The 72,089-nt window shown below is 38.9% G+C and overlaps 1 protein-coding gene across 1 annotated transcript; it reads left to right on the top strand.

Annotated features, from left to right (window-relative positions):
* Positions 1 to 47,716: 47,716 nt before the first annotated feature.
* On the top strand, positions 47,717 to 66,446 carry gjd2b (gap junction protein delta 2b). Its single transcript, XM_057823312.1, has 2 exons — positions 47,717 to 48,099; positions 64,118 to 66,446. The coding sequence occupies exons 1-2, from the start codon at positions 48,029 to 48,031 to the stop codon at positions 64,959 to 64,961; spliced, it is 915 nt and encodes a 304-aa protein (XP_057679295.1). The 5' UTR covers positions 47,717 to 48,028; the 3' UTR covers positions 64,962 to 66,446.
* The last annotated feature ends 5,643 nt before the right edge of the window (positions 66,447 to 72,089 follow it).

The following is a 72,089-nucleotide window of genomic DNA, read 5'->3' as shown; positions in this document are numbered from 1 at the left end:
AATAAAACTAAGTACACTTTCAAACCAAACCTTTACAACACCTCTAAAATTAAACGAATGGATTAAATTTTTTTCTCATCGAATTACTCAATTTAATCAATTAATCACTGCAGCACTAAAATTCATTATAAATGAACTTAAAGTGCCTGTGGGAAAAAAATCGTAAATAGCTTTATTACGTAAATTAAAATCATATTTTGAGACGATTCAACTATATACAACAATTTGGCAAAGCGCAGATGACGAGAAATGAATCTTTTAATCTGCCGTTTAGCCACGGCTGTCATTAGAGCAATCTAGCGCCTCCATCTGGGTGATGACGTCAGCACAGTAACAATTTCAGCTGATTTAGAATTCACCACATTGATTTAGAATGAGGAAGATGTGATAGACAGCAGCAAAATGTCATCACTGTTTTAATCTCTATACTCCAATATTTTTACAGGATATCCTTTTTATCTAAGTATTTCGTCCCAATTGCTAAATAAATTGTATGGTCATGATAAATAACAGTCTTATGCTAAATGGAATATGAAATATTAAAAATGCATTTATTCCGTACGACAGGGCTAAATTACTGCATAATGGTCAAGACTGACGACTTCTTAAACCTCCCGAACGATAATTTAATGCCACCAGTCAGTCCCGCTTTTCTCATTTCCCTGCCCCAGCTTCGGAGACAGAGGAAAGAGCATAACAAAACAGGAGGCATAAGAGCTAGGCAACATGCTAACCCGAACCGAGCGGCTCTTCCAAGTCTTTTCCTCGCCTTTTGAGAACCAAAAATCACACAAAACTACCCCAACTCATGTCACACATGACGCCGGGGTTGATTGTCCTCACCAGTCCCCGGTGGCGAGCAAGTTTCGGCTTGTCGTTCTGCTGCGGCCCGGCAGGCAGGCAAGCAGGCAGTGCTCGTCACCGAGGACGCAGAGGGGAATTAATGCCAAAAATGGCGAATTCTCGGTGGACAGACCGGCCAACGTTGGAGCGTGTGGCTGCCTGAGCTCAAGCCAAGGATTGCGCTCTATACTTCATCATCCGTCCAATGGTCTCTTAATTGTTTACTTGTTTTGCCCATTCTTTGCGGTGAACCGGATGTTTTGGAAATCCAAAAGGCCTCTCACAACTCTCCCTGGTGTAACAACAAAAGCCTGCAGCACATTGGGCTGGCGTGACGCAAAAAATAAACAAATTAATCTGCAAAATCAGCTGAATCTGCAGTCCTTTTGCATACTATAGTAATGGCTGTATTGTAAAGATGATTAGTCCGCTGACGTCACATTCGCCTTCTTCCTCAACCGAGATTCTGGCTGGAAGTCATTTATTTTCATGGCACAGGATTAAAAAATTGAATAAATATATAGATCCCTTCCACACACATCCAAGGGGTCCATTTCATTCAGGAGCACAAAATAATGCATGTAATATGAAATAAACATGCTTTTTTGTGTCACAGGCACATTAATCCTACATCTTGGTGTCACCCCAGAATTAAAACAAAAACACCAATATTTACATATCAATTTGAGTTTTATACTTTTCTGATGAGACGTTCATGTGAAACTGATTGTACATGGAGACTGAGCTGTACTCAAGGAAGCCACACAGGGAGACAAAGACAAGGCCACCGTCATCATTAATCTTAGTCATTGAGCAAGGCTGGCCCAATCTGCATGACCAGGCCAGTGACAAATGCCACTATTGGACTGGGGCGTCGCATCTCCCCAGCTTCATTTCCCGTTAATGTCAAATCCATCACGGCTGGCCCTGTCCTGCCATGTCGGGGGAGATGAGACTGGTCGTGGGTAAGAATTAATTGGACGGACAAGACCAAGTTGATAGCATGGAGGCATCGTCTGTCCAGTGGAAGACTCACAACTGTAGATCGCTACACAACATTGAACTGAAATTCCGACCTTTAACATTGTCAAATATAGTTTGCATTGGAAATGACATTTATTTCTTTAATTGTGCTAAACATTATCTAAGTGCACTATTATAATTCATTAAGAGGACATAAAATTATATTATCCCCTTTTCACGACCATTTATGAAGACGTGCCATTATTATGACTCAATGTGGACGGAGAAGATTACCTTTTCCCAAATGACAAGCGACTGCCCTCTGGTGACAAAGTAGAAGAAGTGGTTGTTATTACAGTAGTTTTGACCCAATGTACGTTATAAAATCTATTTTCCATTACTGCATGGAAACACGCTCATAAGAATAAAAGTATGGTATACGTTAAGCAGTGTCAGTTATGCAATTAAATTATTTTTGGGGTGGATGTCTTAATAAATAGACAAGAAAATAGAGCAACTTTACAGAAAATAAATGTTTTTTTTAATTATTTCTTGTGAGCATTCTAGTCTTTTGGGTGTTTTTTTGTTCGTTTGATTAGAACAATACCAAGTGATTGACGTAAAGAGGCATCAATGTTACAATGTGATATTCAGCCCAGTGACTAAATTTCATTCCTTATCCTAAAGTTAGTGTTACCAAATACAGTTGTACCTCGACTTACGATCCTTTCGACATCCGACGTAAAATTTGACTCGTCATTTGACTCGACATATGATGACATGCTCGAAATACGAATTATGACAGCCCCACAATTTCATTGTTTTCCTGCAAGATTAACGCACGGCGGATTTTCTTGTGAGAGAAATCAACATGGGTCCCAAGAAAGTTAGAGCAGGTGGTGAAAAAAAGAAAAAAGGTGACGCTTAGCACTTAAATTAAGATGGAGGATGGCGCGTGGTGTGCGCGTCAGTGAACTGGCTCGACAATACGGCTGGTGTTCTATCAGATTTTGCCTAGAAATTGCAACTTTGCAGTTCTTTGCATGCACTTAACATTACAGACGGCCACAAATGTAGCGTGTCCAACAAACACCACAAATTTTTAATTAAAAAAAAGGAATATGCATTTACGTTTGGTCATGGACGCGCACAAAGAATAGCTCTCCTCACACACATCCTACATGTGGCTGCAATAAACTTGACTGTAACTACTATTCTCTCAAAGTTAATGTTAGTATTAAGCATTTATTTACGCTCTATTCATGTTGAACATGTATGTTTATAACTTGTTTATTTAGCATCTTTGGATAATATTGAGAGTCCAAATCAATGTAAAAAAGTGATTATTCCCTGCCAAAAAAGCTTCCAGAGAAAAATCCGATAAGAGAGAAAAATCTGACCGAACACCAGAATATCTCTACGATCTCGACAGTCCTCATTATGGTTGTAACATCGGCAAAGAAGTCACCAGCATCATCAGGTTTTTAATCATTTATTTCAGAACTTGTGCCAAACAACATGGCTACTGTCCACCGTAGCCGACGCAAACAAAAACAGAACATGAAAAGTGAAAGTAAAAACTGCATGCAACACACAACCGCCACATTAGAACCTGATTAGTTATATAATAATATTTCTTATTATTATATTATTACTCCGAACTATATTTATAATTTATTTGTTTTGCTATGTTTGATTTCTATTTGCAATTGTACCAGCAGTATTTATGAAGGATTTAGCATAGGTTTTTTGGCTGTGGAACAAATTCATCGAATTATAATGTATTATGGGAAAATCCCACTCGTCATAAGATCATTTCAATTTACAAAGCAAGTCTTGGAATGAATTAAATTCGTATGTAGCGGTACCACTGTCCACACAATATGCCATGATAAGTACACAGAACATGTAGAAGTATAACACAAAAAAAAAACAATTTTATGGTTCAAACAAAATTTTAAAATTCAAGCCGAAAAAGACAAAAAAAAGTATGAGTGAGAGAAGACATGCTTTGTTGTAAACCACTTATCATCACACATGATGACGGCTTCAGTGTAAAAAAAAAAAAAAAAGTACATTTTTTTAGTTTATCAAAATACAGTGGTATGAAAAAGTATCTTAAACTTTTGGAATTTCTCACATTTCCGCATAAAATTACCATCAAATGTGAACTGATGTTTGTCAAAATAACACAGATGAAAAAACAGTGTCTGCTTTAACTAAAACCACCCAAACATTTATAGGTTTTTATATTTTAATGAGGATACTATGCAAACAATGACAGAAGGGGGAAAAATAAGTTAGTGAACCTTTACATTTAATGTTTTGTGGCCCCGCTTTGGCAGCAATAACTTCAGCCAGACGCTTCCTGTAGCTGCAGATCAGTCTGGCACATCGCTCAGGACTAATCTTGGCCCATTCTTCTCTAAAAAACTGTTGTGGATCAGTCAGATTCCTGGGATGTCTGTCACGAATCGCTGTCTTTAGGTCATGCCACAGCCTCTCAAGGGGGTTCAGGTCTGGACTTTGACTTGGCCACTCCAGAACGAGTATTTTGTTCGTCTGAAACCATTCTGAAGTTGATTTACTTCTGTGTTTTGGATCATTGTCTTGTTGCAGCATCCATCCTCTTTTTAGCTTCAACTGTCTGACAAATGGCCTCAGGTTTTCCTGAAAAACATCCTGATAAACTTTTGAATTCATTCTTCCATTCATGACTGCAACTTGTCCAGGCCCTTAGGCGGCAAAACAGCCCCAAATCATGATGCTCCCTCCAGCATGCTTCACGGCGGGGATGAGGTGTTGATCTTGGTGAGCTGTTCCATTTTTCCACCACACATGACGTTGTGTGTTACTCCCCAAAAATTCAACTTTGGTTTTATCAGTCCACAAAATATTTTATCAAAACTTCCGTGGAGTGTCCAAGTGCCTTTTTGCGAACATTAAACGAGCAAAAATGCTTTTCTTTTAGACAGCAGTGGCTTCCTCCGTGGAGTCCTCCCATGAACACTATTCTTGTGTGTGTGTTCAAAGGACGGGTGGCAAGCCTATTCAAAAGTGCTGTAGAAGTAAGCAAAGTAAGCCAAGCTCAGTGGCTAAGTGTGTGTTGCTGCTGGTGCGCAGAGAGGGAGGCTAATAGAGAGACAGGATGCTGTGGTCAATTATTATCACTTATAATTTCATGAAAGTTGCACTGTTTGGCCTTTGAGAGCCAAATCTCAGGTTGGCTGAAAACAGTCAGGTGACTTGAAGTTCCGCTCTGAGATCCCCAATTTGGCCAATTTCAAAACTGTCCGATATGTATGTGTGTTACATCATTGGAAAGCTTAAAATCTAAATTTTCTGGGGGAAGAAAAATTTCAGTTTTTTTTTTTTTTTTTTTTTTCTTTAAACAGCAAAACCCTATATGGAGATGAGAGCACGCGAGAGCAGAATTACAGACGCAATGACTTTAACGAGATATTATCGTGTACTTACCTTGTTTGGATCCAAAAACTCCATGTAGCATGTATCACACACAGCTGTGAATGGCCACTGCTTGATTTTGGGGGGGATTTTATGGGTGAAACATGGTGATATAACAAGGTCGAGATGCAGAAATCGCAGTCATCAAGGAGTGGTCGAGATTTTCTTCTTCATATATTTACCCTTTTTTCAATTTTCTTTGTTTGGATGGATTATTTATCATCTAACATTTCTGGAAAAATGTGACAGTAACAAAAAAAATACAATGAGCGATAGTTATGAGGTAGATATCCAAGACTTATTTATCGGTTTCAGGGCCCAAAAAAATGGTATCGGTGCAACACTTATCTCAATATCTATAAAACGTTAGTAGCACAAACGAAAAATTTTACAGCACAAACGTAGCATAAATGAATCGCACCATTATTTTCAATTTGCGATAAATGGGGGGGTGCGTGATGTCATCACTCAAAATTAATGTCGCAGTATCTGAAAAACAATAGCAGCACAAACCAGCACAAATGATTGACACCATTTTTAGCCATTTTTAATCAAAATAGCGGGCTGAGCGACCTCAAATTCACCTATAAATTATTTGTTAATATCTAAAAAATGATAGCAGTACAAACGAACAAAAAATTTCAGCACAAACAAATGACATAATTTTTCTTTACATTTGCATCTGATGGGGGGCCAACATCACGGAAGTCTTAAACCGTGGGCTCTCCAAGCATCTTTGCTTTAGTACCAATACTTTTAGTAGTCCTTGTCTAAATGAGTTGTTCTCTTTCATTTACTCAACTCAAAATAAGATAAATACAGCAATTTAATTATAAACATTTATTTTAAGATGAGAGATGGGGGAAAAAAGCACATCATTTGGCCAGACATGGACATGCGTAGATCCTGAGTGGAATTGACAGCCTCATCTCGTGACAAATGGGATATAATATTTGGCATCATTCCCCCTACACACTGCAGACAGAGAGGTGAACACCGCTTCTCCGTAGAAGTGGAGGAGGGCTTCGGCCAGAGGAGACTGCTGAGCGCCCTGACAGCAGTCTGATAACATGCCCCCTCTGAATGATTTAATTAGGCAGCTCAGCCCCTCAGCGAAGTACAGAGACGTGCCGCTCCCAGTGTGTTACAATGATTTTGATGGACAGACATGAAGAAGGAATTTCTCATTTGCATTACTGATGGGTCCACAGCCTGTCATATCCTGTGGGAACTTGGCAGTGGATGTGTGGAAGGAAGGAACATTTTGGGTTTTTTTATTTTCCTTATTCATTGTATTTTTATATGGAAGAAGCAGGGCTGGGTGACTAGGTGCCCAAGGTGAAAGGGCACCTAAACCCCCAGACAAGACAAATAAAAATAAAAAATGACAATGGTACCTGAAGATACAAAATTAATTCCATTAAACATAGCATTAAATTTCCTGCCATGCCCTCTGATTGTTTATTTGTAATACTATGTGCCACAAGGGGGCGACAAAGCTAGTTTGTTAGGCTCTCTCTACAGATGTTATCACATGACTTCTCGAGCACAGAGCAAACATGGAGCGCTAAAAGATGAGCAGCCATTGCTTGCTATTTCATCTCGCTGTTTGTGCCTTTATAAAGCACCGCTTGTAAGGGCCCAAGCACCAAGTGGTATGTCCTATTGTAATGCAAATGTTTATGTATTTAATTCTTTTATCTCAGCAAATGAAAATGGACAATTTGGAGGTCTTAAAGGGTATTAAAACACTAAGGGGCAGTGAGATATCAATAGAACCGTTATGTGGCAAGATAACAAATATTAATGAAGTTAACAAAAAAATAAATCGCATTCATGAGCAATTATCGAAAATAGATCGAAAATTACGAACATTTCCGAAAGTATTCCGGAAACAGCCTAATGGGGCGGAGATGTCATAACAAGGAAACGAAAGGTCGAGGCAGGTGCAATCGTTGTTTATAGACGAGAGAGTTGCGTTCGTGTTTTATCAAAAAATCGCTAAAATGGTTCAAACCTGTCATGCTATGTGGTCTACAAATAGCCATTTGTCGCAATGTAGTACCAATGAGTTCCCGAATGCGAGAAAAAGAGCTGGACTACGCAGACAATGAGTAAAGTTCGTCCGTGCTAAGAGGGCTAATTTTGCAGACTCATCCTCCGGCACGGTTTTGTGTGGTTGCGCATTTCACACCTGAAAGCTATTCGAACTATGGACAAATGAAATCAGGTTTTGCTAAGAAATTGCTGATGAAAGCAGCCACCAAACACGCGCAGCCACCTAAATGTCCCGAGATATCAAGAAAGAGGACGACTGGCTCTGATGAGACCACCCCAGGCTAACCAAAGGAGCGGCGCAGCCAAGCTCGAAATGGCCAGAGTGAGTACTCTTTTATAATAAAAACATATCACGCATTGGATATAGGACTGGGCACATGTATAAATTATTGCTCGTAAAATATATAGAACAAATCCTCGAATCCCATTCATATTTGTGTCTGTTGCAGAGCGAAAACCTATGATAGCACAATAAATGATAATTATTCTATACATTACATTATTTTGCGGTCACGGTGTATCAGCTTCACAAAAAGAAATGCAAAACAAACCATCTGGTGTTTCCCACAAGATGTTGCCGGTGTTCACCAGTGTAATTGCTCCTCTCAATGATCCTTTCATTAGGCTGCACTGGCTTTCGTTTGGGCTCAAATTGATAACCCAAAACACCAAAGAAAGGTTCATAACTCTCCTCGTCACCATTAGAAGAATGTTCGTTACGTCGGATTCGTCGCTGCAGCTAGAAACAAAATTGTCCGCTATCATCGCCGCCATTCAGTACTATGAACTGTTTCCTAGTTGTGACGTCACGCACACAATATGCTATATTTCCGGGATCTCATGGGCGGGTCCTTTTAGCTTGACAATCGATCCAAATTTCTATCACTTTCTTGGTGTTGCAATGTGTGTAATTACACGAAGTGGCATGATATGAATCCAAAAGGCATGCGTTTATGGATAAATGATGGAATATTAGCATTTCCCCAGGTGTTGTCATACCCTTTAAAATGCTTGAAAACTCACTAAAATTTTGCACACAGGAGCTTGGCGTAAATTTTGATAATTTTGTGACTTCGCGAAAATCTGTAACAAAATGGCTCAACATCACCCCCTTGAATTTTTCAAAAAGGCCTCTCCTATTAGGTTTTTTTCTACGTAGAATGATGAAAAAAAGTCTCTTGGATCCATAACCTAAACCCACCAGGAAATCAGGTATTTGGGATTTTTATGTCAATTTACAGGGTGTACATCCGAGACACTGTTGCCCAGGGAATTAGTTGGCTCCGCCTCAAAATTGGTAAGACTGTTCATGAAAGATATGAGATCTAAAGTTATCAAAATGGTGAGTTTTCATTCACGGGTCTGACCTGGGCGAGGTGCCATTTTTTTTTTTTTTTTTTGTCAAAACGTCAAATTCAGTAAATGACTAATAACTCCCTGATCCAAAGTTCAATTTTGTTCATATCTGTCATGTATGAGAGGTATCCCAGCCTGAACACGACTGCATTGAAATATTTCCCTGTCTTCCTCGTCTCGCAAAAATTTACCCCACTACCATTGACAGATGAAATAGATGCAAACAATCACCTGCTAACCATACTCATATGTTCTGGACATGTCCTAATCTCACTGGTTTTTGGCGCCAGATTTTTGATGCTCTGGAAAACAGGTCTGGCACAAACCTGGCGAACGATCCATGCATACCACTTTTTAGCTGCCCACCCCTATCACCTCTATCCGCGCCAACACGCCATTTAATCGATTTCACGACCCTACTAGTGAGACGTCTTATTTTGCTTAAGTGGAAACATGCACTTCCTCCATCATACAATAGTTGGCTCAAAGAGGTTCTTACTCACTTAAAGTTAGAAAAGATAAATATTTTCGCTTTCTGGTAGGGAAAATATCTTTCACAAAACCTGGCAGCCCTTCAGAGACTACCTGGATGGATTAACAATCTCCACAGAATAGCAACCAGATGCCCTGCCCCACACCCTCCCCTTTTAATTTCATTTTGAGTTTTGCTTATCATAGCATTCATGCCTATATATTGTGCTACAGTATGCATGAATTATGCTTTTTGTTTTCTTTGAATTTTATTTATTTATTTTTAAACTTTCATTACTATTATTATCTTGTTTTTGTTTGTGTGGCTGTGTGTGCGTGTGTGTGGATCGTGTAAAATAGATGAGGACTTGCTCATAATACAGCCAAACATAACTACGTTCTTTCCTTGGAATTATGGCAAAGACTGACAGAAGAAATGGGCAAATGAGAGTTTCCACAAATTACCTTTGAAGAACACGGAACAATACAAACTGTGGATACCTGCTGGCTTCGACATAAACACACCGGTGGAAAAAACATCACTCCGCCCTGCAGCCTGTTCATTTTGGTTTTGAGTAAGGGCATGGCTGCACAGCTCAGTAGCACCTCCTTTTTTGCAGGACACTCTTCATTAAGGTTTTTTTCACCTAGGTGTGTGAATGTATTTCTCATCTCAGGATATACAAAAACATCTGTGTCAGCCATGCCCACAACATAAAAGAGATTCCACGCAAAACAAGAGGCGAGTTTCCAGGACATTAGTTTCTCATGAGTTAATGAGAGGGGGACGATCTTGCCACCACCCTGAGTGCGTGCCATCTGAGTTATGTGACATCCAAATTGCGCCAAACTGCGAGGGCCCATTCAGTCCTGCTTGCAGACCTAGTCTTTTTGCTTCATATACATGAACATTGTGTCACACATAGTGGTGTGCATTTGGTTTGTTTCCATTTGTAGTCAAACATATTTGTGGTGTTAGGAGTTAAAACTTTACCCAGCGTGCAATGGGATTACCCATGGGGCCACGGGACGTTATATACAAGGAAGATTACTCCACACTGCGCAACTGGTAGAGTGAAAATGAAGCGGTTCATTCAATATTTGAGCTTAATTTGAGCCTTTTCTGCTTATTAGAATAATAAGAGACAACACAGTAGTTCAATTATTGAATTGCTATGAGCGGGAATTATCTATTACAGTATGTATTATCTTTTGTATGAGGAATCGTTTTTTGGAATATAAAGTGAAATAAGCTTTGAAAACTTTTCATAAAATCATTTTTGTATACCGGAGCTTTCTTATCTTGAGGTACCACTGTATCTGTTTTTAAATTCACAATTAAAAGGGTGGACCTCCTTTACTGTTTATGGTTCACCCGAAAACAAATGGTACCATGGTATGAAAAAGTTTCTGAACCTTTTGGAATTTCTCACATTCCTGCATAAAATTGCCATAAAATGTGATCTGAGCTTTGTCAAAATCACGCAGATGAAAATACAGTGTCCGCTTTAACTAAAACCACCCAAACATTTATAGGTTTTCATATTTTAATGAGGATTGCATGCAAACAATGACAGAATAGGAAAATATACGTAAGTGAACCCTTTGCCTAAGGAGAGCAATTGAAACCAGTTTTCACCAAACATTTTTAGTCAGGTGTGTGCCCAATCAAAAATAAAAAATGTAGTTGCTTTTAAAAAGTCCACCTCCACTCCACTTATTCTCCCAAATAAGTGGAGTGGAGGTGGACTTTTTGAGTCTGACTTTTTGACCTGTTTGAAGCGGTTAGCTGCATATAAACACCTGTCCACCCGATATACCTCAAAAAGCTGTCCAAAGACACCAGAGACAGAATTACCTGTACGAGGCTGGAAGAGTTACTGGGCAATTGCCAAGCAGCTTGGTGATATAAGATCCACCGTTGGAGCGTTTATTAGAAAATACAAGAAGTTAAACATGACTGTCAATCTAAACCAGCACATGTCCAGGCCTGTTTTAAGTTTCCCAATGACCGTTTGGATGGGCCTGAGGAGACATGGGAGAAAGTCATGTGGTCATATGAGATTAAAATGGAACCTTTGGTTAATTCCACTCATAGTGTTGGGAGGAAGAAGAATGATGAGTACCACCCCAAGAACACCATCCCTACAATGAAGCAGGGAGGTGGTAGCATCATGCTTTGGGGGTATTTTTCTGCACATGGGGCTGGACGACTGTACTGTATTAAGGAAAGGATGACCAGGGTCATGTATTGTGAGATTTTGGGGAATAACCTCCTTCCCACAGTTATAGCATTGGAAAATGGGCCGTGACTGGTTTCCCAACATGAAAATGGGCCGAAGCAGACAGCCAGAATAACCAAGGAGTGGCTTCGTAAAAAGCATATCAAGTCAAAAGAAATCCAATACAAAATCTTTTGAGGAAGCTCAAACTCCGTGTTTCTCAGTGCCAGTCCAGAAAGCTGATTGATCTAGAGAAGATCTGTGGTGCAAAATCCCTGCTGCAGTCTGTGCAAATCTGGTGACGTGACAGGAAATGTTTGACCTCTGTAATTGTAAACAAAGGCTACTGTACCAAATATTGACATCGATTTTCTCAGCTGTTCAAATACTTTTTTTATATTATACAAATAAACTGTTAAAAAAAATCATACACTATTATTGCTGGATTTTTTTTCTTTTAGATTGTCTCTCACAGTGGACAAGCACCTACAATGAAAATTTAAACGGGCCCATCATTTGTAAGTGGGAGAGGAGACCTTGCAAAATCGCAGGGTGTTCAAATACTTATTTTCCTCACTGTCCAGTGAAATTTATACTGTGGCACTGCAGATCAATACTGGGACACATGCCCCGGTGAAAATGTCTGGCGACGCAGTAACGCCCATGTGTCTTTCTGTTTGTTTTTTTCCAAACAGTTACAAATAACAATGCACTCCAATCAACAAAATATAATATAAACTTGATCATCTATCCATCTTCAGCTAAACAGCTACTAAAACTGGTTTATTGTTTCATATGATGTGCTAAAAATGATCAAATAAAAACGGTAGGCAATATAAAGTCATATTATTCTGAAAAAGAAAATCAAGAAATGACACCGATCCCAATTTGGGACGTTTTTTTTTTTTTTTTTTTTTTTTTTGTCACACTGTCATAATAAAAAATAATAATTGTGTTAGTGATTTTGTATGTTCAATTTACATTTTTACATTTGCTCAACATGAAAGCAATTGTCGTTTTAAAATTTCCCCATCATCCACCCAAATACTTGACTCATTTACAATACACGATTATTTTGCGCTTCACTTAAAAATAAAAACCAATGGCTATAACAGATAGTTTTAATTTTTCATCCCCCGCATCTCCATAATAATCTGGGGTGATGTAATACTTACTTTTTGTCAAAGGGGGGCACAACACCATTACATTAGGTTATCCACAATCTTCTTCAAATCAAAGCGTGAATGAATTGTAATGTTTTCTGTCTATCAAGCGGACGGACTTAACACGTTCTAATGTAAAAAGCAGGTAATATAATAATAATTAAAAATAATAATAATAATTAAATAAATAAATAAATACAAATAAAATACATCTAAAAGTTGGTAATTTTTCACCTAAATCAAGAAAAAAAATATTTTAAATAATGTTTTGAACAATATCTATTCTTTAATTGAGAACATTTCTTGAAAAATGAGCTTTTTTTTAAGATTAGATGTACAAATTTGTTGCTTAAAATAAGTCTGTTAAGATTATTGTCAGCGAGCTATTTTTCTGATTTCAATAAATCTGAGTAAAATTTACTTGAAGCACTGGCAGATAATTTCACTTATTTCTAGTAGATTCACACTGAAAACGGGAATTTAAGGAGTTTTAAGGAGGTATGTTTGCAATGTGGACATGTTCTTGTAGGGTAGGATTATGTTTGTAGGCCTTTTCAATTTTAAGCAAAATAACCAATCAAATAAAAAACAAACAAAAATGAATTCCCATGCATCACCAAACATATGCACACAAAAAAAAAAAAAAATTAGGAAAATATTAAAACATTGATAAATTATTGAAATAAAGTATTTCAAAATATGGAATTGCCTTTCAATCACCCTGCATATAAAACATTTTAGTAGAAAACCATTTGATAATATAAATGAATAAAGTTAAAAATCATAAACATACACTTTAATTCCACCTTTCTCAAAATACACTGGGTCCTATGACAGCATCAAGTGCAGGTTACTACAGGAAATGGCTTGTTTGTTACTGTGGTGTCACTTCAAGCCCTCGGGGGCCCCTTTATTGGTCAGGGCCCCAAGCAACTGCCTGGATTGCTTGTCCGCTAGCCCCACCTCTGGAAATTGTCAACCGTTACTTGAGTAGAAAAAAAAAGACTCTTTACGAGCGTGTTGGATTAGCTCATTGGACCAGGTGACTCTTACAAACAAAAAACTTAAGCAGAGAAGCAAAATGAAACGGACAAATGGGAAGAAAAAAAACGGCATTGCCAAAAGTGGACACACATTTATCAAGCCATCGAAATTTTAAACAGCGATTCAGGCCCGCCAACAGATTAATAGGAATTCTAACACTACATGATCCAATGCTCGTGTATTCTTGTGACACTCTAGAGAAAATGGCGCAAGACTCATGAACAGCTGACCCTCGTGGCGAAGGTTAGTTCCTATAACTACTGGAGAAGCCTATACTAGTAGTTATAGGAACTAAGTACTCAGGTTCCTACAGTCCTACAGGAAGAGCCTATTCACCTATAGAGAGACACCCAAACCCTCTGTTGGGAATTAATGCATGAGGTAGCAAACCTGTTTGCATCTCTTGTTTGGTAAAAAAATATTGCGCACACTCTGAAAATGAGACCACTGAGTGGTTGACTCATACCTGTCAAGTTGTACGGTTTCAGCATAAATTGTACAAGTGAGCACTGATTTTTAAATGTGTACGGCGTATGTTCAAAATCTGTACGTTTTTCGAGCATTACGAGACAATGTGCGCCACTATGCGTTACTACGTTGGTTGAATGATGCGAGAACAGTCAGAGACACGGACAGAGAAGAGCAGGAGTGGGAAAGAGGGATTTGCGACGCCGGCTAGGCTAGGTGGCTCCAATAATATCTGACTGTAGCCAACAGCCTACAAACTACGCCCAAATGATGCTAGCTAGATATCACATGTATATGAACTAGATGCGAAATGATACACTTGCGGCGTTGGTAAACAGCCGCCATCTTAAAGCAGTAGACTTCTCAGAAAGGTTATGTTGACGAGAACCTTCCAAGCGAACCTAAGTAAATTTTTATCTAAATCAGCAAAATTTGGACTTGAATCTATCTTTAAATGATGAAACAGTTTTTAAACTTTCACATGTCGAAAGTAGACAGAAGGGAACTAATGCAAAAACGGGAGCAATTTTAACGGTTGATTCACAACATTAAGTGACTTCCAAACATTGCAAAAGTTACTATGTTTTTTTTTGTTTTGTTTTTTTGACAAAATTACAAAAACAACATGATAGGTAACACCAGTCACTTTGCCAAGTAACTAATTACTCTTACATTCCGGGTGACTGAGTTATGAACTCAATTACTTTTTGGGAGAAGTGATTTGTAACTGTAATAGATTACTTTTTTATAGTAAGATTAACAACACTGGCCATAAAGATGCAGTCTGCAGACTGAAAAGTGACGAAAACTGAGATTTTATTCTCCCAATTTGTTGCCGAACACAATTTACCCGCAACTATTGCTGATCACTTCTCAGAATTAGCAAAAGAAATGTTCCCTGACTCAAAGATTGCATCTGTAAGTTAATTTTATCAATTGACCTTTTTAATTATCATTGGACACACTAACGAACTACCTTCAAGTCAAACTGAATTGCGAGCTGAAGTGCCATGAAGTGCAGCCATCAAAAGACATGATAGAAATGGCAAAAAGTGCTATATACAATTATAACAAAAGTCACTGTTAAATTTTTGTGATCATGATGTAGCTGAAGATATTGATTGTTCTTTGATTGCACCAGGTTATATGTGACAATATTACTAATAAATTCATATTATTTTAAAAATTGAGTTTTATTTTCGGTATGTTCGGTCCCTGTACGACCAGTGTCACAGTCTGGTCCGCATTGCCGGCAGTAAGTCGAATTCGTTCCCAGTGAGGATTGGACTCCGCCAAGGCTGCCCTTTGTCACCGATTCTGTTCATAATTTTTATGGACAGAATTTCTAGGCGTAGCCGAAGCGTTGAGGGGTTCCGGTTTGGTGGCCTCAGTATCTCATCTCTGCTTTTTGCAGATGATGTGGTGCTGTTGGCTTCATCAAGCCGTGACCTCCAACTCTCACTGGGGCGGTTTGCAGCCGAGTGTGAAGCGGTTGGGATGAAGATCAGCACCTCCAAATCCGAGACCATGGTCCTCAGCCGGAAAAGGGTGGATGAGATCCTGCCCCAAATGGAGGAGTTTAAGTATCTTGGGGTCTTGTTCACGAGTGAGGGTAGGAGGGAGCGGGAGATTGACAGGCGGATCGGTGCAGCGTCTGCAGTGATGCGGACTCTGCACCGGTCCGTTGTGGTGAAGAAGGAGCTGAGCCAAAAGGCGAAGCTCTCGATTTACCGGTCGATCTACGTTCCTACCCTCACCTATGGTCACGAGCTGTGGGTCGTGACCGAAAGAACAAGATCCCGGATACAAGCGGCCGAAATGAGTTTCCTCCGCAGGGTGTCCGGGCTCTCCCTTAGAGATCGGGTGAGAACCTCGGTCATCCGGGAGGGGCTTGGTGTCGAGCCGCTACTCCTCCGCGTTGAGAGGAGCCAGTTGAGGTGGCTCGGGCATCTGGTTCGGATGCCTCCTGGACGCCTCCCTGGAGAGGTGTTCCGGGCATGTCCCACCGGCCGGAGGGCCCGGGGTCGACCCAGGACACGCTGGAGAGACTATGTCGCTCGGCTGGCCTGGGAACGTCTTGGAATCCCGCCGGAGGAGCTGGCTGAAGTGGCTGGGGAGAGGGAAGTTTGGGCTTCCCTGCTGAAGCTGCTGCCCCCGCGACCCGACCCCGGAATAAGCGGAAGATAATGGATGGATGGATGGAGTTTTATTTTTGTTTCATATTGCACGCGAAATAAAACGTTGTAAGATTAGTCACCAATTTGTAAGGGCATACGTCACTGTTTGGAAGATTGCCAACGGCCTCGGGTTGGCAGGTATGGGTTGTGCAATTGCAATTTATTCTATTATGGCAAAAAAGTATGCTCCCTGAAGTCACGTGCCCCAGTCCCCCCACTCCTGGGGCATTGCTTTGTGCCACCCCACTATTTGAGAAGGAGTGCCTTAGAGGAAACAATTAATATACATTTTGATTATTATAATTACTGCTAGTCTATTTTGGGTGCTGTAATAAAATATATTCCTTTTTTCTCCTTGAAATTCTTATTTTTTAGTACTCGAAGGCTTTAGTTATTAAAGTGTAGGTCAGCCTGCTCCCCTACTCACCACAAATGCAGATTTTATAGGTCAGTTGGTGATTACAGGGTAATTTAATCTGTAACATTGCTCCAGTTGCATGTAGACACAAAACATATAATCCCATGAGCACCTCCCTGACCTGTGAAGCAATTTCTTTGATTGGGTTAAACATCTGTAGCCGGATATACTCCTCCCTTACTGACATGGAGTAGGGAAATGCCACAGTACCAGGAATTCCCTTCCCCGTGTATTGTCCTCGTCATGTAAAATGTTTTTTTCTACTAAATAATACAATAGAAACAAAATCCAAATAACACTACCGAGTGACAAACTGTATTGAGGTAATGCCTATTTTCCTCTTATGCTTTCACCTTCCCTTAGCGCTCTGTTTGGAGGGCCAAGATAAAGATAATGCTCCTGAGAATTGGGGCACCACTCTCTCCTGCTGTGGAATTGTCGCTCACCATTTATTTGCTGTCTGTGGGCACACAGTTTACACTCTTCCCCACTGTCATGTGTCAAATAATTATGATTATGAGTTATTGCTGTTCGATTTTTAATTGGTCTGATATTTTTGGATAAATTCTTAAAGGCGGGGTCACATGTAAATTTCACTTTCATGAGCTTTTAATCATGCTATGATGGTAATTCTCTGGTTAAAAACACAGTCTGAGTGGTTTTCTGAACCATTCACCTCTGTTAGTTAGGATTAGAAGTGACACGCAAGGTTAGATGTTTTGGAGTCAGTTCGAGAGATCTGTTTTGGGGGAAAGATACTGTATAGTAGTTGTCTGGGTGACTAGGTACCCCAGGCAAAAATGAAGGAAGAAGCCCCATGAAAAAGTGACAATACATTCATTTAAAATATATATATATTAGGGCTGTCAAAATTACCGCTTTAACGGGCGGTAATTATTTTTTTTAATTAATCACATTAAAATATTTAACGCATTTAATGCATGTGCGGAACGACCCACTCACGCATTGTTGTGAACAGACTACAATGGCACCGTATTATGTACAGTATATTGAGAGCTAAGAGACAGAGGCAAGCGAGTGGAGTGGACACAGGCATTGATTGGAGCCACGCTATTTATTGATATAAACTTTGGCATCTCTTCCACAACAATTTTAACTATTGTGGCAGGCGACTGACGTGGGGCGGAATGACAGGAGATGAGCGTTTTCTCATCACCCTGTATTGTACACAACGAAGACAAGATATACCATTTGCAGCCACCACTGACAGTCATGGTTGTAAACTTCCCATCATGCATTTCGGCGGAACAGTTAAGTCGATACAGTATCATTTAGTGAAAGCACAACAAAAATAATATTCCTATCTCTCAAAAATAATGTTCACAAAAAGAAAAGCGCTCAATGCAAAGAGAGCTGGCATTCCCAATCAAAATAGCTATTCAAAATAATACTCAGTTTGGTAAAACTATTCAAACATTTCGTTTAGCTCAACAAATGCACTAGATGGCAATATTTAGTCACAATATACAAACTATCAAAATTACAATAACTTATACTCACATTTATCTTTTAAGAATTACAAGTCTTTCTATCCGTGGATCCCTTTCACAGAAAGAATGTTTATAATGTTAATGCCATCTTGTGAATTTATTGTTATAATAAACAAATACAGTACTTATGTACAGTATGTTGAATGTATACATTCGCCTCATCTTATCTTTCCATTCCAACAATAATTTACAGAAAAATATGGCATATTTTAGAGATGGTTTGAACTGCGATTAATTACTATTAATTAATTTTTAATTAATTAAAAATTAATTGCAGTTAATCACAATTTAAACCATCTATAAAATATGCCATATTTTTCTGTAAATTATCGTTGGAATGGAAAGATAAGGCACAAGATGGATATATACATTGAACATACGGTACATAAGTACTATATTTGTTTATTATAACAATAAATCAACAAGATGGCATTACCATTATTAACATTCTGTTAAAGCGATCCATGGATAGAAAGACTTGTAGTTCTTAAAAGATAAATGTTAGTACAAGTTATAGAAATTTTATATTAAAACCCCTCTTTATGTTTTCGTTTTAATAAAATTTGTAAAATTTTCAATCAAACAATAAACTAGTAGCCCGCCATTGTTGATGTCAATAATTACTTACACAATGCTCATGGGTGCTGAAGCCTATAAAATCAGTCGTACCCAAGCGCCAGTAGAGGGCGGCAAAACTCCAAAAAACACAACAAGACACCTTTCACTGTGCTGTCATTTTAATCTGTTTGAGCGGGGGCATTTGTGCGTCAATTGCGTCAAATATTTTATCGGAATTAGTTAAAAAAATTTATTACCACTCGTTAACGCGATAATTTTAACAGCCCTAATATATATATATGAAAAAAAGACTTTTTGAACACCAAATTAATTTTTATACAGAAAATAATTACAGTACATATGAAACAAATGATTATAACAATATATTTGAGAGAAAAAGCATGTTATTTTGCCTCATTCAAATCTTAATATCTGAACATTTAAATATGTAAACTAAAGTGCAATCACATTCGTAAATGAATGGCTTCTGGTTTTTGAAATGTAAATAAACCTGTCTATTGTGATAAAACAACAAAATTGCAATAACTACATTAACTATTAAAGTGATTTGAAAGTGATCAAACTGTTTAAACTTGAGAGTAGCTGAGATCTGTCATGACAGAACATTACTCCTCAAGTTCAGCATTCGCTTCAATGATATCTGGTGCCATCTAGCGTCATGAATGGGTATAATGTCTAGACCCCGAATATAAGACAACTCCCACTTTTTCAGTCTTATTTCAATGCAAAAAAACACTGTCTTATATTCTGGCCAATACGGTATGTTCGCAACTTAAGCCTGAGCTTCTGCATTGCGGTAACGGCGTTGCAACGATGTAAACCCTACGGTGTCAATGAGCATTCGATAGTTCTGCAGGAAGCCGTTGTTCTGTAATTCACTGCCAAGCCACTAGAGGGGCGTTGCGTTGTGTTTGTGCGGTTTTGGGGACTCTTGTCGAATTCCTTGAGTTTTCTTCCGGTTAGACAACAGTGTCAACAGAGATGGAACGCTTGAATATGGATCTTCAGCTCATCAACAGCAAACAACAAATGTTGATCATACAAATGTTGAGGCGCAGGCGACGCAGAAGACGGTTGCGGAGGTGGTCTGTATGATTGTTGATGCCGCACAGAGACTGGCAGTCACACTACGAATTCTGGCATTGGGTGGAAGCTAGCAAGCTACGATGTCCAGCGTTTCATCCAATTTCTTCACCATGTCCCACAACCAGCCCGTATTTTCAGCAATACCCTTCCATGAATCGCTTGCTATTAGGCAATCTTTATAATGCCTTAACGAGACATTGTTGAGGTTGTCGTACTTGCGGACCTCTTTGATGACACTCTCGGCGGCTTGGTCCATTTTGCGTTTAGCACACCAATGTTTGAAAATGGCTGCGATCTCACGCTGAACCGGAAACAACAGTCTGAGTCAGTTGTCAGTCACAGTCCATTTGCATTACGTCACCACACGTTGATGTGGCGCCTAGTCAGGATTTTGTGGAGGTGCACATCAGGCTACGCCGGAGGTCTGCCTTGACGGCGTGGGTCTGCCGCAGAAGCATAACTCAGTCTTAAAAGGGTGTACGTTGGTCACGTTTTATGGTTGACCTTGAAGTACCTGGATTGTGTAGTTGTTTAATTGCCAGAACTAAAAGCTTTGCCCCACTCCGTGGTGCTGCTTGCGCAGAGTTATACTAAGCTAACACTATTTTCATCTTTAGCTTTTATTTAAGGCAATGATGGACACAACGCTACCTTAGGACAGTTTTTTATCATAAAGCAGCACCTGAGGGATGGACCATTTCATATTTAAAGTCTTAAATGTCGTACTGACGGCAACAAAAGTAAGAAATTCATTTATCAATAGCGCTAGCTTCTAACATAGTGAAATGATGAGCAACCCTACCTCGCACCTTTTACTGTCATCAAGAGCAACAAGAGATTAAGGGCACCAGGTCATAATCTGACTGATTGTCACAGAGTCAGACCAGAGGTCATTTTGAAAAGTCATTCATTCATTCATCTTCTGAAGCGCTTATCCTCATGAGGGTCGTGGGGCACATAGAGACAAACAACCATTCACGCACAATAGGGACAATTTACGGACAGACAGGCTGCCCGATTCCACTCTCCACTGTCATCAAGAGGGGGAGGCGCCGTCTCCTACGCCATTTGGCAAGATTGGACGAAAGTGTTCCAGCCAAGCATCTTTATGGTTAGCAGCGCTTGTCCATCACTCACAGGATAAGACAACCCCCTCAATGGCCCCAGACTGTCATGGACGACACAGGTCTCATCCGTCTAACACCGGGGTCAGCAACCCGTGTTTTGAGAGCTGCATGCAGCTCTTTAGCGCTGCCCTGGTGCCTCCCTGGAGTATTTTCAAAAATGTTTGAAAATGGAAAAAGATGGGGGATGGAACTGTATTTTTGTTTTTGATGTGGTTTCTGTAGTGGGACATAAATGACACAAACATTCTTAATGTTTTTCATTGCTATATAAATGTATAGAATAAATATTAAATTTCAATATTTCTGTCAACGAATATTTGCGTCACAGCGACACACGTTTCTATCTGCAGGGCGGGATGCCAGCATAGGCGGAGTTTGACTTTTGGGGCAGGGGGGGTACAGCATGTTGATGACCCCGAAACGCTGCGTCAGCAATAAAATTAATTTAGAATATTTATAATAATAAGATGACAATGAGCATTTTTTTTTAGGGAAATTCTTAATCAGAGTGCTTAGGCAACACTTTTCGCCAAGATCGTCAACCATTCAAAATGGTACACCCGCTTGTGTCGTGCCAATGTAGTTACCCAGTCAAAAATTGTATCCCCTGGGCGGAGCCATGTGGAGGTAGATTTGTGTCTTTATTATTCAATCAAAAAAAAAAAAAAGTCGCTTCAATCAAAAAAAAAACAAAAAAAAATGTGTTTGGATGCAATATAAATTTGAAACTCAAAAAATGCATGTGAAAGATATTTATCTTTGATTTTTTTTTTTTTTTTTTGGATTGGATTCAAGTTTTTTATTTTTTTTTTAATTGAAGCAACTTTTTTGATTAAAGTAATTTTGATTTGTGTTTGAGCCACATTTTGGCTAGGACGTTTTTGTCTTTATCATTAAATCAAAACATAAGTCGCTTCAAAAAATATATATTTTCAAAAGAAAATCACTTCAATCAAAATAAGAAAAATTTCAATCATAGAAAACGTTTTTAAATGCGAAAAAATATTTGAGATTGAAAATTTTGCATTTGAACACTTAATTTTTCATTGATTGAAGCAATCCTTTTTTGTGTTTGGGCCATATTACGGTAGGACATTTATTTCTAAATCATTCAATCCCAAATAATGTTGCTTCAATCAAAAAAAAAAAAAAAACCTACTTTCCAACAAAGAAAAAAATCATTTGAAAAATCAAATTTCCCTCCCGTAATATTTTGTATTTTATTTATTTATTTATTTATTTATTTGAGGACTGACTAATGACTGTCTCAGGTGTTGGTCACATGATCCATTGGAAAAATAATTTTGACCCATTATAAAAATATTATTTTTTGTTCATTTCATTCGTGTTGTAGTTTTATTGCTTTATAACTTTTATATTTATAGGAAAGTCAATTTCATGCAATGACACTTTTTGGACACCAGGAGGGGCCTGGCCCCCCCTTAAAATCCGCTAATGGGTGCCAGGCAGGTGGCTATTGTAAACAAACCGGCAGATGTGTGATGGGCCATGGAACCGAAAGGGAAAAAGAAAAAAAATAACTGAGGAATCAACGTTTCTTGGACCGAATCATTTGCATTCATTGCCAACGGGGCCAGATTGCCTGAATGTTTACTCTGTGGCGAGAAGTTGTCAAATAACAAAAAGAGTCATGTGGAAAGACATTTCCAGGGAAGGCATACTACATTTGCAGCCGAGTACCCAGTTATGAGAGAGAAACAGTGCGATTGCATTACTTCTGAAGAACTTAGAGAAGCACAAAAATAGATTTAAGAAGTGGGTTGCATCGCCAAACTCCTACTGCTGCAAGTTTTTTTGCAACCCGGGAGATAATAAAGCGTGGAAAACCATTCACAGATGGTGACGATATGAACGAGACATTCATCAACATATCAGAACACCTATTTGCGGACTTCAAAAACAAAACCGAGATGATAATAAAAATCAAAGACATGCCCAGATAAGGGGCATGTTACGCATGTTCCATTTTGCTGTTTTTAGAAACATCAAAGAAAAAAATGACATCAAAAATCAGATTTCTTTTTTGCATTTCTTTAATTTCAATAAAGCAATGAAACAATTCATTGATATTGTAATGGAGTTAAACTTGGCGGTGGCATCCTACAACAGAGTAGTCACGTGATGCGTTGGATGCACTGCAGGGAAAATAAACATTAAATCATGAAAGCTGATAATGTATTTTTAGCCAATTTAGTCATTTTGATAGTAGGCTAATATAGCCAATACACATATATACAGCATGTGTTGCCTTCTTAGTACTACTAGGCTTAGTTAAGGCTTTTCATTTTTTGCTGTTCGGGACATATATTTTTTATGTTTTTGGTCCAATATGGCTCTTTCAACATTTTGGGTTGCCAACCACTGGTCTAACATTTGACAAATGTCCTCTCACTGGCTCAGGACTACAAATCCCAGTCATGTTTCTCAGTCTGAAACCAGAAACACTTTAAAAAAAAAAAAAAAAAAAAAAAAAAAGGCACTACATTTCCAATTTACACAGAGGTTGCGCTAGACTTTTTCGTTGTCTGTCACTTTGACTGACAGTGTCATAAAAATCCGGTCATAATCTATTTTTACCCGTCACTTACATTTTTAAAATGATAATAATGACATATTCAATAGTATTTAGTTTTCATTCATTTTTCATTAATATTCTGTCCGAACAGGCTTAACAAGAGGCAAACAGACAGCGGAGTGCACCAATCAGCGACGGACAGACGTGCCGTTAGCAAAGCGATGAGGGCAGGACGAGGGACTTGCGCACGGAAGTAAACATACGAGGAGAGCGGAGTTTATTCAACATGGCTAGCGCAGACAGACTGTTGTCAATGACTCGTGTCGATGTGTTTTAGCTCATTTAAAACTGAATTTACCGCGGATTGGAACATATTCTCGGCTCTCCCGTTCGCCATCCGTGTTGTTGTAGAGACGACTTTCGGCGCGCAAGAGTGACGTTGCTCGTGAAGAACATGTCACGCAAATAAACAAATCTGATTTGTCGATTGATTTTGTACCTACTCGAGAGGCCGTTAATGGGCTGGGTCCCAGACTTTTCTCTCAGTGTTTGAAAAATACAGGGAGAACAGTCTGGCCGTGCCAGGCAAACACTCAGTTGCCTTGACATTTTTCCGAGTAAGGCCAACGACGTCATGCATCAAGAGAGACAATAGCTAATTAATATGCTCACTCGCCACCCTGTGGTCTGGGGTGTGAATTGCAACCTGTCAAAATGACAGATGGACTTCAATTTTTTCCGTCACCGTTTTAAAAAAACGGTCAACGAAGGAAAATATTCGGTTAACGCGACCCCTGAATTTACATGAACTTGGTGAAAGTCCTCTTAAAAATCTCAAAGATGTTGGGTTATTTTAATCATTTTACAATCTATGTGATGAACTTAAAGTGCGTACAACAGGATAAAAAAAAGTCTTAAATAGCATTATTATGTGAATTGCAATCAGATTTTGAGACGATTCGACTGGTATATACAATAATTTGGCAAAGCGCAGATGACGAGAAATTAGTGTTTTATTCCGCCGTTTTGACACGCCTACCATTATAGGGCTCTAGCGTCCCCAACAGGAGGATGACGTCGGCAGGGTCATGGTTTCATCTCATTTAGAATTCAGCCCATTGAGGGGGAATTATTCAGAACAAAGAAAATGTGACGAAGAGAGCCGCAAAATGTCATTGTTTCAGTCTCTCTACTCCAATATATTTACAGGACATTCTTTTTATCAAAGTATTTTCCCCCAATCGCTAAATAAATGATATGGTCATGACAAATAACAGTCTTGTGCTAGATGGAATATGAAATAATAAAAATGCATTTATTTAGTACGACACGGCAAAATTACTCCATAATGGTCAAAACTGTCGATTTCACCTTTACTGTCGCACCTCCCGGCGATATTTTTGTCAGTTTGTCAGGCTTTTGTCATTTCCCTGCCCCCTGGCTTCGGAGAATGTAAACAAACCAAGAGGCGTAACAGCTAGCCGACATGCTAACCCGAACTGAGTGACGTCTCAAAGTCTTATTTTCGCTTTTTGAAGCGAAAAATCACACAAAACTAGCGCAGATCATGTCACACGGCGGTGGGGTTGTCGATTGTCTTCGCCGATCTGCAACCTACCCAGCGGCGAGCAAGTTACTGCTCATTGACCTGCTACGGACATGAGAGCTCGCTGAGGAAGGAGCTGGAGAGTACCGCCGGACAAACCGGCCGACGTCGGAGGAACGCGTAGCTGCCACATGGTCAACACGAATATGGCACGAATAAGGCTTTACTACACGGCGACGGCGTAAACAGAGAGCGGCGTGCAGTTGTTGTGCAGCTAACATGGCAGGATGTGTCTGAGGAGAACTTTTCTACATGTCTGTCCATAATCAAACGTAAGTAAATATCCCTTTATTTAAAGAAAGTTTGTAGTGTTTACTTTGTAACCACTGTATTCGTCGTCAACTTTAACACATAGCTGCAATTTCTGATGAGGTGGAAAATTTGACAGAACACCTGGCACATGAAGAGGGCAGTAAGCCAAGTATAGCGCTCTCCCGGCGAAGGGGTGTACGACGAGCTGCCGGTCGTCGGCCAAGTGCCATTTTTGGTGGACAATCAGGCACAAAATGCAAGCCACCCCCGTATTAAAACGTGTGCCATGATCCCAGTATTTGACATAATACAAAATAAGACGTTTACTCACTTCCTGGTAAGTCCAATGGTCCCACAGTAGTAGGACTTGTTTTGGCCAATACTCGCGGTGAACGGGAACGTTTTGAAACTCAAAAAGGCTCACACGCTCAACCTGGTGCAGGAACAATTTTCTGCAGCCGTTTGGCTGGCTTGATGCGAAAAATAAACAAATTCATCTGCAAAATCATCTGAATCCGCAGTCCATCTGCATGCTGTAAAGCAATGCTATATTGTGAGATGCTGACCCGGGTGACGTCACATTCGCATTCGTCCTAAACCCGAGACTGAAGCCGTAAGTCACTCATTTTAATGGCACGAGATTCAAAAATTGAATATATAAAACGATCGCTTTCACACACATACGAGCGGTCCATTTCATTCAGGGGCCTAAAACACTGCGTGAAATATTAAAACAAAATGCTTTTTGCTGTCATACACACTTGAAGGCTAATCAGCACTAGCAAAGCAACTTTGTTGTTACACATTATGGCTATATGTCCTTTTGAAATCTGTTAAAACACCCACAGCGAGCCTCAAACTGTTCTTCTGTAATGGAATCAAGCATCAGAAATAGCCTTGCTTGGCAATGAAGTCCTCTGAATGTTAGCATAGCATCCTCTCATCATAGCAAACAGTGGATATCAATCCACAGCCCTTTTAAAATCATTCTTTTGAAGCAGTACATAGCATTGGAAGGAGCCCTATTCAATAAAATCAGTTTTTCAATAAGCCTGATGAAATTGCTGGTAAGTTTTGTCGGCAGCCAAGATGTCTGACCTTTCCTTGTTTGATTTAAGTGGTTCTTCTGTAGTGGCATCAATGCCATGCCTTTTCCTGACAAGTTGGAAGTTACATCAAAAAGCTAACTTTTTCACAGAAGTTTTTGTAACACTTAAAAAAACCTAGGGACACATATGTGCAGAGGTGGGTAGCGTAGCCAAAAGGTTTACTCAAGTAAGAGTAGCGTTACTTAAAAATAATATGACTTAAGTAAAAGTAGTCGTCCAAAAAAAATCTACTCAAGTACAAGTACAAAAATATTTGGTGAGAACAATACTCAAGTAATGAATAACATTGTGATCAACTGATTACGATGTTTGATTTTTTTGGTATTGGTATTTTTTTTCTTAGCATAAAGTTATCTTTTTGAACTGGTATTATACTGTACTATAACCTATTAACCGCATCAAGCCAAAGAAATTAAAAAAAAAAAAAAAGAAATTAATTATTTAATTCTGGCAAGAGAAGAAATCTACAGAACCGAAGCATCATTAGTGCAAAGAGCATGAGTGCCCTCTAGTGGAGAAAATAGTTCCTAGTTTGAATAGTTGAATAGTGAAAAGTTCTTTCGTAGTTCCTATTGTGAAATTAAAAGGATCATATCCGGTGCCCAAAAAAACCAGAGACAGGTTAAAATCAACGCTTTTGAGTTGAGGGCAGCGTTCTATGTCAAATACGCAATTTTTCACATTGCTTTAAGGAGGCCACGTGATTGAACAGGCTGACGTGATCATAGAACGGCAAGCTTGAGTCTGATTGGTACAATGGAGTCATGTGATTATTGTTGAGACGTCTCATTGGTGAAACTGGTAGAGCTACTGTTGGCATAGGTGGGAATATAAATGTTTAAAAAAAAAAAAAAAAAAATGTAATACGGTGGTATGAAAAAGTATTTGAACCTTTTGGAATGTCTCACATTTCCGCATAAAATTACCATCAAATGTGATCTGATCTTTGTCAAAATCACACAGATGTAAAAACAGTGTCTGCTTTAACTAAAACCACCCAAACATTTATAGGTTTTCAAATTTTAATGAGGATAGCATTCAAACAATGACAGAAGGGGGGAAAAATAAGTAAGAGTACCGTCTGTCTAAGGAGACTTAAAGAGCAATTGAAACCAATTTTCACCAAACAAGTTGGGTCTGTGCCCAATCACTGATGAGTGGTTTAAAGCTGCCCTGCCCACTATAAAACACACATCTGGTAAGAATTGTCGTGATGAGAATCAATGTCTGATGTGCATCATGGCTCAGTCAAAAGAGCTGTCTAAAGACCTGCGATCAAGGATTGTTGATTTGTATAAAACTGGGAAAGGATACAAAACCATCTCTATAAGTCTGGATGTTCATCAACCGACAGTCTGAGACATTGTCTACAAAGACCTCTACAGAGAGTTTGGCATTGTTGCTTCTCTCCCAAGGAGTGGCAGTCCACCAAAAGTTCAGCGCAGAGTACTCAGAGAGGTAAAAAAAAAAGAACCCTAGAGTGTCTGCTAAAGACCTACAGAAATCACTGGCACAGTCCAATATCTCTGTGCACACATCAACTATATGTAAAACTATGGCCAAGAATGGTGTTCATGGGAGGACTCCACGGAGGAAGCCACTGCTGTCTAAAAAAAAAAAAAAAAAAAAAACATTGTTGCACGTTTAATGTTCGCAAAAAGGCACTTGGACACTCGGCAGAAGTTTTGACAAAATATTTTGTGGACTGATGAAACCAAAGTTGAATTGGTTAGGAGTAACACACAACATCATGTGTAGAGGAAAAATGGAACAGCTCACACAACATCAACACCTCATCCCCAACGTGAAGCATGGTGTAGAGAGCATCATGATTTGGGGCTGTTTTCTGCCTCAGGGCCTGGGCAACTACCAATAAATAATGGAAGAATAAATTCAAAAGATTATCAGGATATTTTTCAGGAAAACCTGAGGCCGTCTGTCAGACAGTTTACGCTAAAAAAAAAAAAAAAAAAGGATGGAATCTGCAACAAGACAATGATCCAAAACACAGAAGTAAATCAACTTAAGAATGGCTTCAGAAGAACAATATACATGTTCTGGGGTGGCCACGTCAAAGTTCAAACTCAAAACCCATTGAGATGCTGTGGCATGACAGTAATTAATGCCAGACATCCCAGGAATCTGACTACTGCTGCCAAAGGGGGGCAGCAAAATATTAAATGTGATGGTTCACTTACTTATTTTCCCCTTTCTGTCATTGTCTGCATTCTAGCCTCATTAAAATATGAAAACCTATGAATGTTTGGGTGGTTTTAGTACAGCAGACACTGTTTTTTCATCCGTGTGATTTTGACAAAGATCAGATCACATTTGATGGGGATTTTATGCAGAAATGTGAGAAATTCCAAAAGGTTCAGATACTTTTTCATACCACTGTATGTAGAATAAAGAGGGAAAATGTAACGCCCAGTGTAGCCCAAAGTAGCGTAAAAGTAGTGTTTCTTCTTCACAAATCTACTCAAGTAAAAGTAAAAAGTATGTCTTAGTAAAACTACTCTTTGAAGTCAATTTTCTCAAAAAGTTACTCAAGTAAATGTAATGGAGTAAATGTAATGAGATACTGCCCACCTCTGCATTTGTGTAGTCGTACACAAGAAATCAAGACTGTTGTCAAGTCATTAAAAATTAAAATGAAACGTCTATTTTCTTATTTTCTTATTTTTTAATCAGAAAACATTAAGCTAATTCCCCCCAAAAAATCCATTAATAAGCTGCTTCTTCATCAAAGCTGTAGGGTTCAAATTGAGAGAAAATAGTAGTGGCTTAAGTGACTCAGAACCCCAAAAGTAACTCAAACTCAAACTCAAAAGGAATGTACCCACAAAAGTCCCAAAATCAACAGGAAGAAATCAATGGGAACTGACCCGGAAATACCCAAAAACCAACAGAAATGGACTTAAAATCAAAAGGAAGTGAAGTGTATTACTGTTTATGCACAGAGGAAATTGCTGTGCTCAAGAATTATAATGTCATGACTCAACTAGGCATACTGAGAAATATATAAAATAGCAGAGATGAGAGAGTGGAGTGGGTCAGCAGCCTTCATGTTCTGAAGAACCGTTCATGTTCTCAACTTTATTCATAAAGATTGAGAAACTTGGATTACTTGTATTTCTTTTTTTAATACTTGAAATCTTTTTTGGAGAACACATTCACACAAACTCATATCTCCATCAGACCCTGGATAAGTGGAGTTTGAGACCCCTGTGGAGTTATGATTAACTCCAAGGAACGGGGTTGAAAAGAACACCAAAGAGAATATTGATAACTGTAGTGAGTGGAAAAAAACATGAGGGCAGCTGGTGCTTGAAAGGAGGATGCACAAAGATAGGAATATATGGCAAATGATTATTCATAGTGGCAATGGGACAAGATGAAAGCATTGGTGATATTGTGGATCCCGAAACCTCTCGAGGGCATTCTCTTTTTCAAATTTGGGAATGAAAAGCTTAACTTCCATGAAATGAAATGAAAACAAAAATACACATAAATATTCCCTAAATCTTCCAGTCACTTCTGAAATCGTTCTAATGTCTGTCTTGTGGAATAGACAGTAAATTTTGCATTGCTGAACGTTTTATAGAAAGCAAAAATTGCCTGGAGTTGAACAATTTTGAAAAATAACAAATAAAGAGATTAAAATTTATTTCAAAACAGATTTTTACAATAAAATAATAATGGCTCACAAATGCAAACATTACATCACATTTTAAACCAACACTAACGTGTACTAAAATTCCCACCATACCAGGGGTCGCGTTAACCGAATATTTTCCGTCGTTGACCGGTTTTTTAAAACGGTGACGGAAAAAATTGAAGTCCATCTGTCATTTTGACAGGTTGCAATTCACACCCCAGACCACAGGGTGGCGAGTGAGCATATTAATTAGTTATTGTCTCTCTTGATGCATGACGTCGTTGGCCTTACTCGGAAAAATGTCAAGGCAACTGAGTGTTTGCCTGGCACGGCCAGACTGTTCTCCCTGTATTTTTCAAACACTGAGAGAAAAGTCTGGGACCCAGCCCATTAACGGCCTCTCGAGTAGGTACAAAATCAATCGACAAATCAGGTTTGTTTATTTGCGTGACATGTTCTTCACGAGCAACGTCACTCTTGCGCGCCGAAAGTCGTCTCTACAACAACACGGATGGCGAACGGGAGAGCCGAGAATATGTTCCAATCCGCGGTAAATTCAGTTTTAAATAGCTAAAACACATCGACACGAGTCATTGACAACAGTCTGTCTGCGCTAGCCATGTTGAATAAACTCCGCTCTCCTCGTATTTTTACTTCCGCGCGCAAGTCCGTCGTCCTGCCCTCGTCGCTTTGCTAACGGCACGTCTGTCCGTCGCTGATTGGTGCACTCCGCTGTCTGTTTGCCTCTTGTTAAGCCTGTTCGGACAGAATATTAATTAAAAATGAATGAAAACTAAATACTATTGAATATGTCATTATTATCATTTTAAAAATGTAAGTGACGGGTAAAAATAGATTATGACCGGATTTTTATGACACTGTCAGTCAAAGTGACAGACAACGAAAAAGTCTAGCGCAACCTCTGCACCATATCATCCAAAGGAGGATTAATAACCTTTTTACTGTATTTTATACATGTGTCATGTAATACCAGTCATGAGATGAAACATATGAACGGGTGGGGAGAGTAGCCAAAAATTTTACTTAAGTAAGAGTAACCTTACTTCTAAATAATATTTCTCGAGTAAAAGTAAGTCACCCAAAAATTTACTCAAGTACAAGTAGAAAAGCATCCATTGAAAAGATTACACACATAGTGAGTGACTGCTTACAAAGTCTGATTAAAAAAAAAAAAAAATTTTAATTAATAATGGTATTTTTTTTCTCAGCACGCCTTCATCAATATGAACTGTAATTATTATACTGTACTCTAGCCCAGTGGTCCCCAACCTTTATTGCACCTCGGACCTGCTATGTGTGGCAGAAAATGAAAGTCAATATAAAATAACACGACGGGGCTGAAAACGAACATTAAGCATGGACTTCATAATTATATTGACGTGTCATATTCGTCAGTCCCTGCGCCACGCCTTCAAGTAGGGGGCCAGCCCACATCAAGAGGAGTTACTCTCAAACACACGCATGCAGCGATCTAACACTGGATTTAGGTTGGAAAAGTACGAAAGGTGTACTGTATGCAAACAGGAAGGATTGTCTCAGCATAGGCGGACTTTGAATTTTAGGGCAGGAGGGGCACGACATGTTGATGACCCCAAAACGCCTTGTCAGCAATAAAATTAACTTGCAAGAATATTTATAATAATAAGTTGAAAATGAGCATTTTTTGTTTCCCATCATTCTTGAGGGGAATTCTAAATCAGGCTGCTTAGGACAGCTATACTTTTCGTTAAGATCGTCATCCATTGAATATGATACGTCCGCCGGCGTCGTGCCAATGTAGTCACCCCAGTCAAAAATTGTAACCCCTGGGCGGAGCCATGTGGAGGTAGATTTGTGTCTTCATTATTCGATCCCCCAAAAAAAGTTGCTTCAAATAAGAAAAAAAGTTGCTTTAATCAAAATATATATTGTCAATTAAAAAAAGGCACTTCTATCCAAAAAAATTTATTTGAAACTCAAAAAAATGCATTTGAAAGCTATTTTTCTTTGTTTTTTTTTTGTTTTTTTTTTTTAGATTGAAGTCAATTTTTTGTTTGTTGAAGCAACTTTTTTGATTGAAGTAATGTTGTTTTGCGTTTGGGCCTCATTTTGGCTGGGACATTTGTGTCTTTATTATTCATTCAAAAAATAAGTTGCTTCAAGCAAAAAATATATATATTTTCAAAAGAAAAATGACTTTAATCAAAAGAAGAAAAATTTCAATCATAGAAAAAAGTTTTTGATTGAGAAAAAATATGTGAAACTCAAATATTCGCATTTGAACACTTACTTTTTCATTCAAAAAAAACATTTTCCTTGATTTTAGCAATCCTTTTTGTGTGACATTTGTGTCTAAATCATTCAATCCCCAAAAAAGTTGCTTCAATCAAAAAAATATTTAAAAACAAAGAAAAAAATCAGTTGAATAAAATTGCCGTCCCCTAATTTTTATTTTTCTTTAAATACTATGCAAAGCAAATGACCATCTAAGGTGCTCGTTACATGATCTGTTCGAAAAATAATTTTGACTCATTATAATAATAGCTTTTTTTAGTTCATTTCATTCATTTTTGTTTTTTTGTTTTTTATTGTTTACGACTTATATATATATATATAAATCAATTACATGCAATTACACTTTTCGGCCACCAAGGGGGGCCTGGGGCCCCCACCCCTCCCTTAAACTCCACTTATGTGTCTCAGGAGTAATTTGTTCGAGGATTCAAGGTCATTATTATGATTTTGTACCATGCATGCATTTTGAAACGTGAAAAAAATCAATGGGAGAATGGGAACCGCTACAGCATTGGCATCATAGTTTGCAATATTTACGTGAAATAAATGCTAACTGCACGCTTTTCTTTGCTTTGAACCAAGACTCGAGACTGTTTTACGTCCAGAATTCAGGGATTTAAGCATATATTCACAAGAATTTTCAACGGAAAAAGCTCTTTTTGGTGATAAGGCGCCGCCAAAGTGGTTTAATAACTGGCAGCATTTTCGACATATTTACGTAAAATAAATGCTAACTGCCCAGTTCTCTGCTCTTTTAACAAAAAATCGAGACTGTTTTACATCCATATCTATAAAGAATTCAGAGATTTAAGCATTTAGTCACAAGAATTTTCAATGTAAAAAGGTCTTTGTGTTTCCATTCGGTCAGCTTTGACGGAGATAGGCTTTTAGGCGGAGATAGGCTTTACAGTTAACAGTTCGCCACGAGGTATAATGCTCTCACTGCATTCGCTTTTGTTGCCTCGTTTGCTAGCTTTTAACCACATATTATGCAGAATGGACTTGGTTGTAGGCTCCTCTTCTCGCACAGCAGGTAGCCTTTTCCCTGTAAAAAAGCTGCCCAAAGACTGTGCCGCCTGCAGCACAACAGCAGCTAATGTTACTATTTACATTGACTGACGCTGGGCTGCTATAGGTGTGCAAACACCCCGTTAATGGGGGTGACGTACACAAATCTCTGCTCAGATTAATCAAGAGGCACAGGCCAGATTGCAGTCATTAACAAATTATTGATTATTTCTAGAAATGTACAAACTCCAGTGTAGCCCAAAGCAGTGGAGTGAGAGTAGTGTTTCTTCTTCATAAATCTACTCAAGTAAAATTTAGTATTGATTGGTAAAACTACTCGAAGAAGTAATTTTTTCTAAATATATAAAACAAATTAACATATTTTGTGTGGCCTGTTATGTCACTTTCAAAAAAAAAAAACTAGTAAACAACATTGGAATACAGAAATATGTATATACGCTGCTGGCCGAAAGTATTGGCACCCCAGCAATTCTGTCAGATGATGCTAGATTTCACCCAGAAAATGACTGCAATTACAAATGCTTTGGTAAAAAATACCTTCATTTATTTTGCGTTAAATAAAAAAGACAAAACAGAATGGGAAAAAAAAATGATGATCATTTTACACAAAACTCCAAAAATGGGCCGGACAAAAGTATTGGCACCCTTTGAAGAATCACGTGATGTTTCTGTAATCTGTGTAATTAACAGCACCTCTTACTTAGCTGTGGCACATAACAATTGGTGGCAATTACTAAATCACACTTGCAGCCAGTTAAAGTAGTTTAAAGTTGACTCAACCTCCGTCCTGTGTCCTTGTGTGTACCACATTGAGCATGGAGAAATGAAAGAAAACCAAAGAACTGTCTGAGGACTTGAGAAACTTGGGCAATCTCAAGGCTACAAGTCCATCTCCAAAGACCTGAATGTTCCTGTGTCTACCATGCGCAGTGTCATCAATAAGTGTAAAGCCCACGGCACTGTGGCTAACCTCCCTAGAGGTTGACGGGGGGAAAAAATCGACGAGAGATTTTAATGAATAAAGAACCTCGACTAACATCCAAACAAGTTCAAGCAGTCCTGCAGTCCGAGGGTACAACAGTGTCAACCCGTACACTCCGTCGGCGTCTGAATGAAAAGGGATGTTGTGCTAGGATACCCAGGAAGACCCCACTTCTGACCCAGAGACATTAAAAAGCCAGGCTGGAGTTTGCCAAAACTTACCTGAAAAAGCCAAAAAAAGAAAAAGCGTTTTGGAAGAATGATCTCTGGTCAGATGAGACAAAAGTAGACCTTTTTGGGAGCTTTTTTTCCACACAGTCAAACATGGCAGAGGTTCCCTGATGTTTTGGGGTTGCTTTCCTGCCTCTGGCACTGGACTGCTTGACAGTGTGCATGGAGTATGAAATCTGAACACTACCAACAAATTTTGCAGCATAATGTAGGGCCAGTGTGAGAAAGCCGGGTCTCCCTCAGAGGTCATGGGTCTTCCAGCAGGACAATGACCCAAAACACGCTTCAAAAGGCACTAGAAAATGCTTTGAGAGAAAGCACTGGAGACTTCTAAAGTGGCCAGCAATGAGCCCAGACCTGAATCCCATAGAACCGATCTGAAAATGGCAGTTTGGAGAAGGCACCCTTCAATCTCAGAAACCAGGAGTAGTTGCCCAAAAAAGAATGGTCTAAAATTCCAGCAGAGCATTATAAGAAACTCATTGATGGATACCGGAAGCAGTTGTTCGCAGTTATTTTGTCTAAAGGTTGTGCTACCAAGTATTAGGCTGAGGGTGCCAATACTTTTGTAAATGTTGTTATACTTGTATAGCACTTTTCCACCTTTCAAGGTGCTCAAGGCACTTTACACTACATTGCCATCTACCTACTGGTGTCGCAGCACTAGGAGCAATGCGGGGCTCAGGATCTTGCTCAAGGATACTTAGGCAAGTTCATCAGGGCAGAGAATTGAACCCACAACCTCTGAGTTGAGGGACAACTACTCTACCACTGAGCCACACCACCCCATTTTGTCTGGCCCATTTTTGGAGTTTTGTGTCATATTTTAATGATTTCATTTTTATTTTCATTCTCTTTTGTCTTTTTCATTGCAAGCAAAATAAATTAAGCTATGACTACCAAAGCATCTGTGATTGCAATCATTTTATGGGAGAAATTGAGCATTATCTGACAGAATTGCAGGGGTGCCAATACTTTTGGCCAGCAGTGTATATGAAGCAATGTGGGGATTGGTTCACATCAAGGGAGCATGTACATACAATTTCCGACGGAGATGCCGAAATGAACATGATCTTTTCTCATCGGAGTAGCAGGAAACACTAATAAGGGCTGGCTTTATGCTGTCACACCGGACAACAGGTTGTGCTCATGCATTCTATATTTAGAGCCCCTGTGAGAAACTTAAAAAGATTACTGTCTCTGGAACCAAGTATAGTCTTCCTCATCCTCAGACACACACAAATGGCTAAATATAGAATGGCTGCCTCACTTGTATGTCTTATACTCTTGTAGATTGTCGTCACCAAATAAGGTGGTATTGTGAACATTGTGTGAATTATGCTTCACCTGTCCTTCAGTGTAACAGTGCTAACAACTGTCTTTAGTAAAGTACCATAAAAGTAATCTGTCTGGATTTTTTGGGGGGTTTGTGGATACTCAGCTGACCCTATAAAAGGCAATATATACTGTAACTTCTATAACTACTGTGCTGAATGACTAATTGTTTGCTAGATTGAGAGATTAATTTTCTGTAATTAATATTAATAATAATAATAAAGTACAGAAAAAAATCATACCCAACCATAAAAAAATTTTTTTTTTTTAAAGAATACCATAATTTCCCGAATATAAGGCGCACCCGTGTATAATGCGCACCCCAAATTTACTTGTAAAATTTGGGGGAAATTATTGTGCGCGTTAACAGAGCTCGTGTACAGATACAGAGATGTCATTTTACTGACTGGTGAAACACAGCACAAGCATAGCACATTGGTAGTTCAAAACATTACCGTAAACTGACAATATTTACGGTAATAATATGATTTGACAACTTCTCCAACTTACCAGAATCTAGGAGAAAACAAAACGGATGCGACTTTTCTTTTAAAGGCTGCTGTATAACTTGCTCGTTTCCTCATGATGAATAAATGTTTCTTCCATGGATTGATACGGTAAAACTACTGAACTATTGTTATTTGCGTTTGAGTTTCCCGAGGGACCGATATAGTTGACGGACACAGGAAGTGTGTGTCCTTACATTTGTTATGCTCCGAATTGTGGAGCTGCAATAAACGTCGACTCAAATGAGTTCAAGAAACTAAATTCTGTGCTTTATGAAGAGTGAAAAAAGCAGAATTTAACACAGACGAAATCATTCGGCCGATTAGTGTGAAGTATTACCGAAACAAAATGGTGACGCCACGTACCGTAATGGTCGGCAACGGGTCGCCGCATATGTTTCTTCAACACAACGTGGCCATGTCAATGAAAAAAAATCGGTTTATATATATATATGTAATACATATATATTTCTGTCTCCATCCATGTACCCGTTTATAATGCGCACCATGAGTTTACAAGTTGATTTTGGGGGGGGAAAGTGCGCGTTATATTCGGGAAATTATGGTATATGCTATTCAAAATGTGCAGTGGACTCAAATGCATGGACATGGGGAAGATGGGCAGTTGTGGTGACAGTTTATTTACAAGGCTTTTGAGGTTGGCATGCAGATAGGGTATAGAATGCAGTCTTTCCCTCATCTTCTTTGAGGCAAACAAGGGGGTCGACATTGCGTAGATCCAACTTCTTGAAAATACATGTATCATGAAGAGAAGAAAATGAAGATATGATTAAGTGAATGAGTTACTTGTTTTACCGTTATCTCATTTGTTTGAGGTAGCCAATGCAAGGAGGAGTCATTTTTCTTAAAATAATCCCTGCATCAGCAGTGGTAGATAGGCGAATAATACCTACCACCAAGGACTCTGAGACACAGTTCTCTATCACCTCCCTCTTCTTCTGTGAGGTTTTATAGAGATGCCCTTAGAAAGAGCGATGCCAAGCAGGGGTCAATGGCCCAGTCGTTAGGGGGGGCAGGGCCATCTCGTGGACCTTTCTAAACACCTGACCAAGGTCATTGTGCCATGTTGGAACAGAGGAAATGTCGGGATGGACAGGCTCCCGAGCAGGACAGGTGGAAACTGAGTCAGATTAAAGACAATTAGTCTGGCACAGTGAACTACGAGCAGTCAGCTTGGGGTAGATCCAATAAATTTTAGGGTTGTGAGATCTTAGCCAGGAGCCCAAGAACAAAGGAAGTATGGGACAATCAAAAACACTTCATGGTGATTGCATGGCAGAACACGAACTGGCACCAATCATTTCTTGACGTGGGACAAAATTTGGGCATTAAAAGTGAATCCAAGCAGCTGGCAAATTGGCATATATGGATCCCCATGTGAGCCACCAATGTGTGGTCAATGAAATGTTCATCCACCCCACAATCTACCGGCAGAGTCAAGGCCCATGACTGATCCCGCCAGGAGAAATGAGAGTTGTATGAGTTAATTTTGCCTACACTTATACCGTATTTTTCGGACTTCAAGTCGCACCTGAGTATGAGTCGCACCAGCCATAAAATGCCCAACGAAGAGAAAAAAAAACATATAAATCGCACCAGAGTATAACATTTTTGGGGGAAATTTACTTGATAAAATCCAACACTTGAACAGATCGGTCACCTTGAAAGGCAATTTAATATAAAATTACAATAGAGAACAACATGCTGAATAAGTGTACGGTGTACAGTGAATGAACAACGAAATGCGAATATACTGTCCTCACCAGGACGCTACGGCTCGGTCTTGGCTATACAGCGAGCTAAACTCCCAAATGACGATGCTGGACGCTCGTATAATTTGCTGAATCAATTTCATCCTCGATACCAAACAAGGTTCGCATCAATGTAAATAAATGATAATTTGGTACTATTACAGCAATGACACAAACAGTTAGCATGCGTTCGCTAGCATTAGCACATCGTTCAAACAAGCACACAACTGGCTCTAAGTGTCCGATCGCGGGTGGAAAATACACAATACCATAATAACAGAAAAGATAATACACAGAGGCGTTGCCTTTATAGCGATATTTTACAAGCATAAACAATGAACGTAGGTTCGCAGCCGTGTCTCTCTCGCTCTCTCTCGCCCACTCGCTCTGACACGCTGCGTAGCTGTCCGTCTTCTTCTGGCGTGTGAGCGCTCTTCTTCGCATAAACAAGTGCGAGTGCGCCCCCACGTGGGCGTGAAACCGCCACAAACTAAAAGCAAGAATTTCAATATAAAAAAAAGTCAATAATACAATTGAACACACATTGCCAAAGGCAGAACGTGAACATGGCCATAGCTATTAAGAGTTATTAAGATAACTATAGCATAAAGAACATGCTAACAAGTTTACCAAACCATCAGAGTCACTCCAAAATACCAAAATAACTTGTGAAATGATATTATAATGTGTTAATAATTTCACACATGTCGCGCCTGAGTATAAGTCGCACCCCCAGCCAAACTATGAAAAAAACAGCGACTTATAGTCCAAAAAATACGTAAGATTAGTCATTTTTTTTTCTTTCATCCCAGACAATAGTAGGTGATTTAATTACCAGACATGTTTCGGCGAACACTTCCGCCTTCGTCAGAGGTTCACTGGCGTTTGGTGTGACGCGTCTTTATCAGCTGATGAAAGGACAATCACAACAAGAGTACCAAGGCTTGCATCACTCCATTAACCTTATAAACCACCTAATCCAGGGGTCCCCATCCACCGGGCCGCGGACCGGTACCGGTCCATGGTGCATTTGCTACCGGGCCGCACATAAATAATATTTTATTAATGACCGCATTCTGGCCGAATTAACTTTGGCCTGTGCGCGTGCTTAACACATCAATATCTCTGTCTACTCTAGATATAATACTACAGTATAGATTAGAATGTCGTCATAGAAGCCCATTGATTGTATTGCAGAAGTACATCTTGTTTTGTATATATAATATATCTATGTGCTCTTGTCCTTCATAATAACATATGACTAAGTCGCGGGCACAGCACATTTGTTCCCCCACACGAGCGAAAATGACTGGAAAACAGACTTTGGAGTGATTTTTACGGCAAAAAAGAGCACCTGACGAGCCAGAAGATGAGCCTACAACCTCGAAGACCCACCAACTGCGAAAGAATGAATTCATGATGCGTTTGTGAATAAACCGAGTGATTCGAGCATGTCTGTGCAACAGGAGGATCAGCTTGTAGAGATCGCAAATGACGGCGACCTTAAACGTACATTTGAGACAATTATAGTCATTCCGGAATATCCTGAGCTACAAGAACACTGAAAACCTTGCTACAATTTCCAACATCCCATCTTTGTGAAGCGGGCTTCTTAATTAATGCTTAACGACACGGCGAAGGCGTTAGCGGTGTGCTGCTAACATGGCAGGATGGGTCTGAGGAGAAATTTTCTACATTTCCATCCATGATCAAATGTAAGTTAATATTCCTTTCTTTAAAGAAAGTTTGTAGTCTTTACTTTAGAATCGCTGCATTCGCGGCCATTTTTAATGTTACGCGCATGCGCAGAACCGCATAGTTGCAGTTTTTGATGGGTTGCAAAATTTGTCAAAACACCGGTCCGTGAAAAAAACAGACCCAAATCACACCGGTCCAAGGTTGGGGACCCCTGACCTAATCCATAAGGAAATCCAATTTCTTCTGTCACAGTTTCCTCTGCCATTTTCTGAGGTTTTTTTTTTTTTTTTTTTTCAGAACATGACTACTTTCTAGCTTTTCATTAGCAATTTCCCCTTTCTCAATGGGAAGCCAGCAAGTGAAGTGCGCTTGCTACGACTTGGCGCCCTGCACCAGGCCAGATTGATGGCGAAGCTTCCCTATTCGTTTAAGTTCTGGATATTTAGGGACCAGTTTTGCCTGACCACGAAAGAGTCGTTGATGTTCAAATCTATATCCCTGTCTGGATGGAAGCACGTATTGCTGTTGTTTCTCGTTAATCTACCCTTTTTCAATCAGTTGCTGTCTTTTGCATCCTACAAGAATGCCTATCTGAAACTTCCCTGTTTGATAATGGTGTGTCCAATCAAGAGAAGGAAGCGATTGTTACCGCTATGACCCAACTTACACGTCATGGAAACGAACGATTGAAAGCTACTGTCACTCTTACACAAGTTGAAAACATCCAAATGCAGGAATTTGCTAGATCTGACACAAAGTCTTTCTTTAAAATTCTTGGACTGGGTTTTCCTGATTGAGTGGCAGAATCAAAACACAGCAACTGCTGAAGTCGTGAAGGGGCTCGCAGTCATCAATGATCATGCCAAGTGTGAAGTTGCTCTGAATCAAGACGTCAACCGTCACTTGACAGAGAATGTGGAACAGCTGCAATTCTTATTGCAAGTGCTAGAAGCACAAAGAAAGCATTTTCCAATTTATAACAAGTCTACTTATGCAAAGTAGTCATTGTCATGAAATTAACCAAAGTGCAACGTGTCCATGTTGGGATTTGTCATTGCAACTGTTTTTGTACGTAACAAACATAAATTGTGCTTGTGCTAAAATTAAAAATGTTTAGAATATTATTTTTGGGTATTTGCTTTATACTGATGTGGATCACATTTCTAGGAGGTGAGACTAAAGAAAATCTGGAAAAATATATTGGAGGTATAATTATATACGTACATATAGCCTAAAGTGTATCACAAAAGTGAGTACACCCCTCGCATTTCTTCAGATAGTTAAAGGGATCTTCTATTTTTAAGACAATAATTTTTAAAAGATAAATTTTAGCATGAGTTATAATCAGTGTTGTTAATCTTACTGAAAAAAGGTAATTAATTATAGTTACAAATTACTTCTCCCAAAAAGTAATTGCGTTAGTAACTCAATTACCTGAATGTAAGAGTAATTAGTTACTTGGCAAAGTAATTGGTGATAATAACTTTTTTTTTTCCTCAAAAAAAAAACAAAAAACATTGGCCACACTATGTGAAGTTTTTTGTGAAGGTTTTTGGTACAATTGGCCCGAGCCCAATTCTTTACCCTAATTTATTCTTTACCCTGGATCAACTGTTAAAAGTTAGAATTGCTCCCATTATTGCATTAGTTCCCTTCTCTCTACTTTCGACATATGAAAGTTTTAAAACTGTTTCATCATTTAAAGATAGATTCAAGTCAAGATTTTGCCAATTTAGAAGTATTTTATATAAAAAGTTACTTAGGTTCGCTAGGAAGGTTCTCTACAACAGAGCCGTCCTAAAAAGTCTACTGCTTCAAGATGGCGGCTGTCTACTAACGCATTTAGTGCCATGTCTGTCATTTGCATCTAGTTATATCTATATACAGTACATGTGGTATCTACCATGTCTACTATATCTACCATAACATGCGGGCGTAGTTTGTAGGCTATCGGCTACAACATGTATTTTTGGAGCTACCTAGCATCGCGTCTGCTCGGCGTCACAACTTTCTTGCCTCTCCCCACTCCTGCTCTCCTCTGTCGTCTCGGTGAGTCCGTCTGCCTCAGACTTTTCGACCAATATAGTAACGCATAGTAACGCATGTCTTTCCGTCCTCAGTAACGGTAACGGCGTTGCCAAGATGAGAAAAGTAATTAATTAGATTACCCACTACTGAAAAAAATAACGCCGTTAGTAACGCCGTTATATTGTAACGCCATTATTAACAACACTGGTTATAATAATTTGATATTAAAACCCCTCTAAATGTTTTTGTTTTAATAAAGTTTGTAAAATTATTTTAAGTGATAGGTCGCCATTCTTGTTACGTCGCAGTGCGTGACATCACTGGTCCCATTGACGAAATCCCAGCGTGTCATTCGTTAGCTTTCCCAACATGTCGTTCGTTCTACCCTTCCTATTTGAACCAGATCTGAAAAGTGAAGAGCAGGACAGCACTGTCGGTCGTTCACAAGACGAGCTTCAGGGAAAAATGCGTGGAGCAAATACCTGATAGGACAAAAGTTGGGAACTCCGGTTGGGAGCGAGAGTGTATGCTGTCCGGTTTTATTAGCAGATATTCAAGGTAAGCATATTGCGTTTTCAAACTTATCCCAATATAATTATGTAGATTGTTAGCATCCAGAGCTGCAGTGTGCTTTACATACAGTACAGGCCAAAGAGCACACCTTGTGTAATCCATGTCTTGTACATTGTAGCGCGTGGTAGCTAGGATTTATGTATAAAAGTACCAAAAAGGGGAGAAGCTTCCACTTATGCACATTTATTCACAAAAAATAATATTTCCACCTTGACCACTCTTCACTCAGGAGCTCAGCAGTACGCAAACACGCGTTCCTTGATGAACTCCAACATTGTTGTAAAGGTCCACGTCAGAGTCACTGTCGTCACTGTAGCATGCCATAGTGCTTTAATTATTTAGTATGATTTGGGGAAAACTCCCACGAAGAATAGTCAACAAAAAAGATAGCAATAGTTATCCAAATCCGCGTTATTTACTCACTCGAAGAGCCAGGAATTAGACCGATCACATGGCAATGTCGTAGCTGCGATCAGGCTTTTTATTGCACAAAATAGACTGATATGAAAAGCCGCTGTGGGACCGACGAATCAAAAAAATGGACAGATCCGAAACCAATATTGCAGACGCAATGAGACCGTCGGATCAGGAAAATAGACGGATCCCTTACTTGACTGAGGATCCAGGAAAAATGTTCAGGCGCCAGTTGTAACGCGTGGTGGGTAGGATACGTACATACAGGGACCAAAAAGGGGGAGAAGCTTCCACTTATGCACATTTATTCACTAAAAATAATAATTTCACCTTGACCACTCACTTCAGTCCCCTTGTTTCCATTTGACTGGAAATTGCATCCAAAAGCAGGCCATCGTGGCATTTTACTTCGCGAGTTTAGGCAGCAATAAGCAATTGTTGAACACGCTACACATTTGGAAAGATACCAATTACGTCATCACTGCGAGCCCGCAAACCATGGCACCAACTAACGGTCAAAATATGGACTAAATATTATAAAATATTGCCATTGATTTAACATTTTATGTGTTTCTAACAACATATTTTAGTACAAGAGAACAATTGTGGTTTATTAGAGCCTACATGTATTTAAGTTAGAGGATCACTTTAAATATATCTTTTCATGGGACAACACTGACAAAACGATACTTTGACACAATGAAAAGTAGTCTGTGTGCAGCTAATATAATAGAGTTCATTTATTTTTCCCTCAATATTAACTCAAAATACAGCCATTAATATCTAAACTCCTAGCAAAAAAGTGAGTACACCCCTTAGAAACTACAAACATCCCTAAATGTCCAAATTGAGTACTGCTTGTCATTTTCCCTCCAAAATGCCATGTGACTCATTACAGAAGTGCTGTCAGCATTTCTGCAGAGATTGAAGAGGTGGGGGGTCAGCCTGTTAGTGCTCATACCATACGCCGCGCTCTACATTAAATTGGTGTGCATGACTGTCACCCCAAGATGATGCCTCTTCTGAAGACAAGAAACACAAGAAACCCCGCAAACAGTTTGTGAAGACATGTCAACAAAGCACATGGATTACTGGAACCATGTCCTATGGTCTGATGAGACGGGCGGGTTTTCAAAATTTTAATAACATACCTTAATTTTTCTTTCCAAACAGCGCCAGCAACACGGCAGTTATATAGCAGTGACACGGAAGTGACATACAGTGGGGCAAATAAGTATTTAGTCAACCACCAATTGTGCAAGTTCTCCTACTTGAATAGATTAGAGAGGCCTGTAATTGTCAACCATTAGAGACAGAATGTGTAAAAAGAAACAGAAAATCACATTGTTTGATTTTTAAATTTTGATTTTTATTTTTATTTCCAAATTAGAGCGGAAAAAAGGTATTTGGTCACTTACAAACAAGCAAAATTTCTGGCTGTCAAAGAGGTCTTACTTCTTCTAACGAGGTCTAACGGGGCTCCACTCGTTACCTGTATTAATGGCACCTGTTTTAACTCATTATCGGTATAAAAGACACCTGTCCACTATGGCCAAGACCAAAGAGCTGTTGAAGGACACCAGAGACAAAATTGTAGACCTGCACCACGCTGGGAAGACTGAATCTGCAATAGGTAAAACGCTTGGTGTAAAGAAACCAACTGTGGGAGCAATTATTAGAAAATGTAAGACATACAAGACTACTGATAATCTCCCTGGATCTGGGGCTCCATGCAAGATCTCACCCCGTGGCGTCAAAATGATAACTAGAAAGGTGAGCAAAAATCCCATGATCACACGGGGGGACCTAGTGAATGACCTACAGAGAGCTAGGACCACAGTAACAAAGGTTAAAGAAGAACGAAAGAGAACGACACAAAGGCTAGTTGCGAGATTGTTGAAATTATTCATTTAAAAAAAAAAATAATAGAGCAAATGTGACACACAAAATGGCTTGCTAAAATTTGCTTAAATATATTGTTTTATGTAAAGCACGTCAGCCAAGGTCGGCCCCCCACATTTTTACCACACCAAATCTTGCCTCCTTTGCAAAAAGTTTGGACACCCCTGCCGTAAACCATGTGCTATATGTATGGCGGAAAACGCAGACAGGACTGAAAAAGCAGTTTCTGCTCTTGCACCCCTCTGTAAAAGAAACTGCTGTATTTTCACCAATAAAATCCCCAAAAAATCCAGCTGTGGCCATTCACAACTGTCTCTTGGCACTCGGTTATACACGCTACATGGAGTTTTTGGATCAAAACAAGGTAAGTTCGCGATAATGTCTCGTCTCGTGGCGCCTGTAATTCTGCTCTGCGTGCTCTCACCTCCAGATAGCGTTTTGCTGTTTAATTTTTTTTTTTTTTTTTTTAGATGCCCTCCTGTTCAAAATTTTTCTTTCCCCAGAAAATTGAGATTTTAAGCTTTCCAATGATGTATCACACATGCATAACAGACAATTTTGAAATTGGCCAAATTGGGGGTCTCAGAGCGGAACCTCAAGTCACCTGAGTGTTGTCCGCCATATATATGTACATATTCTGTATATGTATATACATACAATACAGTACTACTCAAACATTTGAATATCAAGGAAAAGTTGTTGTATTCTGGCAATTTGACTTAAAAGATGAAACCAAGAAATTTTGTTAAACTATTACATGCAAATTGATATATCGCAAGCAGTTCATTGTTGTAACTTTGCTGATTAAAATTGTCATCTTATTATGTTGATAAATTTTTCTTATTAAAGTGACCCTCTAACTTAAATACATGTAGGCTCTAATAAACCACAATTGTTCTCTTGTACTAAAATATGTTGTTAGAAACACATAAAATGTTAAATCAATGGCAATATTTTATAATATTTAGTCCATATTTTGACCGTTAGTTGGTGCCATGGTTTGCGGGCTCGCAGTGATGACGTAATTGGTATCTTTCCAAATGTGTAGCGTGTTCAACAATTGCTTATTGCTGCCTAAACTCACGAAGTAAAATGGCATGATGTGCGGCTTTTGGATGCAATTTCCAGTTAAATGGAAACAAGGGGAGTGAAGTGAGTGGTCAAGGTGGAATTATTATTTTTAGTGAATAAATGTGCATAAGTGGAAGCTTCTTCCCGTTTTTGGTCCCTGTATGTACGTATCCTACCCACCACGCGTTACAACTGGCGCTCAAACATTTTTCCTGGATCCTCAGTCAAGTAAGGGACCCGTGTATTTTCTGGATCCGACGGTCCCATCGCGTCTGCAATAATGGTTTTGGATCGGTCCATTTTTTTAAAATTCGTCGGTCCCACAGCGGCTTTTCGGATCAGTCTATTTTGTGGAATCGACGGCCTGATCGTGGCTGCGACATTGCCATGGGATCGGTCTAATTCCTGGATCTTCGAGTGAATAAAAAAACGCTGATTTGGATTAGTATTGCTATCTTTTTTGTTGACTATTCTTCGTGGGAGTTTTCCCCAAATCATACTAAATAATTAAAGCACTATGGCATGCTACAGTGACGACAGTGACTCTGACGTGGACCTTACAACAATGTTTGAGTTCGTCAGGGAATGTGTGTTTGCGTACTGCTGAGCTCCCGAGTGAAGAGTGGTCAAGGTGGAAATATTATTTTTTGTGAATAAATGTGCATAAGTGGAAGCTTCTCCCCTTTCTGGTACTTTTATACACGTATCCTAGCTACCACGCGTTGCAATGTACAAGACATGGATTACACAAGGTGTGCTCTTTGGCCTGTACTGTATGTAAAGCACACGACAGCTCTGGATGCTAACAATCTACATAATTATATTGGGATAAGTTTGAAAACGCAATATGCTTACCTTGAATATCTGCTAATGAAACCGGACAGCATACACTCTCGCTCCCAACCGGAGTTCCCAACAGGACTGTCTCGCATCACCAGTTTTGCCCAACTTTTGTTTTATCAGGTATTTGCTGCACGCATTTTTCCCTGAAGCTCATCTTGTGAACGACCGACAGTGCTGTCCTGCTTTTCACTTTTCAGATCTGGTTCAAGTAGGAAGGGTAGAACTGATGACATGTTGGGAAAGCTAACGAGTGACGCGCTGGAATTACGGCAACGGGACCAGTGACGTCACACACTGCGACGTAACAAGAATGGCGACCTATCACTTAAAATAATTTTACAAACTTTATTAAAACAAAAACATTAAGAGGGGTTTTAATATCAAATTATTATAACTCATACTAACATGTATCTTTTAAGAATTACTTGTCTTAAAAATAGAGGATCCCTTTAAAACCACAATCTCAGAAAAGAAGTTTTTTTTTGTTCATAGTTGGCACATGGGTAATTCAAGACACCTGCCGAAGGGTTGGCACTCTTATGTCTAATTTGATTTAATATTTCAGGTATACTGTATGATATAAATTAAACATTTCGTTCTGGATTTAACGATATAAATTAAATATTTGTTTCTGGATTTAACATTATATATATGTGTGTGTGTGTATATGTATGTATAACTAACACGTATTATTTAGAAATGAATATTTATCTTGCTAAATGTTGTTGTAAATGTGCAAAAAAAAAAAAAAAAAAAAGTAACATTTTAAACATTGTTTGGCGCTAAATGTGGCCGTTTCTTTTCAGCACACGCAGCCCCATACTCTCGCTGCATGCAGATATAAGCGTGTCTCCTCAGTCTCACTCACCGAACGCGACCAGAGGGCAATGCTTGAATGGATTGATAGATTACACTCAACCATCGTGCGTCCCCGACCTTTCTCACCAACAGACGGGCGAGCGTGTGACGCACAGAAGTGTACTTAAACCGGAATATACGCCGAGAGTGCTACAACACTGCGCTCACTAACACAGTCGTCTTTATAGTGCGCACAGAAACTAAGCTTGCAGACAGGTTATCATTGGGAGACACGAGCGCCTGAGGAAGTTGCCTCCAACAGCACTTCCACGCGTGTCCTAAAATGCCGAATCCATTGGATACTTTCGCGCGCGGTTTCCTCCTATTCATTTGATGTGAAAAGTCTGCGCCCGAGTGTGATTTTCTCCGAATGAACAGTCATGGGAGAGTGGACCATATTGGAGCGTCTCTTGGAGGCGGCAGTCCAGCAGCACTCAACTATGATCGGAAGGTAGGAGTTAAGTTAAGAAAAAAAAATATTCGTCTCTGAACTCATGCATTGATCTAAATTCATGAATAAAATGATCAGCGGAGTAGAAACAAATGACAATACGACGTATTTTATTATATCATTTTATATGACTTTACAATGTAATAAATAACCATACAGGAGTGGTTCAAATATGAATAATACATTTATAATAATAAATAATCATACTAATATATAATATAATATCTAATATAATACAATAATTTATAATAATAATTGATACAGTACATTTGTGGGTAGAATGGGTCTGGCTAATACAATTTGTTTTCTGTGCTAGTATCTTCGCATCAAAATATCTTAAATATAGTAATATTTCCATCGCAGAATAGCATTTTTTTAATTCTTTTTTTTTTTTTTCTTTTTTTTTTTTTAAGTAATTCATTTCCAACCAAAAACACGCTCATACATTGTTACAATAATGTAACAATCTGTATTGCGGAGGTTGGGTGTCACACATGGTTATCACTTGTTTTTTAAATGAATGAATGAATTAGATTTTTAATAACCTTAATAAAGATGATATAGTAAATAATAATAATAATTAACTAATAAATAAAAGCATAATAGCATTACCAATAAGTCAGAACAGGTTTACACTGTTAACAGCATACCGCACGAATGCTATTTTTAGACCGTGACGTCGCCATCCTAAGCGGAAGTGGGACATTATAGACACACCCTCTCATACAATCCATTTTATTTCTGCTTTTTTCCTTCCGGTAATCTTTCAAAAAAGAACATGTTTTACTGCCTCAAATTATTTTCTAGAGTTGTCTTTTGTTGTTATTTTTTTTAATGCGATGTTCACAACTGAGTGCTGCTGGAAAATTATTTTCAGTGACAATAAAATACCTTCAAATCCTTTGAACTGTCGATCAAAATGGTGACAAATAAAGCCAACTCATGTTTAACTTGCTAGCTAGAGAATGTGAATCAAGACTGTTACTTATTCTTCATACCTTAGAATGATAACACATTCATAACCAGAAACATATTGTGCAAGCCCATAAAAAAATATTGAATCCAAGCATTTAGAAATTGACCTTAAAAAGGTCATATCACAATTCTGATCATTTAAATACTGATCTTACGCAATATCAGCCAGTGGTGGACAAGTTTTAGCAAATGTGACAACCATTGTTGCTTTTGGCAGCACTTTTAATTTTTTTTTTTTTTAATTGTCTTAGTCTTTGGACGCAAACACTTTTTAGTCTTAATCATATTTTAGTTATTTCAAAATATTCATCCAAATATTGTCTAGTTGTCGTCAACAGTTACTCAAAATGTTTTCGTCTGTAAAATTCAAAAGTTTTAGTCCAAAAATAAATAAAGGTTTCTAACAATTTTGAATAAACATAGACAGACGAGCACATACAGTGGGGCAAATAAGTATTTAGTCAACCGCTAATTGTGCAAGTTCTCCCACTTGAAAATATTAGAGAGGCCTGCAATTGTCAACATGGGTAAACCTCAACCACGAGAGACAGAATGTGGAGAAAAAAAAAAAAAAACAGAAAATCACATTGTTTGATTTTTAAAGAATTTATTTGCAAATCATGGTGGAAAATAAGTATTTGGTCAATACCAAAAGTTCATCTCATTACTTTGTTATGTACCCTTTGTTGGCAATAACGGAGGCCAAACGTTTTCTGTCATTCTTCACAAGCTTTTCACACACTGTTGCTGGTATTTTGACCCATTCCTCCGTGCAGATCTCCTCTAGAGCAGTGATGTTTTGGGGCTGTCGTTGGGCAACACAGACTTTCAACTCCCTCCACAGATTTTCTATGGGGTTGAGATTTGAAGACTGGCTAGGCCACTCCAGGACCTTGAAATGCTTCTTATGAAGCCACTCCTTTGTTGCCAGGCTGTCTGTTTGGGATCATTGTCATGCTGAAAGACACAGCCACGTCTCGTCTTCAATGCCCTTGCTGATGGGAGGAGATTTTCACTCAAAATCTCTCGATACATGGCCCCATTCATTCTTTCCTTTACACGGATCAGTTGTCCTGGTCCCTTTGCAGAAAAACAGCCCCAAAGCATGATGTTTCCACCCCCATGCTTCACAGTGGTTATGGTGTTCTTCGGATGCAATTCAGTATTCTTTCTCCTCCAAACACGAGAACCTCTGTTTCTACCAAAAAGTTCTGTTTTGATTTTCATCTGACCATAACACATTCTCCCAGTCCTCTCCTGGATCTTCCAAATGCTCTCTAGCGAACCGCAGACGGGCCTGGACGTGTACTGGCTTCAGCAGGGGGACATGTCTGGCAGTGCAGGAGTTGAGTCCCTGGCGGCGTATTGTGTTACTGATAGTAGCCTTTGTTACTGTGGTCGCAGCTCTCTGTAGGTCAATCACTAGGTCCCCCTGTGTGGTTCTGGGATTTTTGCTCACCGTTCTTATCATTTTGACGCCACGGGGTAAGGAGGGAGTTGAAAGTCTGTGTTGCCCAACGACAGCCCCAAAACATCACTGCTCTAGAGGAGATCTGCATGGAGGAATGGGCCAAAATACCAGCAATGGTGTGTGAAAAGCTTGTGAAGAGTTACAGAAAACGTTTGGCCTCTTTTATTGCCAACAAAGGGTACATAACAAAGTATTGAGATGGTACTTTTGGTATTGACCAAATACTTATTTTCCACCATGATTTGCAAATAAATTCTTTAAAAATCAAACAATGTGATTTTCTGTTTTTTTTTTCCAAATCTGTCTCTCATGGTTGAGGTTTCCCCATGTTGACAATTACAGGCCTCTCTAATATTTTCAAGTGGGCGAACTTGCACAATTAGTGGTTGACTAAATACTTATTTGCCCCACTGTATTGTAGCGTCTACAAGGACAACGCCAATTTTGTGATGATAATACACACTCAGCATGCAGGAAAAGCAGTATATTACTTTCAATACCGTACCGCACGTAACACGTCACCTTTGCTCATTAATATTCATGACATCAGCAACTGTCGCTGGGGGAGGGGGGGTCAAACTCGCGTGGTAATAAGTAAAAATTTTTAAATGCCTTATCTCTTCGTGACAGGCTGTGGCAGGCAATGGATCAGGATTGGCATCCTTAGGACCATGGCCCCCAACAAAATGTTTACTGCATGTGAAGGTGAATGTCACCTTGCTGGCGTTCAACTGGTCTTTTCGATGTCAACACAAGTCGATCCATTGTTCACATTTTTTCCCTCTGAGTTTTTGGCCTCGGGAAACGTATGACAAAAACATCCTTCATAAGTGGACGGTCGTAATGTCTAGAGTCGTTTCTACAAGTTCTATAGCAGCAGTTTTTATGCAGCATGTTCTTTTTGGAAAGATTAACGGCAGAAAAACAAGCAGTACTAGCATGGGTTGTATGCAAGCTATGTTGACCCCCTTCTGGTTTACGATGGTGACATGCTGCCTTGTGGTGTAAAAATAGCATTCGTGCTGCTAAACTTACCTAAAAGCCACGAACAGTCTGTATAAATAAGTTGTCCGAGTGTCATCAAAATCCTCTCGACATACTGACCAGAAAAGCCAAGTGATTCTGCTTTAGACTGGCCAGTGTTTTAAGAGGATGCTCGCCATTCTGAAGCTAATGCGAATGCTATGCTAACGCTAGGATTATATTTAGGTTTTGATGATCACTCAGCACAGACTTCTAAAGGCTAAAGCAAAATTGCTAATGCTCCCTTGCCAAGATAAGACAACAAATTTTACCATGTTTCAAAACAAGCAAGATGGAGCGCAGCCAAGCTTGAGACACATTCTGAACTCCAGTGAGGAGGAAGAGGCGCAGCACATCTCACATGAGTGACACGACCCAAACACTGTCACAATGCAAGCTGACGTACTCAACGTACAATATAAAAATATCACGCATTGTGAACATATGACAGAAACGATGACGTATTTTTGTCTCGTTGTCGTCTAGTCAGGCAAAAACTGGCATTCGTCTCGTTATGTCTTAGCCTGAGCCACGTTTTTAGCTCATCATCGTCATGGAAAAATTGTTCATCTACAAAATATTTTCGTTGCCGTCATCATTATTGACGAAAACAACACTGGTGACTACCAATCCTGTTCTCCCCTCCATGTTAACAAAAAGGAGGACAATGTGAAGAGTGAGGCTATTTTAGCAGTGAACACTTAACACTGTCAAGATGAGACAAGAAGCTATCTATTGATAACAGCTCCTTTTAACGATGGTGATTCATGATGAAGTAACAAGACAACGACGCTGGAACGTTTAGATAAGAGAGTCTCATCGTTCATGTTTTATTGTATTTTATGGTTATTTCATGAAGGAATTCAAATACGCTAGTGTTCAAAAGTTTGGGGTCTAAGCAAACCCCAAACTTTTGAACCGTAGTGTACATAATGTAGTGTAGTATTACATAATTTCATGTCAGTTGTGTGTTTTTGAAGCTCTTTGTGATCTTTTTGATGATGGCAAAGTTGACACAATCTTTTATCTCAGCAGGCTCTCCAAAACAGAAATAAATGGTCCTCCTATAAATAGTAGTTGGAAGCAATTGAATGTGAAAAATGATGTTTCTTGATGATGTAGAATTTTGTCCAATTTAGTTTTTCCCCCAAACTAAGGACTCAATGTTTATTCATTGTTCAGCAATTTATTTGCCCATGTCTATGAATGAATAAATGACTAAAATAAACCTGGCATTCACATTTATCAACCCATAGTCAAATCTCAAGAATTTATAATAGGTCATGTGAATGCTTTACTTTGTCTGATGATTCGAAGGATATAGTCAATGTTTGATGAGCCCATTAAGTGTATGCAAATCAGAATTTTACTGCAGTTGTATAGTATTTTACAGCGTAGTGTCTAAACATGTGCTGATTACCCGTTTCAAGGTATACCGTGGTATGAAAACATCAAGGTTTCAAAACCGCAAAAATTTTCAGTCATCACGTCCCTAAGGTATTAGCTATTTTGTATGTCCGAAAATGCATGGAGAAATTCCTCACTTGCAGCTGCAAGGCTCAAACGTCCTCCACCGGTTGTTGCTCAATGTCAGTGAGTCAGCTGTGCTACATGATGGCTGGAGTTGCTGAAACCACTGGACTTTATCCCCCATCGAAGAAAACAAAATCGCTGGTATGGGAATACTTCAGCTACAGAAAAGTTAAAGAAGGCTGCCGCTTAAAGGAAGGCCAACCGACATGTAAAACATGTTTGCAGAGGGTGACTGCCAAGGAGGCAATACCTCCAATATGATTTTGCATTTTTACAAAATTTAAAGATTAGCAGACAGTCATTAACATTTCCCACCAGCTACAAGAGTTAACACCAGCGTGTTTACTGTGTCTAGCGGTGGTGAAACGTGGTGTTTTTTCTCTCTGGCAACTGCCTTCGTTGAGAAAGAGTGTGTATAATGTAAACTTTATACGAGTCATACACACGTGCTTTTAATGGAAAATAATTAAATTATTTTGTTCTGATGGTAATAATGTTGAGCTGTGGCTATGGGTTTAGGCTCACCTAAAGGACTGGATTTATTATTACAATATTTTGTTTAATTTATTTTAACCTAACATTATACTTGTGTTCCAATTTGCTAATATTTTTTTGATAAATAAAAATCGTGTTCAAGGGGGAAAAAAATATTTTTTAAACCCAGATTAAAGTTACACATTTTAGGGCTGTAATTGCAATACCGTGATACCGTGAAATTTTAGCTTAAAGTTATCATACTGTCAGAATATCGTACCGGCACATGCCTTGTAGTGTAGTGCAGTAAATCATTGTTTGGCTATTTGGTCATGATATTGTTGAGCCACGTCTGGATTCATTACCTCATCACTGTTCATCCTTCACACAGCCGCTCAAAACAGAAATTTTGTTCAATCTAACTGCAGGCGACCAGGAGATCATTTCTTCAATTTTTGACATTAGGCTTAATCTTCGAGTTAGCAGGGGTAGAACTTGGTGGTTGTGAGGTTGATTTCAACAAATTCCGTACAGTTTGTTAGTTTAAGCGCTCCAGAGTGGCTAAGCTAGCGCACGTCAATAGTACAATCTTTCCATGCCAATAAAAAACAACCTATGCATGCATGAAAATCACAGATGACCCAGTTTTAGTTATGTTTTCAGGATAACGTTATTGAAACGTACCATTGCTATATTTGTAATCCAGCAGCCCTGCAGGGAGCAGGGCGGAGTGATATCATATTGTTATTTTCACTGCTGATTTTCTAGGTCATAGCCAGCAGCAAGAAACTACAGTTTATATTGGTCCTCATTCTTCCTAAAAAATTTTGAGGAAATCATAGACTTCATAATGTGGGGCACAGGGCCGATTCATAGGGGGCCTATCTCCATCACAGCTGACCGAGTGGGGAAAAAAAGACAAAAAGCTTTTTCCGTTGAAAATTCTTGTAAATAAATGCTTAAATCCCTGAATTCTTCATAGATATGGACATAAAACAGTCTCGATTCTTTGTTGAAAGCAAAAAGAAACGTGCAGGTAGCATTTATTTTATGTAAATATTGCGAACTATGAGGTTAGTCCGTAAGGAAATTAACGGCTGCCATATGTCAACAAAGAGCTTTTTCCGTTGAAAATGCTTGTGAATAAATGCTTAAATCCCTGAATTCTTTATAAATATGGATAAGGATGGGAATCGAGAACTGGTTCCTTATAGCGAATTAGTTCCGTGCGTTTAAATTCCATGGAATTGTTTAGCAGTTTGTCTAACGATTCTCTTATAGATTCCAACCAGCTCGAATGACGTCACATAATTTACGCGTGCTACGCACGCTCGATTCAGCAAGTAAGACTACGTGATTGTTCAAAGGGGGACCATTCACCAATTATAATCTGGAGAACCATCACCGAGTTATTTTGCATTGATTTTCACAGGCCATGTCATTATTTGTGAGACTACTTAAAGAAATGGTGATTTATCTAAAAAAAGTCTTATTAACGGGTCAATTGTATTCCTCGTCGAATACAAAGAAAAATATAACATATATGCATCTAAAATAATCCTAAACGATTTTATTAGCAATTTTAATACTCATTTTGGTCGGTAGTCCACCAATCAGTGTTTTTTTTTTCGGAATAATTTGAATTTGGTGGGTCGTAGGGTCAATCTGCTACTGATTTCACACAAAAGTATATACCTCCGCATCCGATGGTGGTATTTTTGTGTTGCTATGACTAACGGAAGACACAAGCAGACATGCTTATTTTTTTGCAAAAGAATTACTAATTTTGCACATATGCACTGTTCTGTTGTATTTGACAGTATTTATCTTTTCTATTATTATTATTTTTTAGTGCTATCAGCTCATATGTCCTTTTAAAAAGGAGGATTTTTTATTTCTATTAGAAAAATGTTTCAGTAAAACATTCTTGTCTATTTGCCACAGTTAACATCGAGGCTTTGGGCCTCTTTTGACCTCGTTGTGAGTTTGTAAGGTTGTGACTTCTGATTAAACAAACTAGATGCCAATCAAAATGTTTGTTTCTTCTTTTTCCCCGAATTACGTTAAGCAATATTGATAATCGAATCGGAATCGTAAAAATCCTATCAATTCCCATCCCTAGATATGGACGTAAAACAGTCTCGATCCTTAGTTAAAAGCAAAAAAAAAAATGCGCAGGTAGCATTTATTTTACGTAAGCATTGCGTACTATGAGTTTAGTCAGTAAGGAAATTAGCAGCCGCCGTATGTAAACAAAGAGCTTTTTCCGTTGAATATTCTTGTGAAGAAATGTTTAAATCCCTGAATTCTTTATAGCTATGGACGTAAAACAGTCTCGATTCTTGGTTAAAAGCATAAAACCGAACGCGCATTTAGCAATTATTTTACTTAAATATTGCGAATTATGAGCCAAGTCAGTAAGGAAACTAGCGGCCATCATATGTAAACAAAGAGCTTTTTCTTTTGAAAATTCTTGTGAGTAAATGCTTAAATTCCTGAATACTTTATAGATTTGGAAGTAAAACAGTCTCGTTTCTTAGTTAAAAGCATAAAAAAACGTGCTGGTAGCATTTATTTTGCGTAAATATTGCAAACTATGAGGCTAGTCAGTCAGGAAATTAGCGGCCGCCATATGTAAACAAAGAGCTTTTTCCGTTGAAAATTCTTGTGAATAAATGCTTAAATCCCTGAATTCTCTATAGATATGGATGTAAAACGGTCTTGATTCTTGGTTAAAAGCAACAACAACAAAAAACGCTATTTTCTCCCATTGATTTTTTTTTCACAACTTTCAAAATGCATGCATGGTACGAAAAATATAATAAATACTTTGAATCCTCGAACAAATCACACCTGAGACAGTCCTTCCTGTTTGTATGCGGTAGAGCTTTCGTACTTTTTCAACCTAAATCCGACGTTGGATCCCTCCCTGCATGTGTTGATTACATGTGATCGACTGCAAATAACTGAAGTGGACTGTAGGACAGCCCCCTACTTGAAAGCGTTGCGCAGTGGCTGACAGATGTGACCCGTCAATACAATTATAAAGGCTATGGAGGAAATTTACTTTTGCCCATTTCTTTGTCTGTTTCCATAGCCTCCAAATGTACATTTGACTATAATGCCATCCTTCAGTCAACTCAGTAAATTGATACTGCATTTGAGGCAGGTGGGAAGTCCAAGTTTCTAACCTCCTACCTGGAAATATATCATTCATCGCCACTCGAACTGGGAGGTCTTAGTCGCGAAGTTGGGAAAAAAAAGTACCTAGCCATCACGACTTGCTTCAATCTGACGTCACTCGACAAAATGGCGTTGCCTGTCAAAAAGCAGACAGTCAATAGCAAAAACTAAAGAAGGCAGTTTACATTGTGTGCCATATACATCAGCTGTCGTTTTTCCTCCACTATTTGATCACTTACGAGACCGCAGGTTTGCCGGAGGTCATAATGTCTTTCGTAGGCCAAAATGAAAAACAACTTGTCGCGATCAGCCATCTTTGCTGTTTACATTGGCTAGGAACGCTATGAGGTTGCAACAGGTATCATCCAAGTGGCATAAGTCCAGGGGTGAAAGTGTGCCAGAACGGTCAGGAACGCAGTTCCGGTATAAGATTCAGGGCCAGAATGCTGTTCCAATATAAGATTCAGGGCAGGAATGCTGTTCCGGTATAAGATTCAGGGCCGGAATGCTGTTCCGGTATACGGTGCTTTGATTCCGAAAATGTGACGGCGACTGTCAAAACGCTATGTAAAATTTTTTTTTTTACAAAATCCTAAGATGAAACACATGCATTTCATCTACAAGAAGAAAACAATCTACCGACATCAGATTTACATACACAAGTCTAAACAACAAGCATAATCAAGTGCTTGTGTAGCGTAATCCGTTTCCATCAATATTTATTATTTATTTTATTCCACAGACGGCATGGGGGTTTCCCCAGCTGCTGCAGTTATCGAAGTCTGACGATGAGGAGTCACGTGAGTGTGTGAATGCACGCAGCAAAGCAAAACGCCTGGACTCGTTTATCCGTTCAATTGGCTGACATACTGACGTGCTCAGCAGAGATAGCTAGCTCTGATTGGTTCAAATATGCATGTTTTCTGGAACAGCAAAAAAAGGTTGTTGAATTGATGCAACAAAAAAAGGGTAATGCAACATAAAATGGATCAAATCTTTAAGAGCAACGAAAGAGTTGAGGAGGCTTATTTATCATATTTAGTTATATTTGCTCTGATGGGGAGATTCAGAACATGTTAGCTGTCAATGTGCACTTTGGACTTATATTTGTTCATTTACAGTGCCTTGCAAAAGTATTCGGCCCCCTTGAACCTTGCAACCTTTCGCAACATTTCAGGCTTCAAACATATATAAAATTTTAATTTTTTTGTCAAGAATCAACAACAAGTGGGACACAATCGTGAAGTGGAACAACATTTATTGGATAATTTAAACTTTTTTAACAAATAAAAAACTGAAAAGTGGGGCGTGCAATATTATTCGGCCCCCTTGCGTTAATACTTTGTAGCGCCACCTTTTGCTCCAATTACAGCTGCAAGTCGCTTGGGGTATGTTTCTATCAGTTTTGCACATCGAGAGACTGACATTCTTGCCCATTCTTCCTTGCAAAACAGCTCGAGCTCAGTGAGGTTGGATGGAGAGTGTTTGTGAACAGCAGTCTTCAGCTCTTTCCACAGATTCTCGATTGGATTCAGGTCTGGACTTTGACTTGGCCATTCTAACACCTGGATACGTTTATTTTTGAACCATTCCATTGTAGATTTGGCTTTATGTTTTGGATCATTGTCCTGTTGGAAGATAAATCTCCGTCCCAGTCTCAGGTCTTGTGCAGATACCAACAGGTTTTCTTCCAGAATGTTCCTGTATTTGGCTGCATCCATCTTCCCGTCATTTTAACCATCTTCCCTGTCCCTGCTGAAGAAAAGCAGGCCCAAACCATGATGCTGCCACCACCATGTTTGACAGTGGGGATGGTGTGTTCAGGGTGATGAGCTGTGTTGCTTTTACGCCAAACATATCGTTTTGCATTGTGGCCAAAAAGTTCAATTTTGGATTCATCTGACCAGAGCACCTTCTTCCACATGTTTGGTGTGTCTCCCAGGTGGCTTGTGGCAAACTTTAAACGAGACTTTTTTATGGATATCTTTGAGAAATGGCTTTCTTCTTGCCACTCTTCCATAAAGGCCAGATTTGTGCAGTGTACGACTCATTGTTGTCCTATGGACAGACTCTCCCACCTCAGCTGTAGATCTCTGCAGTTCATCCAGAGTGATCATGGGCCTCTTGGCTGCATCTCTGATCAGTTTTCTCCTTGTTTGAGAAGAAAGTTTGGAAGGACGGCCGGGTCTTGGTAGATTTGCAGTGGTCTGATGCTCCTTCCATTTCAATATGATGGCTTGCACAGTGCTCCTCGAGATGTTTAAAGCTTGGGAAATCTTTTTGTATCCAAATCCGGCTTTAAACTTCTCCACAACAGTATCTCGGACCTGCCTGGTGTGTTCCTTGGTTTTCATAATGCTCTCTGCACTTTAAACAGAACCCTGAGACTATCACAGAGCAGGTGCATTTATACGGAGACTTGATTACACACAGGTGGATTCTATTGATCATCATCGGTCATTTAGGACAACATTGGATCATTCAGAGATCCTCACTGAACTTCTGGAGTGAGTTTGCTGCACTGAAAGTAAAGGGGCCGAATAATATTGCACGCCCCACTTTTCATTTTTTTTATTTGTTAAAAAAGTTTAAATTATCCAATAAATGTTGTTCCACTTAACGATTGTGTCCCACTTGTTGTTGATTCTTGACAAAAAAAATTAAATTTCATATCTTTATGTTTGAAGCCTGAAATGTGGCGAAAGGTTGCAAGATTCAAGGCTGCCGAATACTTTTGCAAGGCACTGTATGTTAGGCTACTTTTACTTACCTTATGATTTTAAAAAGTCAATATTTGCGCGATCTTCAAAATATATTCCATTTCACTCTGCATAATATAGGTCATTCGTACTTATTATTGTGAATGTATGTTTACTTCTATTTTTGTTATTAAAGAAGAAAAAAAAAGTAAATGTTTACATTAACGTCAATTTTAATATACATCCTATGTTCTTAATTAGTTAAAATTGAGATTTGGCATTTAGTATGTGAGGAAATGAGGGAAAATAAAAAAATAAGGAGATGGAGGGTTGGGGTTATTGCTGTTCTTGTTAACTTTTATTTTGCAAATAGAAATAACTGTGCTAAAACAGTTTTCTTTGCATTGCAGTAGTTTAAAAGTTAAAAAAATAAAAAAATAAAAAGTCCCCCAGAATGAAATGATTTACAGCAGTTATGGGTATTTTGAACAATGATCGGCATTTTCAATTTATTTGACTATCTTAGATATATCAATATTGTTTTATATTGGCATGCTAAGATTTACCATTCAGTAGCATGCTAGTTTAGCCACTGCAGAGCCCTGAAACTTACAAACTGCAAGGAATTGGTTGAAATCAACTCCAACAACTAATTAAACCCACGCTAACTGACTAGAAGATTAAATCTAATTTTAAAAATTCTGAACTTCCCCTTTAAGGCAGAACACTACCGCTTTTGTCCACCAGCGCCGCTAAAATCGACCTAAACTGAAAGATCCCTAGTCTTGCTTTAACAAACAGCAGCCATCTCTTGAGTGCATCATGTTAACATCAAATGAAGTGACAGTACGGGACGATGACGTACGTTCACTGTACAGTTACACTCTTAATACGTACTATATTTACAGTCATGTGAAAAAATTAGGACACCCCATTAAATATTCAGTTCATTATATGGAAATGCTCACATATCAATGTCTGATCTTGTTATGTTTAGGGTCATTGTCTTGCTAAAAGACCCAGTGACGACCCATCTTCAGCTTTCGGGCAGAGGGCAACAGATTTTGATTTAAAATGTCCTAGTATTTCAAAGCATTCATGATGCATTGCACCCTGACAAGGTTCCTAAACATATGGCCAAATCTACACAGAAATGGTTCACCAGACACAAAATCAAGCTCCTCCCATGGCCATATCAGTCCCCAGACCTTGTTTTGTTGGCAAAAGGGGTTTTTACAAAGTATTAACACCAGGGGTGCTAGTAATTGTGACACACATTATTTGATGTCAAGTAATTATTTCTTTATGTGGGATTTTTTCCCCACTGAATAAATACACTTGTATTGAAGGTTGGGTTTTTCTCTTTTTTTCCATTAAAGTCCCATATTATTTCAATTTAAAAAAAAATAAAATAAAATAAGAAGCTAAGAAACACATCTTAACCAGCGGTGCCAATAATTATGGCGGGCACTGTAGCTAGTGTTAACCCCTTTAGCTGAAGTAACTTCAGTGAGAGGCTTTTTTAGCCAACTACCAGTTTTTGACATCGGTCTGAAGAACGTTTGTCCTACTCCTCAACGCAGAGAACTTTCAGCTGTGAGACGTTTGAGGGGTTTCTTGCATGTACAGCCTGTTTCAAGTCACCCCACAGCATCTCAATGGGATTAAGATCTGGGCTTTGACTCGGCCATTCCAGGATTCTCCCTTTCTTGCTTTTCAGCCCATCCTTGGTGGATTTACTGGTATGTTTTGGGTCAATGTCATGTTGCAGGGTCCAGTTTCAATTCAGCTTGAATTTTTTCACAGATGATCTCGCATGTTCCTCAAAAGCCCTCTGATACACGATAGAATTCATGGTGGAGTCTCCTGCGGCAGCAAAGCATCCCCAAACTATGACACTTCCCCCTGCATGCTTCACAGATAGTATGAGGTTCCTTTCCTGGAATGCTGTATTGGGTGTACGCCAAAAACGTCCTCTTTTCTGGTGTCCAAATATTTCAATTTTAGATTCACATGTCCAAAGAACATTATTCCAGAAGTCCTGGACTTTGTCTACATTCACTCTGGCAAACTTTAGTCTGGCCTTCATGTTCTTTTTGGAGAGCAAAGGTTTCCTCCTTGCACACTTTCCATGAAGGTTAAACTTGTGAAGTCTCTTTCTGATTGTAGAGGCATGCACTTTCACATCAACAGTAGCATGAGCCTGCTGTAGGTCCAGTGATTACATTTTAAGGTTTTTTAAGACTTCTTTTAGCATCTTGCGGTCTGCTCTCGGCTGAACTTGCTTGGATGCCCAGACCTGGGCATGTTGGCAGTTGTTTTGAATGTCCTCCACTTTTAGACTATTTTCCGGACAATGGAATGGCTGATTTTATATTCTTTTGAGATCGTTTGAAATCCCTTACCAGACTCATAAACGTTTACAATCTTCTTTAATGCTTCAGAAAGCTCCTTTGATCCCACCATGGTGTTTTCTTTCACTTCAACAGTCAGGGGCACACCAAACTAAATGAGAGGTTTAAATAAGGCAAGCCTCCTTTAAAACACTGGGTAATGATGTGCTAATCATGTGCACCTGATGTGTTCCCCCCATGTGTTATTTTAGCCATTTTAAGTAGGATTGACTGTGGGGGTGCCCTAATCTATTCCTAACAACATAACAGAAATTGAATTTATTTAAAATTATATTTTACAGAAAGTTATTAAAAAAAAATTTTTTTTCTGTTTTAATTGTTTAGTTCTATTACTTGAATCTCTAAAGATTGTTAAAATTGATATTAAATATCCATATGACCAAATGTGTTAGAAAACACACAGGCTTCCGTAGAGTGTCCTAATTTTTCACATGATTGTACTTTGTAAATATATCTAACATTTGTCCCGTTAATTAGGGGAAAAATACATATAAAGTATAATGGGGGGAGGGGGGGTTGTATCCCATAAACCTAATATTTAATTGATTTTTAAAGGGATCCTCGTTTTTTAAGACAAGTAATTCTTAAAAGATAAATGTTAATATGACTTATAATTATATGATATTAAACCCCCTCTTAATGTTTTTGTTTTAATAAAATGTGTACATTTATTTTAAGTGATAGGTCGCCATTCTTGTTCACGTCGCTGTGCCCGCAGTCACCGGGCCCGTTGCTGAGCTTCCAGCGTGTCACTCGTTAGCTACCCCAACATGTCATCGGTTCTGCCCTTCCAATTTGAACCAAATCAGAAAAATGAAGAGCAGGAAAGCATTGTCGGTCTTTCACAAGACGAGCAGCAAAGGTAAAATGCAGACCAGGAAATACCTGATAAGACAAGAGTTGCGCAAAACTGGTGAGGTACTCACGGCAAGTGCGTCTCAATGACAACAGAGCAAGAGAGTGTATGCTGTTTAGAACTGTTTTTTGTTAGCAGATGTTCAAGATAAGCTATTGCGTGATCAAACTTATCCCAGTATAATTATGTAGATTGTTAGCATCCAGAACTGTCTTGTGCTTTTACATACAGTACAGGCCAAAAGTTTGAACACACCTTGTCATTCGTGCATTTTTATTTTCATGACTATTATTATGTATTCTAAACTCTCACTGAGGGCAATAAAACTATGAATGCACACGTGTGATAGTCAGGATCGGAGTCGTGTCGTGGCTGTACTCATTAAATTCGTCATCTGGATCGAGTGTCCTCCATGTCTTGTACATCCAACTCACATAAGGGTGGTCCATATTAAGTGCTCGGCGCGCATCAGCTGGCCACTGTACCATTGCATCGGACGTGTTTGAATCAGTTTGAGTAGCAGCATCACTCATACTAGGTGAATACTGAACAGACACGCTTACTGCCTGATGAACTGACAGTAGAAGTGAATTATTAGCTTATTCTGTGACTAGCAGTACGCCCGAAGGTTCGCCTACCGCTGTAGCGATAGGAGCGACTTGGCTGCTTAAGAGAGCGCCAGAGTGTCTTGTCTTTGGCGCTTTATTGTGCGCATTTCACTCGATATCCGAGGCACTTTGAGGCTTCTTGTGAGGGAAAATAGTTGGAACAGCATTTGGTTTTAGTCTGCACTTATATCCAGCCGCTCCGGTGAGCTCTTTCATAAGTTCTCGAACGCGGTAGGAGTAAAATGGTGAGAACAAAGCCTTGGGTCTTTGGGAAGTTTTGCCAGCATTTTCCCAAACCTTTCTCTTCTTCTTGTCAACAGGAAGTCTGTGGAGACTCCCGTCACTCCCCTTGTTTCCATTTGACTGGAAATTGCATCCAAAAGCAGCACATCGTGGCATTTTACTTCGAGAGTTTAGGCAGCAATACGCAATTGTTGTACACGCTACACATTTGGAAACATCCCATTTACGTCATCACGCCGAGCCCGCAAAACATGGCGCCAACTATTGGATAAAATATGTACTAAATATTATAAAATATTGCCATTGATTTAACATTTTATGTGTTTCTAACAACATATTTTAGTACAAGAGAACAATTGTGGTTTATTAGCGCCTACATGTATTCAAGGTCGAGGATCCCTTTAAATATACACTTTAGGTACCAATCAAATGAGTCACATAAAATAAAACATACATAGATCAAATATATGCATGGATGTGTAGACTGTGAGAAAATTGTGTGTATTTTATGGTTTTAATGCCTGTGTTTGTTTTCTCAGGATCCTGCTGACAGTGGTGGTGATTTTCCGTATTCTGATCGTGGCAATAGTTGGAGAGACAGTGTACAACGATGAGCAGTCCATGTTTGTGTGTAACACCTTGCAACCAGGCTGTAACCAGGCTTGTTACGACAAAGCGTTCCCCATCTCTCACATCAGGTACTGGGTGTTTCAGATCATTATGGTCTGCTGTCCCAGCCTTTGCTTTATCACCTACTCTGTACATCAGTCCGCGAAGCAAAAGGAGCGACGCTACTCCACAGTCTACCTTTCTCTGGATAAGGAACAGGAATCCACGAAGAGAGATGAGAGCAAGAAGATCTCCAACACTATTATTAATGGAGTGCTACAGAACACAGAGAACACCAACAAGGAGGCAGAGCCCGAAAGCCTCGAAGTCAAAGATATGCCCAATTCAGTCCTGCGAACTTCTAAGTCCAAAATCAGAAGGCAGGAAGGAATATCCAGGTTCTACATCATCCAGGTAGTTTTCAGAAATGCACTGGAGATAGGATTCCTGGTGGGTCAATATTTCCTATATGGATTCAGCGTCCCAGCAGTGTACGAGTGCGATCGATACCCTTGCATAAAAGATGTGGAGTGTTATGTTTCCAGGCCAACGGAGAAGACAGTGTTTTTGGTCTTCATGTTTGCAGTCAGTGGCATTTGCGTGGTCCTCAACCTGGCAGAGCTCAACCATCTAGGCTGGAGGAAGATTAAGGCTGCCGTGAGAGGAGTCCGAGCTAGAAGGAAGTCCATTTATGAAATTCGCAACAGAGACTTGCCAAGAATGAGTATGCCCAACTTTGGACGCACTCAATCTAGTGACTCTGCATATGTGTAATTATTTGTAACACAAAAAGCTGCAGGACAGCTATACAGATGAGCATACTGTACTGTTTTTAATATGAAAAAAAATTGCTTCCATAATTCACACAACTTCTAAGGATTTTTGTTTCTGGATTTTTTGATGGGACAGAATGTCATGTCGTCAATATTTGTTGTAATATGATGGATTTTTTTTTTTTTCTTGGGGCGACTAACGGTCAAATGATAACAACTCGATTGTATGAGTTTTTAAAGTGCTGCTATGAAAGGGGGATCTGTCAAAAAATGAGAATGACAACATTAATGTAATTTTATATGTAGAAAACAAATTTGGCACACAAATCTGGCTGTTTTTTTTTTTTTTTACCATTTCATAGTTACACATTTGTGTCGTCACATTTTTCGTCTTTATATATTAGATTTGATTTGATTTTTGCCAGAGATGCCCAGTATCAGTGTCACCACATGACTCCTTTATACCAATGCATGGCCATGCACAAGCTTGCAGTCGGAAGTCCTAAGATAACACCGGCCTGTTCAATGACGTTGAGTCTTTAAAGCAACACTAGGAAACTTTTCAACCTTAATGAAATATTTTCATAAAATTTGTGGTATTATGTCGGTGACAACTAGTTGAATAACACCTCTTTTCTACCTTGAAGGGGTCCATATCATTTTCACCGACACTAATTAACTTTAAGGAGGGTGGCAGGAACCCTGCACGACAACTGTGCTGACTGCTTTACAGCATACGTCACTTCCACCTTTCCCCATTCATTAAAAAGACGGAGGCCGATGCGAACGCTTTTGCGCAAATTCTGCAAAGATGGCAGAGCAACAAAAGAGACGAAAAGTTTTGTCTGAGAAGGGAAAAAAGGCATGATACCAGGATATACAGAAAAAACATTAATACTGGCTTTTATTCGATGGCATGACGCCCCCCCCTTCTACAGTCTTCCTTAAGGCAAAACATTACCACTTTCGTCCACCAGCATCGCTAAAATCGACAAAAACTGAAAAGTTGCCAAGTGTTGCTTTAAAGTTTTAATATTTCTTATTTTACACAACGTGAACCCCTGAACTTCATAACGATATTGACGGGGCTCGGGGCCGATTAATACGACATCGTTGGCGTGGCCGTCAAAGCTGACCGAGTGGAATCGCAGACATTGAGCTTTTTCGTTGAAAATTCTTGAATGCTTAAATCCCCGAATTCTTGGAATATGGACGCAAAACAGTCTTGATTTTTGGTTGAAAGCAAAAAAAAAAAAAAAGAAAAAAAACGTTCAGTTAGCATTTATTTTATGTAAATAAGTCAAAGGCAAGGCAAGGCAAATTTGTTTATGTAGCACAATTCAACACAAGGCAATTCAAAGTGCTTTACATCACATGAAGATCATAAAATCACATTTAAATCAATACAACGTAAAAACCAAGACAATCAAAATCGGAAATAAAATTATACATAAAAATCGCATTTTATCACAAATAGAATAAAAATTTAAAAAAAAAAATTAAAAAAAAACTACGACTACTACTAATAATAATAATGCTCAAAGTACGATGCTAGTCTGTTACTCAATGAGGCGGCCGCCATATGTAAACAGATCTTTTAGGGTGAATGTTCTTTGAATAAATGCTTAAAATCTCGAATTCTTTATAGATATGAATGTAAAACAGTCTCGATTCTTTGTTAAGAGAGCAAAAAAAAAAGGCAGTTAGCATTTATTTTACGTCAATATGTCGAAGTACGATGCTAGTCCATTAGCCAATGTGGCGGCCGCCGTATGTAAACAGTTTTTCCGGTGAAGATTCTTGTATAAAAATGCTTAAATCCCTGAATTCTTTATAGATATAGACGTACAACAGTCTCGATTCTTAGTTAAAAGCAAAAACAAAAAAACAAAACAAAAAAACCTGCAGTTAGCATTTATTTTACGTAAATATGTCGAAGTACAATGCTAGTCTCTTAGTCAATGTGGCGGCCATCATATGTATACAGAGCTTTTCCGGTGAAAATTATTGTGAATAAATGCTTAAATCCCTGATTTTTTTATAGATTTGGACATAAAACAGTCTCCATTCTTGGTTAAAAGCAAAAAAAAAAAAAACGTGCAGTTAGCATTTATTTTACGGAAATATGTCAAAGTACGATGCTAGTCCGTTAGCCAATGTGGCGGCCGCCATATGTAAACAGCTTTTCCAGTGAAGATTCTTGTATAAAAATGCTTAAATCCCCGAATTCTTTATAGATATAGACGTACAAGAGTCTTGATTCTTGGTTAAAAGCAAAAAAAAACGAACAACAGAAAAACGTGCAATTAGCATTTATTTTACGTAAATATGTCAAAGTATGATGCTAGTCTGATGATCAATGTGCCGGCAGCTGTATGTAAAAACAGCTTTTCCGGTGAAAATTCTTGTGAATAAATGCTTAAATCCCTGAATTCTTTATAGATACGGACATAAAACAGTCTCCATTCTTAGTTAAAAGCCAAAAAAAAAAAAAAAAAACGTGCAATTAGCATTTATTTTACGTAAATATGTCAAAGTACGATGCTAGTCCGTTAGCCAATGTGGCGGCCGCCATATGTAAACAGAACTTTTCCGGTGAAAATTCTTGTGAATAAATGCTTAAATCCCTGAATTCTTTATAGATTTGGACATAAAACAGTCTCCATTCTTGGTTAAAAGTAAAAAAAAACAACAACAACAAAAAAACGTGCAGTTAGCATTTATTTTACGTAAATATGTCAAAGTATGATGCTAGTCTGATAATCAATGTGCCGGCAGCCGTATGTAAAAAGAGCTTTTCCGGTGAAAATCCTTGTGAATAAATGCTTAAATCCCTGAATTCTTTATAGATACGGACGTAAAACAGTCTCGATTCTTGGTTAAAAGCAAAAAAAAAAAAAAAAAAGGGCAGTTAGCATTTATTTTACGGAAATACTGTATGTCGAAGTATGATGCTAGTCTGTTAGTCAATGTGGTGGCAGCCAAAAAAACATGCAGTTAGCATGTATTTCACGTAAATACAGTATGTCGAAGTACGATGCTAGTCTGTTAGTCAATGTGGTGGCAGCCTTACAACAAAGAGCTTTTTACGTTGAAAATTCTTGTGAATAAATGCTTAAATCCCTGAATTCTTCATAGATATGGACGCAAAACAGTCTCGATTCTTGGTTAAACGCAAAAAAAAAAAAAAAAAAAAAAAAGCAAAAAAAAAAAAACGGGCAGTTAGCATTTATTTTACCTGAATATGTCGAATGAATATAACAAAAGTATAATAATTACCGTATTGGCCCGAATGTAAGGATTAATGTTATAGTATATAATGTTTTTTGCATTGAAATAGGAATGAAAAAGAGGGGGTCGTCTTATATTCGCGGTCATCCATTCACGATGCTAAATGGCGCCAAATATCATTGAAGCGATGTTCAATCGTGACGGATCTCAGCTACTATCAAGTTTAACCAGTTTGCATTATTTTATTGCAGTGTTTTTCCTTATTCAGATTTGTTTCGAGACTACAGTTACAGTTAGACTTCACTTTGATGGTTAATGCAGTTATTGCAATTTTGTTGTTTTATCACAATAGATTGGTGTATTTACATTTCAAAAACCAGAAGCCATTCATTTACGAATGTGATTGCACTTTAGTTTACATAATTAAATCTTCAGATATTAAGATTTGAAAGAAGCAAAATAAAATGCTTTTTCTCTCAAATATATTGTTATAATCATTTGTTTCAGATGTGCTGTAATTATTTTCTGTATAAAAATTAATTTGGTGTTCAAAAAGTCTTTTTTCAAACTTGAGTCTTGAAAAAGAGGGGGTCGTCTTATAACCAGCGCCGTCTTATATCCGGGCCAATACGGTACCTTGAATCCTCGAACAAATCACTCCTGAGACAATCCTTCCTGTTTGTCGGCGGTACAGCTTTCGTTCTTTTCCAACCTAAATCAGGCGTTGGATCGCTGCGTGTGTCATTGCAACCTACTACGAATAACTGAAGCAGATTGTGTGAGGCCTCCCTACTTGAAGGCGTGGCGCAGTGAAGGTTGAATCTGACCTGTCAATATCATTATGAAGTCTATGCGTGAACCGCTGTTGTTAGGGGTACGTGGACTTTTGGCGACGTAAGGTCGTGTGAGCACAAAACTGCGTTTGGCGACAGGCGTTGCATGAATGCGGCAAAACACGACCGGTCTGAATGCAGCAAAAGGAAGCGCATTTATCAATGCTTCTTCTCTTGTCCTTATGCTCTTACGTCCGCCAAAATAGCATGATATCCCACTGCCAGCCACTTGTCTTTCTGAGGCCCTTTCTGATATCACAGCCACTCTGTAATAGAACATTTTTTCTTTTTGGGACCCTCCCCTATCGTAAATTTACTTCTACCACTCAGCCCAATAGAGTCAGCAGTGCAATGTGCAATGCTAGCCGAGTGTAAAAAGGCTTTAACAATGTAATATTCCTGTGGTTTTAAGCTATACTCAAACTATAATAAAATGAATCCAAACTGATATCAGTACTGATTAAATTATGAATTTAAAAAAACTCATTTTTGTTTTGTTTGTTAGGGATTGCATTGTTTTGGATGCTTGTGCTCACACTGGCCTTAACTTGAGGTCATCTTCTCATTTTTCACACCCAAGTGCCCTATTTATTTGTTCATTTATTTATGTATTTATTTATTTACTTTCTTATTTATAATCATCAAGTGCCATACATGTACAGTACATCATAAACATAGTATATTTGTGACATTTGTGAAACACAATAGGCAACATTTACTGTAACTTGGGAAATGGATATGACACATGGAGCACACTGTAGGTTTATCAAAAGTGCATTCTGTAAATCCGTAATATATTTTTTAAAAGAGTTGGAATCTGGAACACTTGCATGTGTTTTCTCCAGGTGTCCTGGCTTTTTCCTTCATTCCAAAAATAAGCATGGTAGGTTAAACAGAAGACAAAATACGTGAATGAATATTATGAAAGATTGTTTGCTTATACTGTATGTTTGTTTGTACGTGAAAATAAAAGGAGGGAAAAAACATTTAATCATTGGTCAGCACAGTGTATTTTATACTTTGCAATGAAAATGAGCCTTATGAAAAAATACAGTACGTTTGATTTTGGCATCTTGAGCCTAGCAGTATTCTTTGTACTTGACCTGCGTGTGATTTTACTTTACCCTCAGAATTCTGATTTGGGTTAGGGTTAGGGTTAGAGTTAGAAATGCTGGTAAAACAGCTGAAAATGATGATGAGCTCACATACAAAATTGTTGGAGGTTATATCCCAAAGATAAGCAATTAATTCATATAAATTAAGTCGATTCATTGTGGTCATGTAAACAAATATAAATAAATAGCATCAGTATTGATACAGTTCGAGTTCCACATATCATATTAACACAGTATCAGACAAAGCTCTGAAGTGAGAGCCTCTCACTTAAATTGCATTTAATTGTCATTGTATTCATAGCCACTTAGCTAAAAGACGGCAGTTAATCTGCGACTTCAATTTGCGACCTGAGTAGTTTACCGCAGTTAACTGTTTGATACGTAAAGACTTAAGTTGAACCATTTAAATTCACAATTCATGGGACTAGTCGACCAAACAAACCTTAACACAGAGGTCAAAACAAACGACAAGGATGGGCAATTTTTTGGGCGCTAACCTGTAAAGCAGGTGGGAAGATTTGTCATTTGCACCGTTGACTGTATGATTGGCACACACACAGTAATATTGATGCTGCATTCACATCTTGTTGGAGTAATAAAAATAAATAAATAAATAAATACTAATTCTCTACTACATGGTATCTATAAAAAGCGCCAAACAGTCACTCAACTTGTGATGTATCATTTGAGTATCAAAACAGGCTAATCTACTTTGTAGCAACCATGTTTGTATCCCACATTACGACTTTACAACACATCAGAACGATTTTTACAACTTGGGAACTCAGATCTCCCGGCACACGTGAATGCAGCATATCCCCCAAAGTGTCAACTCATATGCCTATCACAGCCAAAGTTACGTACATAAATTACCATACAGTGGGGCAAATAAGTATTTAGTCAACCACTAATTGTGCAAGTTCTCCCACTTGAAAATATTAGAGAGGCCTGTAATTGTCAACATGAATAAACCTCAACCATGAGAGAAAGAATCTGGAAAAAAACAGAAAATCTCATTTTTTGATTTTTAAAGAATTTATTTGCAAATCATGGTGGGAAATAAGTATTTGGTCAATACCAAAAGTTCATCTCAATACTTTGTTATGCACCCTTTGTTGGCAATAACGGAGGCCAAAGGTTTTCTGTAACTCTTCACAAGCTTTTCACACACTGTTGCTGGTATTTTGGCCCATTCCTCCATGCTGATCTCCTCTAGAGCAGTGATGTTTTGGGGCTGTCGTTGAGCAACACAGACTTTCAACTCCATTCACAGATTTTCTATGGGGTTGAGATCTGGAGACTGGCTAGGCCACTCCAGGACCTTGAAATGCTTCTTACGAAGCCATTCCTTTGTTGCCCTGGCTGTGTGTTTGGGATCATTGTCATGCTGAAAGACCCAGCCACGTCTCATCTTCAATGCCCTTGCTGATGGAAGGAGATTTTCACTCAAAATCTCTCGATGCATGGCCCCATTCATTCTTTCCTTTACACAGATCAGTCGTCCTGGTCCCTTTGTGGAAAAACAGCCCCAAAGCATGATGTTTCCACCCCCATGCTTCACAGTGGGTACGGAGTTCTTCGGATGCAATTCAGTATTCTTTCTCCTCCAAACAGGAGAATCTGTGTTGCTACCAAAAGTTCTATTTTGCTTTCATCTGACCATAACACATTCTCCCAGTCCTCTTCTGGATCATCCAAATGCTCTCTAGCGAACCGCAGACGGGCCTGGACGTGTACTGGCTTCAGCAGGGGGACACGTCTGGCAGTGCAGGATTTGAGTCTCTGGCGGCGCATTGTGTTACTGATAGTAGCCTTTGTTACTGTGGTCCCAGCTCTCTGTAGGTCATTCACTAGGTCCCCCTGTGTGGTTCTGGGATTTTTGCTCATTGTTCTTGTTATCATTTTGATGCCACGGGGTGAGATCTTGCATGGAGCCCTAGATCGAGGGAG

This window comes from Corythoichthys intestinalis, chromosome 19 (genome assembly GCF_030265065.1).
Source record: "Corythoichthys intestinalis isolate RoL2023-P3 chromosome 19, ASM3026506v1, whole genome shotgun sequence".
Lineage (NCBI taxonomy): Eukaryota > Metazoa > Chordata > Actinopteri > Syngnathiformes > Syngnathidae > Corythoichthys > Corythoichthys intestinalis.
Note: the sequence above shows the minus strand (reverse complement) of the source record. Positions and strands in the feature narration are given on the sequence as shown.

Bases quoted from the DNA above. Each gene is read 5' to 3' on its own strand.
- gjd2b (XM_057823312.1), top strand. From the start codon at position 48,029: ATGGGAGAGTGGACCATATTGGAGCGTCTCTTGGAGGCGGCAGTCCAG. The intron at 48,100-64,117 runs GTAGGAGTTAAG...TTGTTTTCTCAG, and splicing joins CACTCAACTATGATCGGAAG to GATCCTGCTGACAGTGGTGG.